This window comes from Adiantum capillus-veneris, chromosome 12, assembly GCF_014529385.1.
Source record: "Adiantum capillus-veneris isolate H3 chromosome 12, ASM1452938v2, whole genome shotgun sequence".
In the NCBI taxonomy this organism is placed as follows: Eukaryota; Viridiplantae; Streptophyta; class Polypodiopsida; order Polypodiales; family Pteridaceae; genus Adiantum; species Adiantum capillus-veneris.
The window spans coordinates 155,868,822-155,927,445 of NC_140942.1; the positions used below are offsets into that span (position 1 = coordinate 155,868,822).

At 45.4% G+C, this 58,624-nt stretch overlaps 2 protein-coding genes and 1 pseudogene across 3 annotated transcripts; 2 read left to right on the top strand and 1 right to left on the bottom strand.

Annotated features, from left to right (window-relative positions):
• Window positions 1-8,972: 8,972 nt before the first annotated feature.
• LOC147446727 (uncharacterized) lies at window positions 8,973-55,240 on the top strand. Of its 2 annotated transcripts, XM_086525898.1 has the most exons (10): window positions 8,973-9,209; window positions 9,374-9,424; window positions 9,514-9,767; window positions 27,522-27,705; window positions 27,798-27,986; window positions 28,257-28,337; window positions 28,414-28,577; window positions 28,692-28,828; window positions 28,944-29,059; window positions 54,777-55,170. In XM_086525898.1, the coding sequence occupies exons 1-10, from the start codon at window positions 8,988-8,990 to the stop codon at window positions 55,023-55,025; spliced, it is 1,647 nt and encodes a 548-aa protein (XP_086382024.1). In that variant the 5' UTR covers window positions 8,973-8,987; the 3' UTR covers window positions 55,026-55,170. The 2 variants fall into 2 exon arrangements, with proteins under 2 accessions (XP_086382024.1, XP_086382023.1); XM_086525897.1 differs by having other exon boundaries at window positions 9,049-9,209; window positions 9,374-9,767; window positions 27,807-27,986; window positions 54,777-55,240.
• On the bottom strand, window positions 20,921-21,924 carry LOC147446728 (uncharacterized; annotated as a pseudogene).
• On the top strand, window positions 30,163-33,824 carry LOC147446729 (uncharacterized). The gene has a single exon (XM_086525896.1). The coding sequence runs from the start codon at window positions 33,078-33,080 to the stop codon at window positions 33,822-33,824; it is 747 nt and encodes a 248-aa protein (XP_086382022.1). The 5' UTR covers window positions 30,163-33,077.
• Window positions 55,241-58,624: the final 3,384 nt, after the last annotated feature.

A 58,624-nucleotide genomic window follows, 5' to 3' on the forward strand; every position in this document is an offset into this window, starting at 1 on the left:
ATCCTATGGAGAACATCACAGACTTTCTGTTGTTGCTCATCTATGCTAGTAGCACCCGATGTGGATTGTAGAATATCTAACCAACCCACATGATAGGTGTGTCCTGTGTACTGATCAGTTAAAGCTTCTGCTTGTAGGTCATACTCCCAATTTTCGTTTAGGAATATCTCATCTAGGCCTGGCGTGCTGGAGGTTTCCCTTGAAGTGGAAGCATTATTGCTCCCCATTGCTTACCCCTCCGTGACTGCTACCTTGGGAGCACTCGGTTGCTCGGCTGGCATGATTGTTGTCATAGGAGCCTTTGCTTTCAGGGCTCGACTTTGTTCTAGCCCTCGTAGGTTCTCAATTTCCCTCTCCCTTGTTGCTTGCATATAGCGTTCGATCTCTTGCACTTCGGCAAGACTCCTACCATCGGGTAGTAAAACCTCAGAGGGAGATAGTCCTAAAGGATCAGGAGGTCCAGTGGATGGAACATTCACATGCACACTCTCAAGAAGCATAGAGTCTATTTTAGGCATGAATGACGAATTTACTTCCCCACTCCCTTCATTTATTTCATTAACCGCATGTTCGGAGCGAGTAGCTCTACTAAGGGTCTCTTTTAAGTGGCTAAACACGCTGGACCCGGGCCGTGGGCCCATGGCATGCATGTCTTGACTTGAACTATCAGGGTTTGGTGTAGGATACCCCTCCATGACTTCGTAGTCAGAGGAAGAATCACTAGACGCGATATAAGGATCTTGGGTCGCGCTACCTTGAGTCCCAGCCGAAGGTCCAGAACCTAGGGTGGTGACTTCGTAGTGATTCTTCCTCTGACTTCGTAGTCAGAGGAAGAATCACTAGACGCGATATAAGGATCTTGGGTCGCGCTACCTTGAGTCCCAGCCGAAGGTCCAGAACCTAGGGTGGAGGAATAATGGGTGCCCGCGTAAATGAAGGCACTACCAATATGCTCGTGCTCTAACACTCGTCCAGAGCGTAGGTTCATATGACTTCCACACTCTAAGCGCGTTGGTGAGTGCCCGTGAAGGCCGCTCACTTAGTTTTTTTTTATTTTTTAAAGGTGTTTATAACCTAAGTTTTTCGTTATTCTTGGTTATTTTTTGTAACCAAGCCACAAAATATGGCGTGTAATAGCTCAAGACGAGCGTTTTGGCTAAAGAAACGTGCCGTGCTTTACAGCTCCCTATTCGGCTACGTGAAGCCCTCGAAATCCTAAAAATAGTCTTTATAGTCCTCGAAATCCTGAAAATAGTTTTTAAATATAAAAAGGTGTATAAACTATATTTTAAAACTGAGGACTGAGGTTTGGGTTTGGGCTTGAGCTTGGGGAATGATCCCCAGCCCGATCCTTCTTTTTATTTTTTATTTTTTTTTAAAAGATTTTTTTTAAAAAAAAAAGTCGCCGCGGCCGCGCCGCACACGCGCGCACACACACACTTAACCTACACCTAACTTATCTACTTACAGCTAATAGAGATACTGCCACATACACTCTAACACTGTTTACGCAGTATTACAGTAGCTAACAGATCTACAAAACTAACCTTACAGAACTAACATTGAACCTTACAGAACTAACATTCCATAGCTAATACCTTAATTCTAACAATACATTGCAAAAAAATTGTAACTCCTTCTTTACAGAAAACAAAAAAGACAGTACAATGTAACAAAAATCTTCTCCACACAACCACACACCTTCCTTCTTCACAAATCCTTCAATTGAAATTGCATCACAAGAAAGCGTAAAGTGCTTAACCGAACTTAGTGTAGGGCATTTCCCCGGCAGCGGCGCCAAAAATGTGCGCTCCTTGCCGCACTGTCGAAGCAAGGGACTTGCCGATACACCGTGTGCGAGCCACAAATGGCTCCAAGCACACAACAAGCCTAAACTAGCAAGCTCAAGAGAGCAAAGGGTGTGTCACTCACCGCTCTACGCTCGCCTTCGTGGTGGATTCCTCGCTGCGATGAAGAAGAAGCTGCAGTCGTGCCGCGCTCAACCGTTTCGCCATCGTCGTGCCTTCGTAGCAATGCTCGATCTCACACTCTCTCTCTCTCACTCACTCACATACACACACACACACACACAAGGAGGTGAAGAAGAAGAAGATGGAGATGGAGATGGAGCAAGAGCACTCTTCTATTGCACAAATGAGAGAATGCATGAATTTTAGGTTTAGTTGGCTTTTATATGATCTCACCCCATTCACACTTGGGCGCCCATGCTTAGCCAACTAATCCCTTGAATGTCCCAGTTAGAGTGCGTCTCTCATCGGCAATCACTCTTACCCTTTTCCTATTGGTCCGACAAGCCCGGTACCTGACTCTACCAAATACATAATACACGTCCGTCGTAGGTGATGGGGTGTACGTGAGCCGTGAGGGTTAACATTACTGCTTGCACATTTTGTTTGGCGCCTATTTGAACGCGTATACTGCAGCTTGTAGTATTGTTGACAGTGGATGTACGTTGAGTTGCGGAAACTGCCATATGTAACTTTTGTGGAGCCGATTTGGTTTGTTTCTGGTAGTCCCGATCATTTCTGAGACTCGGTTCAGAGGCCCTTTCAGAGACTGGGCTGGTTTCTTGTTTGCATAACCTTTTGTGAGGGTCGATAGCGTGAGGTTTTCTTAAGCTGGGGGATTCTCGAATGTTGAGATCCTTTCGATGATATAGGTTGCTGGAGTTCCCCTTTTTCGTGGCCTCACCATAGGACATGTATAGAGAGGGCTAGGTGCATTTGACGCCGTGTTGGTAGTCTTGGGTCAGCTTTTGACTTTTTATGCACAGTTAGTGGTTGATGCGCCTGTCTTATGCTTTGAGAGCATTACTTTTGATGCATTACTGATCCCTTGTGACAGTTTTGGATTGAGATTTTGTTAGTTTTTCTGGGAAAACTCTATCAATCTTTTCCCAGAATTACCAGTGTTTATCGCCATATTATCTTTAGCTTGCAGCCATGTCATCTAGGGTGAAAAGGATATTTACAATATCCGAAAATTTGATGGGACAAATTTTGCTATCTGGAAAGAGCAGATTCAAGATGTTCTTATACAAAAAGGCCAGCTGGATCCTATCATGGAGCGCCCAGAGGGCGAGTATACAAATGTTGAGTGGGAGAAACTTTATGCTACGGCCAAATCTACCCTCCGTTTGCATTTGGCTGAATCTGTGTACTTTATTATAGTTGGAGAAAGAACTGCTAGAGATGTATGGGATAAGTTGTGTTCCAGTTATGAGAACAAAAGTGCCACTAATAAGGTTTTCTTGATGAAGAAGTTGTTTGGCCTTCGTATGAAGCAAGAGGGCACTATTTCTACTCACATTACTGAGTTCAATATCATTTTCACTCAGTTGACCACTTAGGGTTTGGTCTTCGATGAGGAAATCAAGTGTATATTCTTGCTATGCAGTTTACCCTCGTCTTGGGATATGTTTTGTACTGTGATTAGCAACTCAGCACCTGGTACCGGTCTAGTGTACAATGACGTCCTTGGGAGTCTGTTTACCGAGGAGAATCGCAGGAAATCTCTCGAAGGCAAGAAGGATGGTGATGCGTATGTTGCTAGTGATAGACAGAGGGGTCGCACTCAAAGTCATGACAAAAGCAAGGAACGTGGGGGCTCATGCAGTAAGTCTCAGGGTTCTATGCGTAATGTCGAGTGCTATCACTGCCATAAAAAAGATAATGTGAAGAAGGATTGCAGGAAATGGCAGCAAAGTAAGAAGGATAAACAATCCGGTGAAACTTCTAAGTCTGATGATTCAAACAAGGGCAAAGCAAAGTTAGAGGAGATCAATGTGCTAGAGTCTTCAAATGCTCCTATTGTAGAGACTCTTCCAATGGTTGTTATGCCACTTACCTTTGACATATTGGTCTTCACAACAGATCTACCTGTCGAGGCTCTTGTTACAGAAGATGCGCAGTATGCACAAAATTGGATAGTAGATTCTGGTGCGAGTTTCCATGTGACACCACATAGAGAGTGGGTCTCTACTTATTCTCACTCTTGTGGCAAAGTGAGACTTGGTGATGCTTATGAACTAGACATTGAGGGTGTCAGAAACGTCAAATTGCATCTAAGGAATGGCACGCACTTTACTTTATGTAATGTCAGACATGTGCCCAAGTTGACTAAAAGCTTGATTTCTGTTGTCAGCTTGATGATTTGGGCTACAACACCACATTTGGCAATGGTTCGTGGATTGTACGCAAAGGTAATCTTGTTGTACTCAGAGGTCAGAAGCATGGTACCTTGTATTCCATGCATGTGTCAGATGTTGGTCATGATTACATGACTCGTTTTGGCTACTTACATGTCTTGTCTTATGTTGACTTTCCTGTTTGTGAGCAATGTATCTGTGGCAAGCAGACTATGTCCGTGTACTTACCATTGGGTCAAAAGCGAGCTGAACCTCTAGATTTAGTGCATAGTGATGTTTGTGGTCCTATGTCAACCAAATCTCTAGGGGGGGACCATCTATTTTGTGACATTCATAGATGAATCTACTTGAAAGGTGTGGGCATATCCTTTGAAACATAAGGATCAAGTTCTTCCTGTGTTCCAAATTTTTTTAGCACTCGTTGAGAATCAGTCTGGCAAGAAACTCAAGAGGTTGCGGACTGATAACGGTGGAGAGTATGTCTCCAAGGAGTTTGACAATTTCTATGCTAAAAGGAGGATTAAAAGGCAGTTTACTGCACCATATACACCAGCTCAGAATGGACTTGCTGAGCGCATGAATCGTACCATTCTAGAAAGAGTCACATCCATGCTTTCTAGCGCAAATCTCACACAAGGCTTTTGGGCAGAAGCCGTCTTGACTGCAATGCACATTATAAATCATTCCCCTAGTACGCCATTGAATTATGAGATTCCAAAAAACTTATGGTCTAAACGTAAGCCCCACTATGACCATCTACGTGTTTTTGGTTGTGAAGCTTATGCTCACGTGCCTAAACAACTTCGACAGAAGTTAGAGCCAAAGTCACACAAATGTATTTTCATTGGATATGGTGTAGATGGAGAGATGGGATATCGTCTCTGGCACCCGGTATCTCGTCGAGTCATCCGTAATTCAGATGTGATCTTCAATGAGTCGAAGATGCATAAACACCCTATCAACGTAATAGAAATTCAGAGAGTCACTTTTGAGGATGTTGCCTCAGAGACGATGAAATCAACTCAGCGGGCTAGTGATGTACCTTCCACTAGCAATGCTCCAGAGGGAGAAGATAGCAATGGTCAAGGAGTGAGACAGTCTACTAGAGTCTCTCGTCCACCTGTACATTTCGAGCCAGGTTTTGATTACGTCATGTTGACCGATTGCGGTGAGCCAAGCTGCTACCAAGAAGCCATGATGGCGGATGATGTGGTGAAGTGGGAGAGCAAGCTATGCAATCTGAGTATAACTTGATTCTGGTTAATGACACTTGGGACTTGGTAGAACTGCCAAATGATGCGAAAGCTTTACCTTGCAAATGGGTTTACAAGAAGAAATTTACCTCAGGTGATCCAAATCCAAAGTACAAGGCTAGACTTGTAGCCAAAGGGTTCAAACAACAAAAGGGAGTCAATTTTGATGAAATCTTCTTGCCTGTGGTCAAGATGACAACTCTTAGAACCGTACTTGGTCTGGTAGCGATTGAGGACATGGAACTTGTCCAGCTGGATGTGAAGACAACATTTCTTCACGGGGATCTTGATGAGGATGTTTACATGCAGCAGCCTGAAGGGTTTGTTTAGGAGAATGCATCTCGTGAGGAGCTAGTATGTAGGCTCAAAAAGGCACTTTACAGCTTAAAGCAGGGTTCAAGGCAGTGGTATCATAAATTTGATGCATGTATGAGGTCTCAAGGATATAAAAGGAGCGAAGAGGACCACTGCTTGTACACAAGAAAGCTAGATGATGGCTCAATGATCATTCTAGTTTTGTACGTTGATGACATGCTTATAGTTGGGAAATCCATTGCGGAGATTGCCAACTTGAAGAAAACACTTAGCAATAATTTTGCAATGAAAGATTTGGAGGATGATACATACTTTCTTGGCATGCGAATCAAAAGAGATCGCAAACATCGTATTCTTGAGTTATCTCAGGAGACATACATTGAGGAAGTTTTGCACCATTTCAATATGCAGGGGGGTCGGGAAAGCATTGAGTACCCCAATGCAAGCATTATTGAAACTCAACAAGGAAGATGCACCCAAATCTGATGCTAAGTGAGTTGAAATAGCTAAGGTACCATATTCTTCGGCTGTGGGCAGTGTCATGTATGCTATGGTGGCCACAAGACCAGACATTGCTTTTGCAATGGGAGTAGTGAGCCGACATATGGCAAATCCTGGCAGCAAGCATTGGGAAGTAGCGAAGCACATTCTTAGGTACTCAAAGATACGGTCGGCAAGTGTTTACGCTTCGGGAACAATGATGCATCCATCGTGGGTTATGCGGATGCAGACTATGCGGGTTGTGTCGACAATAGAAGATCGACATCTGGCTATGTCTTCATATTTGCTGGAGCAGCAGTATCTTGGAGGTCATGTCTTTAAGATTGTACGTCATCTTCCACTACGAAAGTAGAGTACGTTGCATTGTCGGATGCAAGTAAAGAGGCTGTATGGTTATCTCGCTTGGTCAAACTTCTTGGCATTGATGAGACTCCAATGATATATTGTGATAGTCATAGTACTCTTGCATTGGCAAGGAATCCCGTGTTTCACTCCAAATCGAAACACATTGAAGTCAGGTATCATCTCGTGAGAGATTTTTTGGCCAAAAAGCTTATTGATTTGGTCAAGGTACACACTGACGACAACCCAGCAGATGCTTTGACGAAAAGCTTAGCTTTGGAGCGGTTTACACATTGTAGTGAGTTGATGGATATAGGTTGAAGCCACTAGATTGCTTCATGGTTGTACATAGCAAGTCACTTGGGCTGCGTTGGCCTTCAAGTGGGAGTTTGTTGGGATTCGGGCCAACTGGCCGGACATCCCACTTACTACTAACCCATCTACTAACTTAACCATATATACACTTATTCTTTAATACAACAGAATAAGGAGATGCAACAACAAGATAACGTTGCTGTGCGCTCCACCCAAAGCAGGTCTCTCTCTCTCTCTCTGCTCTCGCACTTGTACTCGCAAACGCTTCTTGCGGCACCTTCATTTCAAGCTTCACCAAAATGAGACACCTGGAGGGCTTCTTTGGCCTTGAAATTTTTAAGCTGCATTATAAAGAGTATAGATGTTTATTAAATTTTATATATTTTTATGAAAGCATTGATATATTTGTATGAAAACATTAAAATTAAATCTATCTTGTTTTTGCAAAAGTGACAATTGTGAGTAGATTATATTAACATAACAAAAAATTTACAAATTTTTGTCATGCGCCTTAACAACTGTAGAAGGTTTAAATACAACGGTTGTCAAGGAGCCACTCCTAAAACAGGGAAGAGCCCACATCTTTATCTAAGCAAGTCCACCATTTTGGCGCCTAAGGCCCTGTTCCACTCAAGAGAGTTCATTTGTTTCCCAATAACAACAATTGCCCCCTAGCTTTCTTTTGTTCTAGTTTTACAATGTATCTTTATATTTGATTGTTTTTTTTTTAAATTCTGTTTTGTTTTCAAAGAATAATGTGCAATATGCACCTTTCACCTTATTATTTAAGTGAAGTCTTTTCTAATATATACACCATTTGTGATTATGTATGTATAACAAATAATATAATATATGTTTTTATAGTTTTTATTTTATTTTTGTTTTCAAATGATAATGTGCAATGTGTACCTTTTAGTTTATTTATTAAGCGGAGCCTTTCCTAATATATAAACAATTTGTGATTATGTATAATAGATAATATAATTTTATATAATTTTCCATGTGATTGTAAGCACTCATTTAAATTTATTTTCATAAATCTAATCATTCCCTTAACTTAGCATGCCTTCGTGCATCCTCACCTTGTTTATCAAAGAGGATACTTGTCCACCATTGACATCAACGATTGAAAAATTGCACCATTTGCTTCACCATCCCCCTATGGACAGTTTGGCATGTGATTTTGATCGAAGAGCTTTATCTTTAATGATTTAATGGCAAAATAAACAAGTGAAAGAATCACGGTGGCTTTCTGAAATAATTAGAACGTGATAAAATCATTAAGTTGAGTTTAAGTAGAATCAGTGTTCAAGAAAGGATTGCCTCAGCTTAACCTTGAGCCAATTGAAAATGGAAACTACTTGGTTGCAAACCATAGTAAAGGGAAGAAAAATTGGTGAAATATGTGAGAAAATAGCTCAAAAATCTTGCAAATTTTAAATTTATGCTAGTATTTCTAGTTCGCTTTTTTGTGGGAAGGAAACTTAGTCGACGACCGCTTAATAAAAGAAACTTTTTTGAATATTGACTAAAATTAAGTTATAGAATGCAAGAAAACTCAAGCCATGTGAGGCTGTGAAATGAAATGTGAAATTAAAAAAACTCGTTAATGTATATGTGTGTGTGTGTGTGTATCTATAGAATTTACTAGAATTATGCAAGTGAAGTTTCACTTTAACATTCTAAAACAATAGAATGCAAAGAAAGTCAAGACATGTCAGAATATGAAATGAAAGTGAAATAAACATTTAAAGTAAGTCTCTATCATGCACTGAAAACAATGAAAATCTCCCTAACCCAATACAACACTAAGGTTTCTTTTAGAAAACAAAAAGTTCCCCATGTGGTGCTAATCAGGAGCTTTATCCAATTGTCCAGACTCCACAATTGCTCCTAACACTTTAATGCTCTACTAAGAAGGCCTTATGTAGGCCAAAAAGGTTCTTTTATGCGACTCTTGTGGTGGGATGGACTTCTTCAAAGTTCAAACGATCAAGAGACACTCGTGGCACGTGGGTCATTTATAAAAGCAGTTTTGACGGAGTTTTCGTTTTGCTAGCCTGTGTTTTCAATTGCAAGTAACCAATTAATTAATGAACGCGCTTGGCGTCGTTGAAAATGTGGAGGGAGTGGAAAGCAAGCCTCTCTCTCTCAAGCGTGCTGAGCCTCAGCCTCCTCTCCCACACACGAGTGGCGCTGAGCTGAAGCACGCGCGCACGCTCGACTCGTCCTCGCCCAGCGAGTCAGCCTCTACGCAGACCCGTGCACCTTTTAACCACTCTACCTACCGATCCTTACCATCCTCGTTTGCTCAGGTATGCCTTCCTGCTTCTTGGGATTCGAAAATTTCACGCTTCTCGTTTTCCTGTGTCCGGCCCTGTAGATCAAAGCTCAACTTAATTGTGCCCTGCTTGCAACAAGTATAACTTTAATGTTCATGATTCGATCCGAGCTCCATTAGTGTTCTGTGATTTTGCAGCTCGGAGCCGTAGAAGCTCCTCAGCAGAGGCCCCCTAATTGCAGTGGACCTGTACGTGCATGCTTGTTGCAAGAGTTTGCAGAGAAAGGTTGCATCTTAGCTCTGCAGCAAGAGGCTATAAAGCTTGGGACCTGTTGCAGAGGTTGAAGATGTCAAGCCTCGAGGAACCTATTACATTTGAACATGTTCCAAGCGCTTCATTTAGAAGGAGAAGTTTTACACATTCATCCACCTTCGACAAGCCAAGAGGGCTCTTCCCCGAAGGGAACATGGATGATGGACGACTATCCTCTCAGATTGACAGATGCACATTGAGTCACTGTGACAGGGACTCCATGGATTTTGTCATGGCGGAAAGAGGCCACGATGGTTCATGTGAAGGCTTGGATAACCGGTATTTGTGCCATCTATCAATCATTTGTGATTATGCACAGCAGTAGAATCTGGGCAGGGTGCGTGTGTGGAGAGAGAGAGAGAGAGAGAGAGAGAGAGAGAGAGAGAGAGAGAGAGAGAGAGAGAGAAATGAAATGAAATGTTATATTAACGTCTCCTTAAGGCCAAAGTGACCTATGAGACCAGAAAGTTACAATGTGGTGGATCTGATACAAAGTCGGAGTAACAAGATGACAAAATGACAAAATAAAATACTATGGAATCCTAGACTGCTGGGCGTGGACTAAGCAGCTAAAACAACTAGCTGGGATAGCTAGATCATAGGAGATCCAGCATCGGTCGCTGGCAGATCTCATCGAGAGAGAGAGAGAGAGAGAGAGAGAGAGAGAGAGAGAGAGAGAGAGAGAGAGAGAGAGAGAGACTTAACATAAAGAGGGAGGGTCTCGTTGTAGCCTGTAGGGGAAAGTGACACCTTACAGAGGTTCTAGTTTGCCACGCAGCTGATGCAAAGAGTGTAGGAAGAATCACTGAGGTTTTAAGTATACTCCTTTAGTTGATCCGTTAATGTACTAAAATTCATTGAAACCACTCCCATATTCACAGAAACTGTGAATTGCACTGCCTAGCTCTGGAAGTACAGTAGATGTTTTACACGTACTCCCAAAGATGTGTATCACCTCTGACCAAACCAGGAGGAAAAGTCATCCTTAAAACATACAGGCAGCGAACCTTTCACGCGTAAATGCTGTATGTGTGCGAGAGGGATGGAGATTTGTTCATTGGGTACAATGTTGGCATTTGGGGCCTGGGCATAGAACAGAAAAATGCTGAGAATGTAAAGATTTTTGATTTTACTTATCATTACCGAGTGCAAAGAATCAATCGTCAAATCACCATGGAGCAAGTCTTACTGATCGCAATCATGTGAGCAGTAAGCTTACAGATGATGAAATTTCTTGTCGCATTTTACACCTCTTTAAATTTAGCTGACTGATTCTACTTTAAATGCAATTCAATTGTATTCCCTGAAAGATGGTTATGTACTACATATGAGAGTTTTCAAACAATGCGTGGTAATGCATTAATTGTGCACTTGTTTCAGAACTGTGCTTGTACTATGCATTCTTGATACTTGTAGAAAATCGCTTGATTCTAACATTTCCACGGGCTGTTTGAACTTTTTGGACATTGGGTGGGCTGATGAAGGATTATCCCATAGCATCTTTGCTAGAGCTGGGCGTAAAGCATAGGATGTTATCATCAAGTGCTGATATGACAGCAGTCTGTTGGGTGACATGTGGCTGATCTGCCATCGTGTGGCTGTTCTGATGTGGCAGCAGGGTGACATGGCATTTAGGCAGCAGCATGCCAAGGTTGTAAAAGCAGCCAAAAAGCAGCAAGCAGCCTAGGTGATGGGAAAGTGTAGGCCAGCGCGTCCAAAAATCAATCCGCTGGGCTGGGAGTTGATTGCTGGGCCAAAGCACCTGCAGTTAGGATTTGCTTTTGGGTGATCAGAAATCCCCAGGCACACACACACAATTGAATACGCAAAGTCTTACGCTGTGATGTGCAAGTTGAGCCGTTGTCAAGCGAGAGAGTTGGACCAACCTGAGAACCTAATTGAGGACGGTTCGCTTTTTAAGAGGGGGATATGTCATCAAGCAAGGTTGTGGCAGCCTGCCAATTACATGTAGTAGATCTTTGCTGATACGGCCTTAGGGAGGGTGCCACACAACAAGTGCTTGGTGCGTGGTTGAAATGCAAAAGTGGACCATGGTTGGGCATAAGGCTCCATAAAGTCTAAGTGATGGGACAAAGAAGGCGAGCATGTGCAAAAATTCACCGCGTAGAGTTTTTGGGGGTTTACCGCGTAGAGTTTTTGGGGGTGATTATTGGGGCAAAAGCATCCTTGCCCGGATTTGCTTTTGGGTGATTTGTAAAGCACATACATGTACACATAGTTGGAGCTTTTAGGAGTCTTATGATTGATGACAGCTTTGCTTTCAAACCATTGCCTCATGTTCCTAAAATTAGACAGATGTATCAAGAACCGACACTTAAGAGTGTCAGAGTGCTCATCCCAAGTCTTGTGTTGTAAAGTGCAAGCTGAACCATGGTCCGCTCACTATGTGTGTAACACATGTAATGACATGCGAGCGTTTAGTTTCAAGAAATAATTACTACAACAAAAGATGTTGAGTTTTGGGCCTGTATCTTTGTACCAAATGGTTGTCTTACCACTAGCATGTCACGTGCACATCTAACCCTGTGTGTACGTGGACCATGACATGGGTTCAATTTAGTTAGCTTAGGAAGTGTTCTGGCACTTTTGTGAGTCTTTCTGCAGACCGTGCATGTCCAGGCACTTAGAGTAGATGCATATCCTCTGGTTGCACACAGCATGATCATCAGATTAACATCAGAATCCTTCAGGAGCATTTTTACAGTGCACAGACCTATTTTCCCTATTTTAGCCATTTTTCACTTATATTTTTAAGTGACTTTTGTTGGGGAACTAGGTAGGGCAATTTAGCAAGCCAGTATATAAGAAACCCTAGCGCTAGCACTTTCTGGCAGAAGAGGCAGCAGGAACTAGCGTTCAACAGGCACCTTCTCAGCAAGACTCCCCAACAATGACCACCTAGCGTTTTTGGAGTAGATACCTAGCGTTTTTTGCTGTAGCAACCTAGCGTTTTCATCAAGATTCAGCCCTGGCATTTGTAGTTGCAGATCAGCCCTGGCGGTTGCAGACTCCAGCATTTAGTCTAGTGTTTTTGCATCAAGCATCAGTTTAGCCCAGCGTTTTGATTTGCAAATCAGCCTCGGCATTTTGCGATCCACGGCGACGTTTTCAGTTTTCAGCACATAGGCACCACAGGAGAAACCCCAAACCTCGCAGATCTCACCTTTCCGTAGCAAATCCTCGCCGCACGGTTAGATCAGCCGAAGTTTGCAGATTCAGCCTGGAAAACGCAAATTTCAGCATCTGCGTTTTCAGCGCGTCGTCGTCACCAACATAGAGTCAGAATTCAGCAGGTAAAGATTTGCAGATTTCAGCCATTAGCGTTTTCAGATTTCAGCCTGTCTCGTCATCGTCGTCGACATCGTCAAGCAGTCCATTGCATTGTATCAAATCGTGCAATCAATAGCATAGACTTCTCTCGCCATCGAGACAGGGGCCCTTGGAGGAGGGTTTGACAACATTTTGGTGTCGTATTCTTCTCTCTCTATCTCTCAGTCTCAGTACCTTCATTCACAGTGTTTACCACTTTGTTTGTGATCATTTGCACTCTCTCACTAAAGGAACGGAAGGCTCTCCCTTCCGTAAGTAAAAGGAACTGTGAGGATTCTAGGTACTAATCCTTTATTAAGTACTTAAACTCATGATTAAGACTTAGGAAACTGAACTGTACTCGAGACAAGACTTAGAAGACTCTGTGTTTGATTGATTGATTGTGTGATACAAGGGCTCCTTATATAGGAGACGAAGAGACATAAATGAAAAGACACGTCTCTTGGTGAAGAGACACGACTTTAGACGTAAAGACATCCTTTCGACGAAGAGCTGCAACCATTGGGCAAAGGGTCGCACCCGTAGAGCGAAGGGGTGTGACCAGTCGTCGAAGGAGTGTGGCTTTTGGCGAAGAGATACGTCCTTTGGGTGAAGGGGTGCGACCGTCCAAGCGCAGGGGTCCTCCTTGGCATAGCACTTCGTGTATCTGCAACTAGGAGTAGATGTATTGTTGTTAACATAGTCACAATCGTGACATTCCCTCCCATTTAAAATGAGAGCCTGTGTCAAAGAAACGACTTCTGATGTTGATAGAACTCTGGAAAAGCATTGAATCTTCGAAAATCTTCAATCTTTGAGTTATCTGAAACCTTTGTCTTGAACCTTTGCTTCTTGCGAAACCTTTTTTCTTTGACTGCTAAATCCCATGTCATTGCATTATTCGAAGACTTTTTAGAGGAATCTGGCTTAATCAGGTTGACTTCAACAAGAGGTTGATCTTCAAAATTCTTCATGCGATGTAAGATTTCTGGTTCAAAATCTTCGAGTAACTGCGAAATATATGGGGAAGAGAAAATCTTCTCAAGGTATCCTTTAAATGGGGTAACTTCAACTTTAGTAATCACTGGAGAGGATTTTGGCTTGAGGCTGGAATCATCTTCCAATAATGAATCCCAAAATTCTTCAGAATCATCTTCAGAAACTGTAACTTCATGATTTGTAATTGGCATATCATCATCCAATAAAGAATCAAAGAAAGCATAGTCGTCTTTAGACTCTGAATCTGCAACTATATCTTTATCTTTGTCCTCATCAATTGATTCAGGAGAAGTTAATGAATTGAAAAATTCATCAATAATAATATCTGTATCTGCATCGGAAATCATATTCTCTTCATAATCCACTGTATCATGTCGCTTGACTAGTACACGTGAGGCTTGAATTACTCTTTCCGCACGAGAAAGCCCGTGTAAAGTCAATTCACGTCCATCTTTGAACAAATTGATAGTATGTCCTCGAAAGCTAATTGTTGGATCATATTGGGTAAGTTTGAATCTCGAACTACAACTGTCAAACTGTCTGATCACAAGTCAAAATTGATCCATCTGCTAATTCCACATCATATAAGTGAGATATCTTCTGAGTTGTTAAACCAAGCTGTTGAACTATCTGAGTGCTGACAAAATTATTTGAGCATCCGCTGTCTACCAAACTATTGATGGAGCGACCATTGAGTAGTCCAAGAAGGCTCAAAAGTTGCTTTGAGAGAGGCTCCAAAACTGAAGAATTGCACTGAGCATGCTTCCTAAGATACTCGTATCCTCTGAGACACGAATCGTATTGACCACTGATTTTCCTTTATCCTTCGCAGAATCTGGTTGTTCAAAATTCGACGATGTTTCCGCGTTGGAATTTCTTTTCAAATTAGACGGATTTGGTCTCTTTGGACATTGACACCATCTATGGTCACCTTTGCAAATTGTACATAATCCTTCCTTCTTTGAAGTCGAAGATCCATTTGACGAAGAGCCTTGCTGAGTATTGGAATGCCGATCTTGAGAAAAATCACGTTCTTTACCTCGATCGAGTGGAGGAACATGTGAAGAAGATCTGCTTTCAGATTATTGATCTTGAGAATAGAACCTTGAAGTTGAATAAGGTTGCGTTGCTTGCTATCTGAACTGAGACTGATGTTGCTGACTTTGGCTATAGTTGTCTCTGCGATCGCGCTGTGAAAAGCGAGCGCTATTTGAAGATTTGTTACCAGGGAGAAAATTCCGTGTAGGGCGTCGATTATCGCTAAGACGCTCCACATCGTCCTTCAGGTTGGGTTCGAGTCCGTCGATAAAGCTGTGAAGTTTATTAGGGGAACTAAGGGTCTCTATCTCCAGAGTTAGCCTTTGGAACTCTGTGATGTACGCGGCCAAGGAACTTGTCTAGCTCAGGCGGCGAAGAGAGGGCCGAGCATGAAAATCCGCATTGGCAGGTTCGAACGCCTTGCAAATAGCACGCTGAAATTTATCCCAAGAAGGTGTGTGTTTACCATTAGCAACCCGTAGTTGCCACCAAAGAAATGTTGTGTCCTTGAGCAGAGAACTAGCAAGTGTAACTTTTTTACTCTCGACCAAGTCTGTGTTCGATAAGTAAATCTCCATTTTGAACAGCCATTGGTCCAGCACGCGCTTGTCGCGACGACCAGTGTATGGTTCCGGCAGTTTAACATCAAGCTTCTTCTTCTGTGCAGCATTAAAAATTTTATAAAGTAATTGAAGCTCGCGATTGTCTACCTCTTCAGTTGGATCTGGTTCGTTTGCTTCGTCCACTGAAGCTTCGGAAGAAGGTGTTGAAGATGCTGCATTAGTAGTTGGAGAAACAGCAGGTCGACTTCGAGAAGTGTTTTCCGTGTGCATCTCATCCAAGCGAGTGTGAAGTGATGCGAGGCTTATGGAAAGTGTGGCCATCTACTCCTTGATGAGAGTAAGAGCATCGTCAGATTGTCCACCTCCGTCCTGAGAATTCGGCATGGTTACGCCTCAAAAGGAACTCGAACAGGTGAAAGTTCTGGGTCGGGAACAGGTTCTTCGGGAGGAAAAAGTTCGCGCTGTGGAGTCGAGGAATCAGAAATAATTATCACGTCCGGTTATGACAAATCGGGAATCTCAATAACTTCCGGTTTTGGAGTATCCAGAATAATTATGACTTCGGTGTAGTAGGAATTTCCGCGAGAACGCTGTCCGGAATCTCCTCTTTGTATGAAACTTAGGGGATGTCCACTTTGAATTCAACGTTTGCCATGGATACGGTGCCGATGGCGCGCGGAGGAGAGGACGAGTGTGAGAGGAGGAACCAGTGGGGGGCAAGGTGGCAAATCTGGAAACTTTCACTAACTATCCTGTTGGGTTCTTCGCTTTTTTTAAAAGTAAGTTTTAATTGAAGGGTTCAAGTGAAAAGGGGCTTTCACATGGTTTTTTAAAAAAATTAGGTCTTGGCGGCCAACTTAAATCAAGTGCATGGCCGGGTGTTTTTAATAAAAACCCTTGCGTTGAATTAAATAAGCTGCCAGCGTTAAAAAACTGCCCAGCGTAAGAAATTCAGCAGCGTAGACCGTTTCCAGAATTCGATTCGGCGTGTCAGCATGGCAGCGTTTCAACATGAAAGTGTGTGCGCCAAAGGTTGGCTGGAGAAGGGGTGCGTAAAGAGCATGCAGCGTTTCAGCCCAGCCAGCACGCCAACGATTCAACCCTTCAATCAGCCAGCACAGCAGTGCATAATTTGGGGAAAGGGTGCACAAACTTCAAAGGGGCACAACCTTTGGAAAAGGTGCGAGCACGGAGAAGAAGGGGCATGTTGTTTGTCGTGTGCCCGTTCGCGGGAAGGGATGTGAGGGCGGGTTAGAAGGAGTACAACCCGAGCAAAGGTACACGAGGCTCTCCGGGTATGCTACGCACACACATCTGTGTTCTGTCTTTATTTATAGAATTGGAACAGAAAAATTCATGTTACCTCATGCTTGTATGCACATGCGTACCATCTTTCTTCTGCTTCCATGCAACTCCGGGAAGGGGTAGAGTGTAGCGGCGAGGGTGAGAGGCTCACAACCTTCGGGTCCCGGGAAAAAAATTACTCTGATACCACTGTGAGGATTCTAGGTACTAATCCTTTATTAAGTACTTAAACTCATGATTAAGACTTAGGAAACTGAACTGTACTCAAGACAAGACTTAGAAGACTCTGTGTTTGATTGATTGATTGTGTGATACAAGGGCTCCTTATATAGGAGACGAAGAGACATAAATGAAAAGACACGTCTCTTGGTGAAGAGACGACTTTAGACGTAAAGGCACATCCTTTCGGCGAAGAGCTGCAACCATTGGGCGAAGAGTCGCACTTGTAGATCGAAGGGTTGTGACTATTCGTCGAAGGAGTGTGGCTTTTGGCGAAGAGACACGTCCTTTGGGTGAAGGGGTGTGACCATGCAAGCGCAGGGGTCCTCCTTGGCATAAATGAAAAGACACGTCTCTTGGTGAAGAGACACGACTTTAGACGTAAAGGCACATCCTTTCGACGAAGAGCTGCAACCATTGGGCGAAGAGTCGCACTTGTAGATCGAAGGGGTGTGACTATTCGTCGAAGGAGTGTGGCTTTTGGCGAAGAGACACGTCCTTTGGGTGAAGGGGTGTGACCATCCAAGCGCAGGGGTCCTCCTTGGCATGGCACTTCGCGTATTTGCAACTAGGAGTAGATGTATTGTTTTAACATAGTCACAATCGTGACAGGAACCCTTGAGCACAGTTCGAAGCACTCATCTTGAGCAAAGTTCAACATTCACTTCCGCTGCACCTTACATAGCAAGGGCAAGTTCAAGTTGTGTTTTATTTGCTGTTTGTGTTTGTCAGCTCATGTGGGTTGCAAAGCTTCCATGTGTGCGGGTGTGGGACTTACTGATTCATAGTTTTATTGTCTTTTTACATTCATTTTGGGTTGGTTTACCTATGTTAACGAAGGTAATCCCTCTTATTAGTATCATGCAATCATTTTAGTTTTAGTTGAGGGTGTGAGAGCTATCGTGAAGCCACATGTTATCTCTAAGTGGAGAGTTTGGTTGGTTGCCAAACCCTTCAAGGGCAAGGTCTTATCAACAGTGTGTGAGTACACATTGAGCCTAATAACCCCAATGCAACTGTCAAAGTCGATGATGCAGAAGCGTAGAGAGAGAGAGAGAGAGAGAGAGAGAGAGAGAGAGAGAGAGAGAGAGAGAGAGAGAGAACCAATCAACCTTGGCAATGAATAACTGAATGTGTATACAATGGAGTCAAGGGGTTGCTTATATAGCAAGCCTAGTAAATTGCCCTACCCAAGACTTTGACAAATAAGTAAAATAAATACCTAAAAGCCAAACTAAATAATGTGGTCACATTGGGCAGTTCACTTGAGATGCTCATACTTGCCTCTGATCTCAGTATATGTGCTGCATCGACACACAAAATGTCCTCGCTCTCCACCTCCTCTGTGCATGCTCTGCAGACTCGCTCCTCTGTAGGGACACCAGTATGTCTCCCGATCTCAATCTCTAACCTGTGTGATGCCACTGTCAGCTGACCAATCGCCACCCATGAGCTATGTGGCATGTATGTGTCCATGTAGCGTGGTCTCTGTATGAACCCATCAGGTAGTATAGTAAGCAACTGGTCTTTGTAGTCGGACATCTTCGTCCCCAAGCCCGGTGACTCCCAAACTCTCCTGATGTATAGCTGCCAAAGGTCCTGTCTCAACACTGTCGGGAGGTATCTCTCTCATCCTCTGGATGAAACAGACTGTCTGGAATAGTGCCTCTACTACCATAGGTGGTGTAGCGAGCTCTGCTCTGATAATGTCATGTGGCACTGTGTGCTTGCTACGGAGCAAGCGTGAAATCATACAGATCTGTGGCCTCTCAATCTGTGCCCATCGATCATCTGTCAGTCCTGGTGCCCATATTGCTGCTGAGTACATCAAGGCCGGGGTGACTAAGGTGTCGAAAAGCCACCCCTTCGTGCGGGGCTCCTGAAAGTGTGCTCGGTGGCATCTCCGCTCTAACATGGCCAGGGCTGCATACCATCGAGTGAGCCTGTCAGTAGCTGCCTGCCTCATAGTGAATGGTCCTGGTAGGTTGGTGAATGTAACTCCCAAGTAGGCATATGAGGTGACCACATCAACCCGTCCTCCTGCTGCTGTGAAGGTGGCAGTGCTCCTCATTGCACTGGATGTGTGAAAGATCATAACCTTGGTTTTGCCAAGGTTCACAGTCAACCCCCTATGTGTGCAGAAATCATCCAAGGCCCCAAGATGGCGTTGCAAGCCCTTGAGTGACTTTGAAATCAACACAATATCATCAATATATAACATGATGTGGATTGGAGTACCTGCCCCTCCCCTCCTGCTCGCAGTATGTAGTCGGAGATCTCGTCGATGTAGAGCCCAAATAGTGTCGGGGAGAGTGGGCATCCTTGCTTAACACCAATGGTGCTAGCAATGGTCTCTGATAAACCTCCTGGGCATCGAACGCGACGAGTCACCCGCTTGTAGAGAGCGTATAGGGCCCAAATCATCTTTGCTGGTATTGTAAGACTCTGGAGGCGTTGGAAGAGCCTCTCGCGTGGAACTGTATCAAAGGCCTTGCGGAAATCCACAAAGCAGCAATAAAGTCTCTTCTTCCGTGCCTTTGCCCCATCAATGAGACAGCGCAGGACGAAGATGTGATCGATGGTGGAGAAAGCTCGTCTGAAACCTGCGTGGCCTGGGGCTCGTAGACTCGCGGTCTCTGCATATGAGCTGAGCTCTGCCTCAAGTACTGCGCCATACAGCTTGGCCATCGTGTGGCCAATCATGATGGTCTTGTAGTTCCCTGGGTCCAGGGTGTCACCAGATTTGTGGATAGGCACTATGGTGTGCTGTGTTCACTCCTCTGGGAAGCCCTCCCCTATAGCCCGGTTGAAGACATGTGCAACCAACGGGGCGATAGTGGATCCGTGTATATGATGTGCTCACTCTTTAATCCAGTATGGTCGGCCGATTGTCTGTGTTGCATGCGGTGAATGGCTCTCTCTACCATGACTGCTGTGAAGGAGGAGCAGCGTGTGGGTCGTGGCTCGAGTGGTTGTGGGATGGGAGGCTGTCTAGGCACCTCATATAGTCTCTCTGCATAATCATGCCATATTTGTGGATCCTCAATAGGTATAGTCGGACGTGGCTCGCGGAGGGTGCGCCATGCCGTCACACTATCCATGCTCATGAATAGGCGATATAGCTCAAGCTCTTGTGCCTCCTCAAATGCTCGTTGCTTTCGGCGTGTCATTGTCTTCATTTGCTGCTTGGCCTCTCTCTCTGTGATCTCTCCCAGGGCCCGTCGTGCGTCGGTATAGCTCTCTGCACTCATCATCATACCATCGGTTCTGAGGCATAGTCCAGGGGGGGGGGGAAGGGGGGTGTGGGTGCGTCCTGTGTGGGTGGTGTGTGGAAAAGAGCTAATGGCTAAAGTGTGGAGGACGGAGGAGATATGTGATGTGAGAACTGAGAGTGGTGTGGATGGATGTAAGAGGCATAGGCCGTGCTCGACCTCGGCCGGGTAAAGAGGGGCTAGCTCATGTGTGAAGTGGATGGTGGTATGTGGAGTGCGTGCTGTAGAGCTATGTGGAATGGTGTCTCCGGTGATGGAAAGAGAAAGGTATGTGTGGTTGGCTCCAATGGGTATGGGTGGGATGGTGAAGGATATAATGAGGTGGGTGGCCTCCCTGGGTCCCAGAATGTAGTTGACCGTACTCCTCCCTCCCTGTGCAACTCCATGCGGCATACAAGTCAAGCTCCCTGAAGTGGGCCACTGGGCCATCCCGTTATAAATAACAAGATGGTGTTGGGAGCCAAGTCGAAGTAGATGTCGCCCGTAGGCCGTGACTAGAGCCGTGTCTGCTGAATCTCTCACCGAAGCCTCCTCATGTAGAGTGTGTAGTATCTCTGGGTCCTCGTGGTCATATGCCTCACATTGCTCACTGCGGGTACGAGCATTGAAGTCCCCCATAAGGAAAACGTCACCAAGTGTGGAGTACTCCATAATCTCCTCCGAAAGGCATGCATAAGGTGAGGCCTCTGTTGATGATGACTCCTGCTCAGTAGAGGCGAATCTGGAACCTGTGGGACCAAAGTAGGACAGGGCAATGTAGACGGTCGTTGTAGTTCCAAACCGCAAGGTGGATCTCTTCCCGTGTCCCATAGGCCGTGAATCCCTATGCGATGGTCTTGCCATCAATGATGACCCGACCATCTTGGTAGGAGGCCCGCTTTCCCTCTTGCGGGCTTGATGCACCCGAGGCATGCATGCTCGCCGGTGTGCTACTTGCATCTTTGTGAGGTCGTCATCAAGGTAGATGTGTGGACCTTCAAGCCCTCTCAAGATCACCCTCTTGCGGAGGAAGGTGGAGTGTAACTGATCATTGGGGAATTGGAGGATGAGAGCTCTCTCTTTGTTGGGGTCCTTGCCGGCTCTCCATGCTTTGGTGAAGGGAGGCGATTCTTCTTCCTTGTACCCAAGCTTGTTACATAGCCCCCTCCTGTCCCTCTCGGGGGTAGATCCCTCCTTCTTAACTATGCTGGTGACTCGTACATTGAGGCGTCGAGCTTGCCTCATCTTCTCTTCCTCAAGGGTGGTGTGTACGATGAGGACCTCCTTTTGTGCGTCCTCCTATGCTTCCTTCTTGATGTTCTTCTTGACAACTTCCACCCATCCCTCCTTCGTGGCCTCAAGTTTGCCTTCCATGCTTGCGGTCAAGTCCTTGGTGAGCTCTTCTTTGAGAGCTTCTTTGGTGGTGGTGTTAATCTCACCTTCCTCGGGTGAAAGCGATGCCACCGATGCTTTGAGAATGGCAATTTGTTCCTTCATGTCTTCTCTTTCTTTCTTCCACTCCTCTTGTGCTTCTTTCCAGTCTCCTTTCTCCTTCTCGTGCTTCATCTCCCATTCTTCTTTCTCCTTCATCCATGTCTCCCGTTCTTTTTGAGTGCTTCCGTCTCCTTCTCAAGTTTGGATAGTCAGGTGATGATACCGTTGATGGTGGAGTCCATCATCTTCTTGTTGTCATTGATGGCGATGCTGAGCTTATCTTCCACTTTGGTCAAATCTTCCTTCTTGGCCATGTTGCGTCTTCTTGGTGTGTCCACTCCTCGGTTGAGTCCTTTCGCTCAAGAGGTGATCATGAGTGGGGATGGAAAGGGGAATGGCGAAGGGGGAAAGGCAATGGCAATGCAGCAGTGGCAGCAAGTGGCAATGCAGCAATGGCAGTGCAGCAAGGAGAGGCAATTCAGCAGCAGCAGCAGGTTGGTATAACAGCAGCAGCAACAAACGGGTACTGGGGGTGCTGTGCAGGTGGGGTGGGCGCGCTGAGCAGCTGGGGTGACACAGCAGCGCGCAGTACAGCAGTAGTGTGCCTGGAGCAGCACAGCAGCAGGTACGTGCGCTGGTGCAGCAGGAGGAGGGCGCACTGGTGCAGTTGGGGTGGGCGCTGGAGAGGGTGACGCAGCAGCGCGCAGCAGAAAGGCACAGCAGTGTGCAGTACAGCAGCGCGCAGAGAGAGAGAGAGAGAGAGAGAGAGAGAGAGAGAGAGAGAGAGAGAGAGAGAGAGAGAGAGAGAGAGAGAGAGAGAGAGAGAGAGAGAGAGAGAGAGAGAGAGAGAGAGAGAGAGAGAAATGAAATGATATATTAACGTCTACAAAAGGCCAAAATGACCTATGAGACCAACTGATTACAATGATGAGTCTAGTACCAAGTCTGGGTACAAACAAAGAAAACTACAAACAAAGAACTGATAGGAGTGCTACCGACTCCTATGGGTGGCTGGTAGGCTGAGCAATGGTCTCATGCCATAAAGGTACAAAGTGGGGATAAGTGTCACCATGATACAATATAGCAGTAGCATGAAGCCTATCTTGATCGACACTGTGGGTGTCGTGCTAGAATCCTGTGGATCCTCTGCCGCAATCTCCGCCGGTGCTGCGTGGCTCCCCCCCTCAGTCGCGGTCGTCTCGATCTCCCTAACTCTATAGCTCGATCAATGAGAGTACCGTTGGTGTGTGTGTATGGGTGGGAACCGAGCTCTGTGGTGGTGGTGTCCCCTCTACCTCTGTGGTACTCAGACTGAAGAAATCTGAGATGCGTCTCTGGGACTGTCTTTGTCTTTGCCCATTCAATAGAGCGTCTCTATGTCTCTGAATCTCAAGTAGGAATAATCCGAGACATCTTTGATCCTGATATCTCATGACTCTATCTAACGAGTCAAAACCATCTCTGAATAGACAATGAAAGCGTCCCCGTATCTCATAGTAGACTGTGCAACGACATATGTAGTGAAACTCTGTCTTTGGCTCTGCATATGTAGTGAAACTCTGTCTCTGGCTCTGCATGGCATAACTGACATATCCTACTGTCTGCTGGTATGCCTCTGAATCTACTTGTCTCAATCCCAAGCTGGTGTGAAGATGTGCGAATCTGGCCTATAGCACATCGTAACCCATGAGATAGATGTGTGTCCATGTAACTGGGCCGTGTGACAAAACCGTCTGTCGTGAGTTGAAGAAGATGCTCTCTATAGAAAACCCTCTTCGTACCCAACTCCCGTGATGGCTCTATCCATGTCCTCTTGCTATCAAGCTGGATAAGATCATGCCGAATGAGTCTAGTAGTCTCGATCCGTGTAAGAGCCAAGGATGGTGCATCAAGAGAATACTGGAAAGGGGGCAGCCTGTCCATGTTGAAACCATGCCTCTGAAACCATGAGCTCATCTGTGCATACCAACATGATGTATCTCCCTGTAATGCCAGTTGTCTGGATGACTCAAGAGCAAGCTTGGCATACCTGTCCCTGGTGGTGTCCCATAAGCTGTGTACAAATGATACTGATCTGGTGAGTGCCTCAATCTCCATAGGTGGGGCAGCCAGCTCCGCTCGTATGATGTCATGTGGGACTGAGGCCTTGGCTCTAATCAGCCTAGAAATCATAGATATCAAGGGTCTCTCCATATTACTCCATCCAGCACTGTCAATAGACAGTCCCCAAACCTGAACCTCGTAGTGCATAACTGAAGCGACCAAAGTATTGAAAAGCCAGAGCTTTGTTCGAGGTTCCTGGAACTGAACTTGCGAACAAATCCTCTGTGAACCACCTAGGGCTGCATAGGCACGAGTCAATCTAGTGTCTGCTGCCACTTTCAGTGTGAACCTCGGTCCACTAAAGACCACCCCAAGATATGTGTATGCATCAGTGTACTCCATACTGTCCTGCCCATATGTGAAAGTAGGTGCTGATCTCCTAACCCACTGTGGCGTGGTATTAAATACCATGACCTTGGTTTTACCAAGGTTGACAAACAATCCACTATCCTCTGCAAAACTATGCAATGCGTCCAAATGTCTCTGCATACCCTCTGGTGAGTCTGATATCAACACGATATCGATATATATAGAGAGAGAGAGAGAGAGAGAGAGAGAGAGAGAGAGAGAGAGAGAGAGAGAGAGAGAGAAGAGAGAGAGAGAGAGAGAGAGAGAGAGAGAGAGAGAGAGAGAGAGAGAGAGGAAATGTAATATTAACGTCCAAAATGACCTATGAGACCAAACGATTACATGTGGTGAATCTAATACGAAGTCTGGGTACAAAAAGTACAAAGAACTGAAAAGAAAATAATGGATAGGGGTGGGGTGAAAGCTAATACAAAGGGAATACAAAGGGTGAGTTGATACAATGGAGCTCTCTGACAGTCGAGGCATCATATACATATACATCAATATCCAAAGGCTATAGAGATTCAATGTCCTCCAAGGTAGGCACTCTGTCGGGACGGCTCCTATGTCGCACTAGTATGGTATGGATCCTCTGTCGCAATCTGCGTCGATGTTGAGAGGGCCCCCTCATCCGTGGGCGACGGGACCGCCCCAACTCTATCGCCCGATCAAGCAGTATGGCTCTGGTGCCTCTGGTGGTGTTATGCTGTTGGGGTTGCTCTGACTCCTCTGTCTGTGACTGAAAGAAATTTGTAATTTTCCGTTTTTGGATCTCTCTCGTTGTGCCCCTCTTCAAGAGGTCCTCTCTGTATTTGCGAATCTCCAGTAAGTATAATCCGAGGCATCTCTGATCCTTGTATCTCATGACTCTAGAAAGTGGCCCCAAAACCCTCTCTGAACAGATCGTGAAAGCAGCCTCGTATTTCATAGTAAGCTGGGCAGTGACATATGTAATGTAGCTCTGTCTCTGGCTCTATCTAGCACACTTGACAAATCCTGGACTCAGCGGGTATTCCTCTAAATCTGCCTGTCTCGATCTCTAGTTGATGTGAGGATGTGCGTATTTGACCAATAGCACATCGTATCCCGTGGGATAGATGATTGTCCATGTAAACTTGTCTGATCACAAAACCATCCTCCATGAGTTGGAGAAGATGCTCGCTATAGAAAGTCATCTTCGTACCTAGCTCATGTGTAGGTTGTATCCATGTCCCCTTCGTATCCAGTTGAATCAAGTCCTGTCTGATGAGCCTGGTAATCTCTGCCCTAGTGAGAGAGATGGAGGGTGCATCCAAAGAGTACTGAAATGGGGGTAGCCGATCCATACTAAAGCCATGTAGCCAGGTATAGAATTGACTCTAGAAGTTGATGAAGCATGTCCGCGTGGCATACAAAGCCATGTGCAGGTGACATCAAAGGATCTACAGTATGCAAAGTTTTTGAAGGATCATCCACTTGACGAGATTCATTCATGATGGCAAGTTGCCATTTACTCACCTCTCAAGTCGGCCATGAAACAGAAAGCAAAGCCGAGTGTAGACTAGCAAAAGCTGGACTCGCAAGATGAATTTGACAATGTTGTTTAGTACCAGGTCAATGAATTAATAAAGACTACAAAGAGCTCTCGGAAGAAGAGTCGATTAGCAGATTATCTCGGTTATTTGGATCGGAAATCTACTTTTGAGGCAGCTAGGGCATGTTTGCTTTGCGGATGATGTAATGAAAAAGCACCACGTGCCGATGGAAAGGAACAAAAGAGACAACTTTAAGTACTTCAAAACAACAGAACGGAAAGAGATGCGCAACACACGAGACAAGTTTGGCGGAGTTCCACCCCAAGAGAGCACTGGCCCCAAACCCTTGCGTCCCTTCGGTATTTCTTTATATTGCTTGAACTCAGTACAAGGTCGGTGGCTCTGCTTAGCATCCGCTCTCGTGAGAATGCTAGAGAGAGTGCCCACCCTTTGTGTTTAAAGGCCCAAGGCCATTCCAAAAGGATTACATGAAAAGCATCAATCTTAAAAGCATATGGTCTCCCTAAAGCAGCAAGCGTAAAATGAGAAACATCCATACACTTGCCACGCGAGCAGCTGTCAGCGTGTTTCATGGACGTTCGTACAATTTGCCACGTCATCAATCAACGCAGTTTGAGAGCGTTTGTACAGCAGCCAAGTCCGCAGTTTTTATGCAATAATCCCTGTGTGCGCTTATGGGGGTCCTGCTTTGCTTTATTATAGGCCCCATCGGATGGGGTGCTATAAGTTGGTCAATCTTTTAATATTCGGCCCACTTGGCGAGGATCTGTAAGTTTTCTTCTTCTTTTGTTGCTTCTAGGGTTTAGGCCGACATGATCCATAAGCTCTTGCATCGTGGATACTTGTTTAGTTAGACATTTCTCCTGTTATGGTGATGTTAGTTCAATTGTGTACCGCTCGCACTGGTCCTCAACTTGAAGAAAGACATTGGAAGGTAGACATCAAGAAACCTTTGGTTGTAGTCTTCCATGATCTCCGAGGCAAGCATTTTCAAGTTGCCTCATTTTGACAAGATCTGGACTTCAAACAAGGAGGTGATATAACTTCATGCAAAAATAGTCTTGAAAGCCTGCCAAGTCCTTGGAGCATGCGGTTGGGTCACGATTGAAGTGGATTAGACGGTTGAGAAGGCTACTGATTAAAAGCTCTCGTATTTTCTGGTGTCGGAGGAGGTGGTACCACCTGGAAACTTTGCAGCATCGGGAGATTCTATTGAGGATGTCGCGAAAGTATGTTGCGAAGCTTGTCGAGAAGAAACTGCAGGTACTTTGCTGAATGAAGGAAGACCCCTGGCATGATAGATTGTGGGTACAACTACCTCCGACATACGGCCAACAAGACCTCAGGCATTGACATGACATGGAAATCAGACGTACATCCTCTTGGCAACCAGGAAACTCGTGGGTGAGAATGGTATAGGCCTCAATGCTACAAGGGGTGATTGCCCTCTAGAAGCTAAGTATGCTTTGTACAACATGGGCTGTACCATCAATGGTAAGGACTGGATGATGATAAGGAGATAAGATCGGCTGGGAAGAGCTGCCCTTAGGGAAAATGTAGATGAGATGTGTTGCTCCAAGTCAGCTATTTTGAATCTAAAATAGCCCCTAAGCTTGATGGGTGACTTCAACATACATGCATCTTTAACAAACCCAAGGTACATTGACTTAAAAGAGAAGCTCAATCTGCATGGTCGGGACCAACTAATACTATTCTCACCAACAAACCATGGCTCCACACTTCATTAATAGTTAATCCACACTTAATCAATAACTAATCCTTTCAGATTAGGAACTAACTACTACTAGTAATCTGAGTCATCTGACTGTTCCCTCACTTCTCCTTCTAGGTGTAAGATGTATTTCGTTACTTCACCTTTTTTCTTACGCCTAGTTGTTTGTCTTCAAGGAGGGGGGCTGGGCATCAGCAGGGATGGACTGGTTCTTCAATTTATTTGCGAAGGTCAAGGACATTGTTATCTGAAAGAAAGACTTTTGTGGGGGCCGACTCTGGTAGTGATTGGAGCAATTCACCAACATCACCTGATCTGCCAGTAGCATCATTTGGGAGGTTAAAATCATCTGCCAAAAAGGTAGCTCATCTTTAATGTTTCTTCCGGCAATTGAGGTTCTCTTTGCAAGTTTGGACTGCTCTGTAGATTGGTGATCTTGAATCGTGATGCAGGGTGGGCAGATTGTCACAGGTATTCCCAAATTTGTGAAGATCGTGGAGGTTGGACCAAGGGATGGTTTACAAAACGAGAAGGCTGCAGTTCCTACTGATGTGAAGGTGGAGCTTATCAAGAGATTAGCTGATTCAGGCTTGAAGGTTGTTGAAGCAACCAGCTTTGTATCACCCAAATGGGTTCCTCAGGTAGCTTAAATCTGGGTTAGACATGCCTACTTACATAATAGTCGTTGATCTGCCGCTGCATGTGTGCTGCTATTATAGTTTTGCAACGTAATTCGAAGCTTCATGACTATTGCTTTTGGCGTTCTTACATCTCTGCTTCTCTTCCTTGACATGCCTCGTGTCTATTCACCAGCTCAACACTGAGCATACAGCCTACCTGGTCCTCGATTTGCATTGTGTTTATTCACCAGCTGAAGACTAAGCATACTGTTTATCTGCTTGTTTTTGTAGCTTGCAGATGCCAAAGAGGTGATGGCTGGGGTCAGGTTACTGAAGGGTGCCCAATTTCCAGTTCTAACTCCAAACCTTCGAGTAATTGCTTTGCCTTGTGAATGTGACACTTCTCTAAGGGGCAGCTCATGACTCTGGTCTCCCTAATGTTGTGCAGGGGTTTGAAGCTGCTGTTGCCTCAGGTGCGCAGGAAGTTGCTATTTTTGCTTCTGCCTCGGAGGCATTTTCCAAAAAAAACATCAATTGTAGTATTGCCGATAGCTTAAGGCGTTACGAGAATGTGATGGAAGCCGCAAAGAGACTCTCTCTCCCTGTGCGAGGGTATTTGATTGCTGATTATTCTTATTTATCAATGATTTTTGGTCACTGTTCACCATATGCAATTTGATGTAGCTGATGCGGGTATGTGTTTGTTGGTATCTTCACTGCTTACAGGTATGTTTCCTGTGTTGTTGCCTGCCCTGATGAAGGGTTCATCCCTCCCTCCAAGGTGGCATATGTTGTGCAAAAGCTGCTGGACATGGGCTGCTATGAGGTCTCACTTGGTGACACCATTGGTGCTGGAACACCTGGTATATGGAAGCCTTTATGCTGTCAATATTGGAAATTAGCTCTGTGGGTTGTAACTTGTTAATTTTCAATACAGTTTTTGTTAATTTATTATAAAACAATGCTTTTCTTAAACAGGAAATGTTTTGCCTATGCTGGAAGCTGTGATGGATGTAGCTCCTGTTGACAAGATTGCCGTGCATTTCCATGATACGTATGGTCAAGCTTTGGCCAACATTTTCTTAGCTCTTCAGGTATGGGGATGGTCCAGTAAGAACTCTGTCTGCTCTCTCTCTCTCTCTCTCTGATGGATGACCCTTTCGGTTTAGGCTGGTTTCTAGTTCTTTCAAATGAGAAAGACGTTTTCAATTGTGTGTACTTACTGGCTCTCTTTTTAGTTTATTCATTTGCTCTAAGATTCGGAAGTCCGAATCTTAGCCCGCTTCATAGGTCGTCAGAATGCATCCTACTCAACACTCACCCCTGTGAAAAGGGATGGAGGACTCGAACGCAGGGGTGCATGTAGGAGCTGCACTTCAAGACTTGCTGTAGACCACAAGCCCTTCTTCGCTCGTATGCTGAGCGATCTTCCCTCACCTGCTTGTGCGATCAAATTCCGTTTGCCGAGAGGGTATCATGTCGGATTCCATTTCTTTTTTGAATTTTTTTCAGCTGGGACCCCATACTATTTTGGTCTCATGGGCATCATTGGCCACTTGAGACATTAATATAGTCTCTCTCTCTCTCTCTCTCTCTCTCTCTCTCTCTCTCTCTCTCTCTCTCTCTCTCTCTCTCTGTGCTGCCCCCCGCACCCCTGCTGCCCCTCGCGCTGCCCTGCTGCCCCCGTACCCTCTCTCTCTCGCGCGCGCTATCCGCCCTTGCCCCCCCCTGCCGCTCCCCCCCCCCCCCCCCCCCCCCCCCCCCCCCCTCTCTCTCCTCGCGCTCCCTGCTGCCCCCCCCCCCCTCTCTCTCTCTCTCTCTCTCCTCTCTCTCTCTCTCTCTCTCTCTCTCTCTCTCGCGCGCGCGCGCGCTCCCCTGCTGCCTATCGCGCGCCCACCCCCTGCTGTCTATCGCCCCCCCCCCCCCCCCCCCCCCCCCCCCCCCCCCCCCCCCCCCTTGTCTATCGCAGGTTAATTTTCAACCTTTTTAAGTTTTAAGTTTTTAATTTTTGACTATAGTCTATCCCCCACCTCCCCCCCCCCCCCCCCCCCCCCCCCTCCTCAAATTTTTCAAACTTTCGCCCCCTCACCTCACTCTTGCGTTCCCCTCTCTCTCTCTCTCTCTCTCTCTCTCTCTCTCTCTCTCTCTCTCTCTTATCAACCTTTTTCAGCTATTCCCCCCTCCCCTATCTATCGACCCCCCCCCCTCAGTCTATCTGTCACCAGGAGGTGTATTTTTCCTGTTGCCTTCCGTAAATAAGTATTAGATATATTTATTTTATTTTTACTTGTTTGTCCCAAAACCCTTGAAAAGGTGCAAGTGGACATTGCATGGCCAGTGTGAAACGGCTGCAGCCAAATGGGTTTCTCACATCGAGGATCTAGGTCGGTCAGACAGGGACTGCCCGGGCCAGTTAGCACTGAATTCTGATGAGTATGGAAGCTCGTGTGCGCCAGACTGGAATTTGGGCCACTCGTCAAGTCACTGCAACTTTATAAGTTGAAAGGGGCCAGTAAATTATCCCACATTGTAGATGTTGGTCAAATGGTAGTCTTCAATGATGGTCAGGAGACCGATAGGGACGCCATGGAAGCATCTCCTAAAATTTAGGAAATTGCTATTTTTGACCGGAAAATGTGTTCGCGTCATTAGCTCTGGAATGACAAGGGGAACATTTTATTGCTCTGCTGCCAAGTCAACTGACGCACCAGTTGAGATATTTTTAGCACGGAAAGCCCACACTCGGAAACTGGGCGATGTGTCAGCCTGTGAGCGATTCTGCCACTCTGGGAGGCAAAAACGAGCTGCATATCAACAAAGGGGCCGCCATTTTCAGCCTGAGGTGGATTGTAGCAGGTACAGAAGCTATGGAATGCTTACCTTGCCCTCTATGCACAGTATGGTGACGGGAGTGATGCCCCGCACGTTACATATTGCTCTCTTTCTCCCCTACGTACAGTATGTTATGCCCCACTAGTGGGCTTCTCATTTGACCTATGTACAGTTCTGGGGGTTTATGCGCGTTTGCCAAGGCAAGAGCCTTCTGAACAGGAACCGGATTAGCTAATTGCTAATCCCCCACAGGTACGCACAGTTCCATCACGAAAGATTGCGAGTTTGGAGAGTTTTCTTGCGTGAAAACTCGTCCAATTCACAGGGGAACTGTCCCATTGCGTGCGGGAGCCCTTGGGACACGCGTAGGCGTGTTCGCTCCGCTAAAAACGATCCGAAACAGCGAATTACAGCCTGCTGTGTTTTTCTGCAGGTTTAGGGTTTCGCACCTAAACTGCAAGGGAACACCAGGGGAGCTTCGTGAGAGCCTTGGGATGCGTGTACAGGCTTTTGGGCTCCCGGCAGTGAAAAACAGAGAATTACAGCCCGCTGAATTTCTGTGACAGCTCACCAGAAAGCTTCCAGATATCGAGGGAATCTGTCCTAGACAGGTGTTTTTGACCTACAGGGGTTTTTGTGCCGTTATGCTATCGAAATCCGGTCGAAAACCTGCGTTTTCAGCCCTCGCCAGGTTTGGACAGCTTTGTGAAAGCTTGTGCTAAGTCGTCGGATCGTCTACCTTAATTTGAATAAAGAAATACCGAAAGGGGCGCCAGTCTTTGGGGCCTACAGGGTGTCGGTCTCGTGTGCGCAGTGACATTCTAGTCGCTGGACGCAACTGTGTTCTCTTCCCTTCTCAGTGCTCTGTGTAAAGTTAACAGGTAATTGAAATAGTACCGCCCTCTACGTTGTACAGGCCGGTTATACTATCGCCCCCCCCCCCCCCCCCCTCCCCTATCTCTCTCTCGTAACTAACGTTTTCATCCCCGGGCCGTACCGCCTCTGCTCTACCACTCGTCGGGACTGCAACTAGTGTGGGTGCATACGTGCATCTAACCCCCCCCTTGCGGACAGCGTTCAAGCATGAGGAAGACAAACGATAAAGCCGACCCCTTAGAAGATGCCATTCGAAAATGCAAAGAGGAAATGACGGAGACCATCACAAAGTTGAACCGCAATCTCTGGGGCACAATAAACATTCTCGAAGGACGTGTGCTGATCCAAGAGAGCAAGATAAGCACGCTGGAAGACCAAGTGACAACCCAAGAGGAAGAGATCGCGTCACTCAAGAAAGAACTTGTCGAAGCCCGATCAAGAAACACACTGGAAGAGGGCGAATTGCAACCCTCAGTAATTGAAGAAATCAACACGATCAAGGAACAAGTACGGGCCATCAAAGAGGGAGAAGAACAACACAAAGAAATGACGACTTCTTGGGTGGATGTTCTTACCAAAACCCAACAGAAGGCGGACGAAGCCGAGAAATGGATCAAGGTGGCCAAGAAAGGGAAAGACAAGGAGATAACGCCCACATCCACACCCAACATCATTAACCAGACACTAGAGGAGGAGTAGAGGAGAAGAGTGCGCGCTTTACATGTGAGAATTTGCGGTCTTAAAGACAAAGGCAATGTGGACGAAGAGGTAAAAAAACTCACAGCCCTGATGGGGATTCATGAGCCGACACACACAAGGGCATGGAGAGTGTGCAACATAAAGAAAAATGGAGGTAGTGGAGAAACCTGAAAAGAAAGAGCACTCATCCTCCGTTTTCCCTCTATGGAAGCAAAGAAGTCTTTCTTGAAGAAAAGACCAACTCTTAAGGAGAGTGGCATCTTTCTCGGGGACGATCTCACCCTCTTGCAGATCGCTCATATGCAGGAAGTAATGCCGGAGATTAGAGCGGCAAGGGGGAAAGGCAAGATCGCTTTCTACCGAGACGGAAAAGTAGTAATACTGGAGCGACGCTCCACATGACGGTGCGTGACTTATGGGACCACACTCAAAGTAGCTGCCTGGAATTGCAATGGATCTATGCGTCTTGATGTGGGTGCTTTTGAGGATAGCTTTACTGGAAGAGACATCATTTTCTACTCTGAGACACACCAGGCCCCGGGGCAATCCATGCCTCACATCAGTGGATATAGGTGGGAGACAGCCTAAAGACAGGAGACACGCTCATAGCACAGAGGGCGGGGCTCGGGAGGAGGGGCAGTGTTATTTAGAGAGGATCTGCAGCCACTGATACATATAGCCCGTAGGGACTAGCAGGCCAGGTACATGTGGGTGAGACTGAAAGCTGAGACAAGCAGATACCTCTATCTAGCTATCTGTTACTTTCCCCCGAGCACATCAGCTTATGCACCACCCAAGGGACAATCCCCTTTCTCTATTTTAGATGACGACATATGGGAGTTCTCTAGAGACGGTGACATTATCATCCTCGGGGACTTCAATGCTAGGATTGCCCATCACCAGGCAGTGTTTTATGATACTTCAGAGGAGATGCTAAGAGAGATAGATGTGGCAGATACGGGCCTTTCCAGACTATCACACGATAAGGAATATACTGAGTATGGGCGACACCTGATAGACATGGGCACTGCACATGGATTGGCCATCTTGAACGGCCTACAGAGATTTCTTGCTGCGGGAAGTTTTACATGCTTCCCACACAGACATGGAGCCAGCACGGTGGACTATGTCATGGCACAACCAAATCTCATCTCTAGTATCCAAGATCTCACAGTTGGGCCCAGACCGATCGGGGTGGCAGTGGATCATGCTCTGGTGTCAATGACCATCTCTTTCCAATTCAGTGTAGCACACAGGCCACGAGTAGCAGCCCCTACTCGCTACACATTCACAAGGGAGACGGACTCTGTATACATGGACGGAATCTACAGACGCCTATGCACTGAGGACCCGGGGCGACCTCTAGAGGAGCTAACTACTATACTGACACAGACATTACATGAGGCAGTAGCAGAATCATACCCACACACCCAACCTGAGCAGAGCCGCTGATCTGGGAGCATGCCTCAGAACAGCTCGTACGATGAGGAGTGCCGCCAGACTAGAGCCAGACTTCAGAGGGAGGTGCTGTTGGGGGACGTCACTCACAGACAGTCACAGATGGACTTTCGACGCCTGGTGCGGCGGAAGAAGAGGGCTTTTTTGGCTCGACTCGAGCAGGATCTATATCAACTATTCATGAGTCAAGACTCGTGTGAGGCGTGGCGGCTCTTTCATGAGCAATCCCCCCCCCCTCTGCTATTTCCTCCATAGAGACCTGGGGTCAATACGCATCATCTTTGTACACAGCACCTGAACAGCCGCCTCTCCCCAACCCCCCCCCCCCCGACCCATGTCCACACACATGTGTCTTTTTCACCATTGAGATGGTGAAGAAAGCTATTGACAGGATGAAGACTGGGAGAGCATATGATCATGAGGGCCTAGTAGCTGAGCATTTCATACATGCCAAAGACCTACTAGCAGAGCTTCTAGCAGTTATGTTTAACCGTGCCATGTGTGAGGGCCTACCGGACACCTGGAGCCTATCTACGATAGTACCTATCTTCAAATCAGGAGACCCCATGGAGCCTGGGAATTATCGCACTATTATGATCGGGCACACACTGGCACGTTTGTATGCATCCATTCTTGAGCAACAGCTGAGTAGATGGGCAGAGAGGGAAGGAATGCGTGCAACTGGGCAGGCAGGATTCAGGAGAGGCTTCTCTACTCTTGACCATATCCTAACACTCGCGGCCATCATCGAGGAAGGCAGATCTCATGGGAGACGGATCTATTGTAGCTTTGTGGACTTGCGCAAGGCTTTCGACACGGTACCCAGAGCTAGACTGATGCGCAGATTACAGGAAATGGGAGTACCCACAGAGCTCATTTGGGGGATCATGGCATTATACAGATCAGTAGTAGGGCATGTACGCACCCCGGAGGGACTCTCAATACCGGTTCACTCCACTATTGGGGTGAAGCAGGGTTGCCCACTCTCTCCTACTCTTTTCGGTATGTATGTGGATGAGGTTTCTGACTACATTGACAAGGACGGGGATAAAGGTGCACAATTGGCAGGGACATGGATTCCACTTTTGTTATATGCGGACGATATTGTGTTGATCTCCGAATTCCCAGAGGGAATGCAACGCCAACTGGATGCTCTGCATACGTTTGCCCATGAAAGTGGTTTGTCTGTCAACCTTGGTAAAACCAAGGTTATGGTGTTTAATACCACCCCACAATGGATTAGGAGATCAGCACCTACATTCACCTACGGCCAGGAGACTGTGGAGTATACAGACGCTTACACTTATCTTGGAGTGGTTTTTAGTGGACCCACATTCTCACTCAGAAGAGCAGCAGAGACCAGACTGACTAGAGCCCACGCAGCATTGGGTAGATTGGAGAGGATGTACTCGCAGGTTCAGTTTCAGGAACCCCGGACGAAGCTCTGGCTCTTTGACACCTTGGTGGCATCAACATTGCTCTATGGGATTGAGATATGGGGACCTTCATTGGATCACCACGGAAGGACGGGTCGCACAGACGGATGGGGGAACATGGAGAAGCCTCTCGTCTCTATGATCTCGTGGCTCATTAGAGCCAAGGCATCAGTACCACGGGCCATTATTCGTGCAGAGCTGGCGGCCCCCCCACTAGTGGTAGAGGCGCTCACCAGATCAGTCTCCATAAACCGCACAGGGGAACTTCCCAGAGACAGATATGCTCGCATGGCACTTGAGTCCTCCCGACAGTTAGCCATACAAGGAGATACAACAGGCTGGTATGGGGAGATGACATCATGGTTTCAGGCGCATGGGTTCAGCATAGACAGGCTGCCACCATTCGAGTATGCATTGGATGCACCATCTCTCATTCTTACACAGTCAGAGATCACCAAGCTCATTCGCCAAGACCTGACCCAGCTAGACACTAGGAGGACATGGATACAACTAGCACAAGAACTGGGGATGAAGATGGTTTTCTACAAAGACCACCTTCTCCAGCTTACGGAAGATGGTTTTGTAATGAGACCCAGATACATGGATACCGACGTGTCTCATGGGATACGGTGTGCTATTGGCCAATTACGCACATCGTCTCACCAGCTGCGGATTGAAACCGGGAGATATAGCAGAGTACCAGCAGAGGCAAGGACATGCCCCTTGTGTGACATGGAACCTGAGACAAAGCTGCATTATACATGCCGCTGCCCCGTCTACTACGAGATACGAGGCCGCTTCCATTGCTTGTTCAGAGAGGGTTTTGGACCACTCTCAAGAGTAATGGGATACGAAGATCAAAGATGCCTGGGTCTGTTCTTGCTCGAGCTGCGCAGACACAAAGAGAGCCTGACGAATGGCGAGACTAACCAGTCACAAAGACGGATTACAGACTTCTTCAGAGCAGACACGGGACAGCCGCAAGAGCCACTCCCACAGCAGAGCTCCCCCCCCCCCGTCTCACACCAGAGGCACATTGATTGACCGAGCTATTGAACTGGGGAAATCCAGGCGCCCACGACTGCGCAGGACTACACAGCATCGACGGAGGCTTCGTCAAAAGATTCAGAGCACGTTGGCCAGGCATGCACAGCGCCCGGTCAGACTACTAACCATGGAGGAAATTGATGAGATCCGCCAACGACCGATGCTAGATCTTTTGTGATTCAGCTATCCCAACTAGCCGCCCATTCTTGCTTAGTTTTTTGGCTTAGCTCGCATTGACCTATCTAGAATCCCATAATATATATCTTTGTTTTGTTCTGTTGATTAGGTTATTTTGTTACTTTGACTTTGTATCAGATCCGCCACCTTGGAACTTTCTGGTCTCATAGGTCACTATGGCCTTTTGAAGACGTTAATATAACATTTCATTTCATTTCTGTGTGTGTGTGTGTGTGTGTGTGTGTGTGTGTGTGTGTGTAGCGCGAGCAGGTCTGCAGGAGGACAATGGCGGGCTGCTGAGCGCGCAGCTCTCTCTGTCTTAGCGAGAGCAGGCCTATGGAGGGGACGACCTGTTGCTGCTGAGGTGACGAATTGCGTGCTGTGGAGGTGACGACCTGTTGCTGTTGTTGGGGATGAGTTGCGTGCTGTGGAGGTGACGACCTGTAGTGGAGAGCAGCACGCTGGGCCTGTGGGGCAGCAAGGTACAGCAACCCCCCCCCCCCCCCCCCCCCCCCCCCCTCTCTCTCTCTCTCTCTCTCTCTCTACAGAGGCCTGGGGCCAGTATGCATCATCTTTGTGCACAGTTCCTGAGCAGCCCCCCCTTCCCGACCCCCCCGATCCATGCTCGCACACGTGTTTTTTTTCACCGCTGAGATGGTGAGGAAGGCCATTGACAGGATGAAGACTGGGAGAGCATATGATCATGATGGCTTAGTGACTAAGCATTTCTGCCAGTATGCATCATCTTTGTACACAGTTCCTGAGCAGCCCCCCCTTCCCGACCCCCCCGATCCATGCCCGCGCACACGTGTTTTTTTTCACCGCTGAGATGGTGAGGAAGGCCATTGACAGGATGAAGACTGGGAGAGCATATGATCATGATGGCTTAGTGGCTGAGCATTTCATGCATGCCAGAGATTTACTAGCAGAGCTTCTAGCAGTTATGTTTAACTGTGCCATGTGTGAGGGCTTGCCTGATACCTGGAGCCTATCTACTATTGTACCTATCTTCAAGTCGGGAGACCTATGGAGCCTGGGAACTATCGTACCATCATGATTGGACACACACTGGCACGGTTGTACGCATCTATTCTTGAGGAGCAGAGCTGAGTAGATGGGCAGAGAGGGAGGGGATGCGCGTAGCCGGACAGGCAGGTTTCAAGAGAGGTTTTTCTACTCCTGACCATATCTTGACACTCAGAGCCATCATTGAGGAGGGTAGATCGCGTGGGAGACAAATCTATTGCAGCTTTGTGGATTTCCGTAAAGCATTTGACATAGTGCCCAGAGCGAGATTGATGCTCAGATTACAACAGATGGGAGTACCCACAGAGCTCATTTGGGGGGTCATGGCATTATATAGGTCAATAGTGGGGCATGTACGCACCCCAGAGGGTCTATCCACACCGGTTTACTCCATTGTTGGGGTGAAGCAGGGCTGCCCGCTCTCTCCTACTCTATTTGGTATGTATGTAGATGAGGTTTCTGACTACATTGAGAGAGATGGTGATAGAGGTGCACAGCTGGCAGGGACATGGATTCCACTATTGTTATATGCTGATGATATTGTTTTGATCTCTGACTCTCCGGAGGGGATGCAATGACACCTAGATGCTTTGCATAGGTTTGCCCAAGAAAGTGGTTTGTCCCGTCAACCTTGGTAAAACCAAGGTCATGGTATTTAATACCACCCCACAGTGGATCAGGAGGTTAGCGCCCGCTTGACAGGAGAAGGTGGAGTATACACATGCTTACACTTACCTTGGAGTGGTTTTCAGTGGGCCATCATTTTCACTGAGGAGGGCAGCAGAGACTCGATTGACCAGAGCCCATGCAGCATTGGGTAAATTGGAAAGGATGTGTTCACAGGTCCAGTTTCAGGAGCATCGGACGAAGCTCTGGCTCTTTGACACTTTGGTGGCTTCTGTATTGCTCTATGGAGCTGAGATTTGGGGACCTTCACTGGACCAACACGGGAGGACAGGCCGAAGTGATGGATGGGGGGATATGGAGAAGCCTCTGGTCTCTATGATCTCGCGGCTCATTAGGGCCAAGACTTCAGTACCACGTGCTATTATACGAGCAGAGCTAGCTGCCTCCCCACTGGTGGTTGAGGTGCTCATAAGATCGGTCTCCTTCATACACCGCATGTGGGAACTCCCCAAAGACAGATATGCACGCCTTGCACTTGAGTCCTCTCGATAGTTAGCCGTGCAGGGAGAAAACATGCTGGTATGGGGAGATGATGTCATGGTTTCAGGCGCATGGGTTTAGCATAGACAGATTGCCTCCTTTCCAGTACTCACTGGATACGCCCTCTCTGACTCTTACACAGTCCAAGATCACCGGGCTCAATTCGCCAGGACTTGACCCAGCTAGACACCAAGAGGACATGGATACAGCCAGTATAGGAGCTAGGCACGAAGATGGCTTTCTACAGATACAGAGAGCATCTCCTCCAGCTTACGGAGGATGGTTTTGTGATGAGGCCCAGATACATGGACACACCTGTCTCATGGGGTGCGATGTGCTATTGGCCAGATACGCACATCTTCATACCAGCTACGGATCGAGACTGGGAGATACAGCGGAGTACCAGCAGAGGCCAGGACATGCCCCCTGTGTGACATCGAGCCTGAAACAGAGTTGCACTACACATGCCACTGCCCCGTCTACTACGAGATACGAGGCCGCTTCCATTGCTTGTTCAGAGATGGCTGTGGACCATTCTCCAGAGTCATGCGATACGAGGATCAGAGATGCCTGGGTTTGTTTTTGCTCAAGCTTCACAGACACAGAGAGAGCCTGATGAGAGGAAAGATTAGCCGGTCTCAGAGACAGATCACAGACTTCTTTAGAGCTGCCACTGGACACCCGGAGGAGTTACTACCACAGCAGAGCACGTCGCTTTACACCAGAGGCATACTGATCGAACGAGCGACTGAGCTGGGGAGATCCAGACGCCCATGACTGAGGAGGACTACACAACATCGACAGAGGCTGCATCAGAGGGTCCAGTCACTTTGGCTCGACATGCACAGCGCCCGGTCAGACTACTGACCATGGAGGAGATTGATGAGATCCGCCAGCGACCGATGCTGGATCTCCTATGATCTACCTATCCCAGCTAGCTGTTTTAGCTGCTTAGTCCACACCCAGCAGTCTAGGATTCCATATATTTTATTTTGTCATTTTTGTCATTTTGTCATCTTGTTACTCTGACTTTGTATCAGATCCACCACATTGTAACTTTCTGGTCTCATAGGTCTCTTTGGCCTTTTGAAGACGTTAATATAACATTTCATTTCATTTCATTTCTCTCTCTCTCTCTCTCTCTCTCTCTCTCTCTCTCTCTCTCTCTCTGTGTGTGTGTGTGTGTGTGTGTGTAGCGTGAGCAGGTCTGCAGGAGGAAAATGGCGGGCTGCTGAGCGCGCAGCTCTCTCTGTCTTAGCGCGAGCAGGCCTGCAGGAGGAAAATGGCGGGCTGCTGAGCGCGCAGGTGTGCAGAAACTCAGGGGGAGCAGATCGTGCAGGGCTGGAAACGCAGGGGGAGCAGGTCGCGCAAGGCTGGAGACGCAAGGGGAGCAGGTACGCAGGGGGAGCAAGGCTGGAAACACAGGTCGCGCGCAGGTGCACCCTCTCTCTCTTTAGCACGAGCAGGCCTGGATGGCGCTGATGACCAGCAGCAGAGCATGACTGCACAGGGGAAAAGGCTCCCGAAAGCTGGCAGCCCTCACTGAAGCCCCTGCTGCTTGTGCACGCTGCTGCCCTGCTGCTGAACAGAGAGGCCTTCATCTCTGCGGTGAGCCTGCAATGCCAAGGGGACCAGCAGGTCATGCTCACAATCTGCAGCAGGTGGTGCCCGCCAGTGAACAGGGAGGGTAGGTTCGCACGCCGCTTGGGAGCAGGTTTGCATGCTGGCAGGTTTACGCTGCAGGCTGAGTTCAGTCCTTTGCAAGACGTTAATGTGCGTTGACTAGCAGCCTAAACAACTGCAAAGCAGCTCTCACCACCAGGTTCAAATAGGGTGTGTCGACCAGCAGCAGACCAACGACTGTGCAGCACGCCCTCATGGTAAAAGCAAAGGAAGGGGAACTCGTGTAGATTTATGGCTTGTAGGAATAGAAAACAGGGGCCGTTATGATGGAGGTCATGAGCGCTTCTCTAGTCTGCAAGTCCCGTACGAAGGCAACCTTCATGCTTACAAACAAGCAGATAACACAAGTGGAAAGGGAGATGAAGGAGTGGAAAGCAGAGATGGAAGGATGGTGGAAGCATAAGGCAAACCTTCTTCAAATGTTCCTCAACGAAGGCACACACTGGAAGAAGGAGAAAGAGGACCTGCACGCAGAGATACAAGCACTTAAGGCGGATTCACAAGCACTCAAAGAAGAGGTCTCAGCGCTCAAGCGAGAACTTGCTGATAGAGCAAGCAGTGGACTAGAGGAAGGTGAATTCCAGCCCTCGATGATAGAGGTAATCAAGTTTATCAAGGAACAAGTACGGATGATCAAAGAGGAAGAGAAACAGAATGGGGCAAAGACGTCCTCGTGGGTGGATGTAATCACGAAGACACAGAAGAAGGTGGATGAGGTTGAGAAATGGATAGAAGTCCCTAAGAAAGGGAAAGGGAAAGGGAAAGGGAAAGGGAAAGGGAAAGAAGCCACATCTATCCCAACTCCTACAATCATCAACATGACTTTAGAAGAAGAGCAGCGAAGGAAGACTAGAGCTTTGCACATACGAATAACCGGTCTAAAAGACCGAGATGATGTGGAAGGGGAAGTCAAAGAACGCCTCCGCACGATGAGTAGTGAGGCTACTCATACAAAGGCATGGAGGGTAGGGAAGAAGACAGAAGGAAATGGGGAGACTTCAAAAGAAAGAGCTCTAATCATGCGCTTCCCATCCATGGAGGCAAAGGACTTCTTGAAGAAGCGTCCTACACTAAAGAAAACGGACATATTCCTTGGAGATGACCTCACACTCACACAGCTTGCTCATATGAAAGAAGTTATGCCCGAGATAATGACAGCTCGAGAGAAGGGGAAAGTGGCCTTCTACAAAGATAGACGAGTGGTTATTCTGGAGAAGCGTCCCGCATGACGATGCGAGACCTATGGGACCACACTCAGAGTGGCTACATGGAATTGTAATGGATCTTTGCACCTTGATGTGGGGCCTTTGAGGATAGTTTCACAGGGAGAGAGATCATTTTCTACTCTGAGACGCATCAAGCCCCGGGGCAGTCCATGCCCCATGTGAGCAGATACAGATGGGAGACAACTTGCAGACAGGAGATTCGATCAGAGCGCAGAGGACGAGGTTCATGAGGAGTGGCAGTCTTATTCAGGGAGGAGCTACACTCTCTGATACATATAGCTCGTAGCGATGAGCATGCTAGGTACATGTGGGTGAGACTGAAGGCAGAGACATGTAGATATCTCTACATCGCTATTGGCTATTTTCCTCCTAGCATGTCAGTTTATGCATCACCTAGAGGACAATTCCTCTTCTCTATTTTAGATTATGATATGCTGGCGAAAGAGACACCCTGAATAGAAATTGTGGATCTTGACTTAAGAGCCAAGATCTGTCCTTTGCGACTTAACGCATCTGCAACAGGGTTAGCTTTACCAGGCACATATGGGAGTTTTCTAGAGTCGGCGACATTATTATCTTGGGGGATTTCAATGTTAGGACTGCCCATCACCAGACAATATTCTATGATACCTCAGAGGAGTTGATGCGGGAGCTTGATATTACAGAAATGGGCCTGTCTAGATTATCACAGGATGAGGAGCACACTGAGTATGGTAGATACTTGTCTGATATGGAGATTGCACATGGATTGGCCATTTTGAATGGCTTACAGAGATTCCCTGCAGCAGCCGGTGGTTTTACATGCTTTCCACACCGACATGGCGCTAGTACAATGGATTATGTTATGGCTCCACCAGGACTCATTCCTTCCTTTCAGGATTTCGTGGTGGGAACTAGGCCGGTTGGGATAGCAGTCGATCATGCTATCTTGTCTTTCACTCTATCGTTCCAGTTCAGCACAACTCCATTGGGAGAGGCCTCCACACATACTCGATATACCTTCACGAGGGAGACGGATCACGTGTACACTGATGAGATATATAGACAGCTATGCACTCAGGAGCTAGGACGACCACTAGATGAGCTCACCCAGATTCTGACAGAGACGCTACATGATGCAGTCTCAAAGGCATATCCCCACAACCAGCCTACATGCAGACGATCTGGGAGCATGCCTTAGAACAGTGGGTATGATGAGGAGTGTAGAGAGATGAGGATTAGAGAGAGGTGCTCATGGGTACCACTACACATAGACAGTCACGGATTATCTTCCGTCGCCTAGTGCGATGAAAGAAGAGGGCTTACCAATCTCAATTAGAGCGTGATCTGTATCAGCTGTTTATGAGTCAGGACTCTAGTGAAGCATGGAGGCTTTTTAATGAACACTCTCCACCGCCAGCCATCACTTCCACAGAGACATGGGGGGAATATGCTACATCTCTCTACACAGCATCATGGCAGCCACCTTTGCCTGACCCTCCAGAGGCATGCCCAGAAACATGTACTTTCTTTACTGCTGAGAGGGTAAGGAAAGCCATTGACAAGATGAAGATAGGAATAGCACAGGATCATGATGGTCTGGTAGCAGAGCACTTTATCCATGCTAGAGATATGCTTGCAGAGCCTCTTGCTATGATGTTTAATAGAGCCATGTATGAGGGTTTCCCTAAGACTTGGAGTATGTCCACTATTGTGCCTATCTTCAAGTCGGAAGATCCTATGCTTCCCGGGAATTACCGAACCATCATGGTTGGTCACACTCTGGCTAGGCTATATGCATCAATTCTTGAGCATGAGCTGAGTGGATGGTCAGAGAGAGAGGGCATACGGGCAACAGGACAGGTGGGGTTTAGGAGAGGTTTCTCTACTCTTGACCAGATTTTGACACTCAAAGCCATTATTGAGGAGGGTAGACACCATGGCAGGAGGATATATTGTAGCTTTGTTGATTTCCGCAAAGCCTTTGATACAGTGCCACGAGCCAGACTCATACGCAGATTGCAAGACATGGGGGTGCCCACAGAGTTGATATGGGGGATCTTAGCTTTATACAGGACAATGGTAGGACATGTACGCACTACTCAGGGCATGTCCGATATGGTTCACTCCACCATTGGGGTGAAGCAGGGTTGTCCCCTATCTCCGACTCTCTTTGGGATATATGTAGATGAGTTTTCAGATTATGTACATACAGAGGGTGATAGAGGTGCCCAACTTGCAGGGACATGGATTCCGTTGCTGTTATATGCTGATAATATTGTGTTGATCTTCGATTCTCCAGAGGGGATGCAGCGTCATTTGAACGCATTGCATGGATTTGCTCGGGACAGTGGATTGTCTGTGAACCTTGGTAAGACCAAGGTAATGGTGTTTAACACCACGGCGCAGTGGGTAAGGAGATCCGCCCCCACTTTTACATATGGTCGAGAGACTGTGGAGTATGCAGATACATACACTTATCTTGGTGTGGTTTTTAGTGGTTCATATTTTCCCTGAGACGTGCAACAGATACGCGATTGACCAGAGCCTATGCAGCATTGGGGAGAATTGAGAGGATATGTTCGCAGGTCCAGTTCCAAGAACCTCGGACAAAGCTTTGGCTCTTTGACACTTTGGTCACTTCGGCCATGCTATACGGAGTGGAGATATGGGGCCCCTCAATTGATTACCATAGCAGAGCTTACAGTACTGATGGATGGAGAAGCCCTTGGTGTCTATGTTTCTCGGATGATTAGGGCCAAGGCCTCAATACCACATGACATTGTTAGGGCGAAGCTTGTTGCTCCTCCATTGGTAGTGGAGGCACTTACTAGATCAGTTTCATATATGCATAGCACTCGGGCTCTCCCCAGAGACAGATATGCTCGATTAGCACTAGAGTCTTCGAGACAACTGGCATTGCAGGGAGATAGATCATGTTGGTATGCAAAGATGGCATCTTGGTTTCAATTACATGGCGTTAGTATGGATTGGCTACCCCCATTTCAATACTCTCTGGATGCACCCTCCATCTCCCTCACTAGGGCAGAGATTACTAGGCTCATCAGACAGGACTTGATTCAGCTGGATACGAAGAGGACATGGATACAACCTACACATGAGCTAGGTACGAAGATGACTTTCTATAGAGAGCATCTTCTTCAACTCACGGAGGATGGTTTTTGTGATCAGACCAGGATACAAGGACACTCATCTATCCCACGGGATACGATGTGCTATTGGTTAGATACACACATCCTCATATCAGCTAGAGATAGAGTGTCATCCTCATATAGGAGCCGTCCCGATAGAGTGTCTACCTTGGAGTACATTGAATCTCTATAGCCTTTTGGATACTGATGTATATGTATATAATGCCTCGACTCTTAGAGAGCTCCATTGTATCAGCTCACCCTTTGTATTCCCCTTGTATCAGCTTTCACCCCACCCCTACGCACTATTTTCTTTTCAGTTATTTGTACTTTTTGTACCCACACCTGGTATTAGATTCACCAGATGTAACCTTTTGGTCTCATAGGTCATTTTGGCCTTTTGAAGACGTTAATATTACATTTCATTTCATTTCATATCTCTCTCTCTCTCTCTCTCTCTCTCTCTCTCTCTCTCTCTCTCTCTCTCTCTCTCTCTCTCTCTCTCTCTCTCTCGGGTACAGGGGTACATAGTGATAGGACCGGCAGCCGTCTTTCATATGCATTGACATCCAAGGTCTGGCTGAGAATGACAATGCTAACAATAATGTTTCTCCAAAGATTTCCCTTCTATACTTGTCAAAGACAATGTCACTGTGATTGAGCCTATTGTACTTACCCTGGCATGTAATCTAGCATTGAGCCACAAAGTTAGGTAGCTTTATCTCTCATTGTTTGTTCTTTCATGATGCACAAAAGTCTTAATACATGGATTTGATGTTATTAATCTCTCTCTCTCTCTCTCTCTCTCTCTCTCTCTCTCTCTTATTGTGACATTTGTTATTTCATTTTTGTCATTATTGTCATCTTGTTACTCTGACTTTGACTTTGTATCGGATCCACCACATTGTAATTTTTTGGTCTCATAGGTCACTTTGGCCTTTTGAAGACGTTAATATAACATTTCATTTCATTTCATTTCATTTCTCTCTCTCTCTCTCTCTCTCTCTCTCTCTCTCTCTCTCTCTCTCAAAAAACGCAGCCGTTTTTTGACCTAGTAGACAACAGTCCACTTTTTTGATCATAACTTCTTCATCCGAACTCCAATTTGGGTGATCTATCGCCTCAATCGAAGAGCACGAAGTCCTCTACGCATTGATGTAAAGACAGAAATTTTCAGAGTTATGGAAGGCGTTTCTGTAGCAGCATTTCTGAAGTGAACAGGTTCAACAAAATTGATTCTCATCTCCTATTTTACATACAATGTCTTCCAGCACTCGCAAGGGTTCTTCTTCAATAAGGTCCACAACCATTGTGGAAAATGATCCAAAATCTCCCAAGTGTGGAGATAGCAACACAACCACCCAACCAACGACATGGGAAACCATGATCATGGCGTACTTGGTATCATTGCAAGAGACCGTAAACAAACAAGGCGAAGACTTACGAGCACTTGCAATGGAGAATGGCACACTAAGGGTACTTGTGGTTGAGAATGAGAATCTCAAGAGGACACTTCAGATGCAAACAACACGTTTGATGTAACTTGAAGAGGAAGTCAAGGAATGTAAACGCTCTCTTGTGGACTTGAATGCTTTGAAGGAGCGGATGAGCAAAGTAGAGCATGACCATGTATTGAAAGAGGAGAAATTTGACACTATGAGCCGGGATGTATGCGACATGAAAAATGTATGCACAAACAAGTCTTGGGCTGATGTATGTGGTAGCAATGTGGTTTCTAATTCCTCTCTCATGCAAGCTATGGTTCAAACAAAGAATGTTGAGAATGTGGATGTGGAGGAGTTCAAGGAACGGGAGCGACGTTCCAAGAACATTGTTATTCATGGAATTCCCGAAGAGAAGTTAGAGACACCTCTTTCTCTTGCCATTGTTATTGAAGATTTCTTGAAAACCCACTTTGGCATGTCCGGAGTTATGGTCTATGGAGCACATAGAGTGGGGAAGCAAGGAGCTCCTCGCTCGGGAGAACGGCCAATTGTATGCACCATGCCGGATGAGACCAAGCGAAAGATTATCCTTGATAATAGTTGGATCTATTTGAGAGATACAAAATGTTTTGTATGTGAAGATCGCACTATTAAGCAACAAAATATGCGTCGCAAGGCATATGAGGAAAAGAATAATAAAAACAAGGAGATCTCTCATGAAGAAAATGTGCCCAAGGAGGAGGAAAGTCTCTCAAGCAAATAGGGATGCGTGACCTATGAGACCGAGTTACAATTGAAAATATGCTTTTGGAATTGTAATGGATACCCATGGAATGCGGGGATTGGCATTGATGAACTAACAGGCAAAGCCGATGTTGTACTTCTTGTTGAAACTTGGGAGCATGATACACAAAGGATTAACGGCTTGGAGGATTACAATGTACATTCATTGATGTGGTCAAAGAATCTCAAGCAACGAAGAGGACAAGGAGGGTTAGCATGTATGGTTAAGAAAGGATTGGAAGATTTTGTATCAATTGTGAAAGATGACAAGTACAAACGTTGTGTATGGCTGAAAATTATGACACCAAAAAGAGCACCCATTTTTGTAGCCGGTTGCTACATTCCTCATCATGATTCTCCCTTTTATGCTTGCATGGATAGAGATCAATCATTTTCTGATTTGGAAGAGGACATTGCTTATTTTAAAGGTGAAGGTGATGTTATTGTATTTGGGGATATCAATGCTCGCACAAAAACATTGCAACATCATACTCAACAATTTGATATGCCATACATTTCAAGGGAGTTGGAGGAAGTTCACTTGTATGATCGTACTTCAATGGATGAGAAAGAGCCGAATCACTATGGAAAGTTACTTTTACACATGTGTAATAGCACGGGTATGCTTATTGCCACGGGTATGCTCATTGCCAATGGTGTATCTTTGTGGAGTGGAACCAATGGATTTACATGTAGGAGACATAATGGGGATAGTGTGATTGACTATATGCTACTCTTTGAAGCCATCATGTATCGCATAAAGAGTTTTATGTTTGGTCAATGGACCCCGGAATCCGACCATCGCACCTTATGTATTGACCTTTCATGTGGAGAAGCAACTAAGCATGATAATTTCAGTCAAAGGAAAGAAAAGTTATCACTATGTATGGATTTCAAACGGGCACCAATGTACATTGAAATGGTTGAGCAAAAATTATGGATGACAAAGCTTCAATGTGATGCACCATTGGAAACTAAATGGGAAGCTTTCAAGAAAGCTATTTGTTCTTGTGCGGAAGAATGCTTTGCCATAAAGCATCTCCATGGTATCAACAAAGATAGATCACTCAAAAGGTGGTTTGATAAAGAATGTCAAGATGCTCGAAAGTCCTTAATAAAGCCTGATGCAACTATGGACAAAGACAACTATCAAAGTCATTTGCATACATACAAGGCATTGATTCAAAAGAAGAGAAGAAGATGGGAAGTAAAGCAACAAGAATTTCAAGTCCAAGAAAAGGCACATGCATGTGGAAGATTTTGGAGAAACTTGAGAGGCAAGCGGGTTGAGAATTTTGGTAACTTGAGTCTAGTGGATATGTACACACATTGTAGGCAATTATATGAGCAAGCAAATACTGAAAAAATGCCATTTTATGGTTCACTCCCATGTATGCCGTCTTTTTTTACTATTGAGGATGTATGTGGTGGGCTTGAAAAGTTGGCCACTCGCAAAGCGGGAGATCTTCAAGGTATCAAGCCAGAGATGATCAAATGGACGGGAGATTTTACTCATGAGTGGATGCGTGATATGTTCAACCTTGCACTTCAACATGGTATGTCTTATGATTGGAGTACTAATTGGGTTAAGCCTTTGCATAAAGGAGGGGATGTAAAGAATGTAAGCAACTACCGGACTATAATGATTGGGTCTCTTATGGCAAAGTTGTTTGGGTGCATAATGGAGATGAAATTGAGTGATTGGGCTGAAGAGAATGACAAGCGTGCAAAGGGACAAGCGGGTTTTCGTCGATGCCATAGCACCATTGATCATCTTGTCACTCTTCGTGTTCTCATGGAGGAAAGTCGGCTGAAAGGCAAGCGATTGTATGGTTGTTTTGTGGACTTTAAGAAAGCCTTTGATATGATTCCACGTAACAATTTGTGGAGAAGGATGGAAGAACTCCAAGTGCCAAGTGAGTTTATGCTTGCGGTTTCTCGAATCTATGAGAAGGTGATTTGTCAATTGCGCATGGGAAGAGAAATTTCAGAAATTTTTGTAAGCACTAATGGGGTTAAACAAGGATCTCCGTTGTCACCAACTCTCTTTGGTCTATGCATCGATCAATTGGAACAAATGGTACTTGACTTTATGCAAGAAGAAGGCATTGAAGAGGTCACTATTTGCAATTCGGTAATCATGCTTTTGTTGTATGCGGATGATGTAGTGCTTCTAGCACACACTTTAGAAGATGCACAAAAGCTTATGGTTGTCCTTGAGAACTTTTGCTTGCATAGTGGGCTGATTGTAAATAAATCCAAAACAAAGGTTATGCTTGTGAAAACCAACCATAAGGAGAAGCCATGCATTGTGTACAACAACGAGACACTTGAAGTTGTTGAGAGCTTTAAGTACCTTGGCCTTGAGGTTCCATCCAATCACAAGTGGCATGAATGTGCTATGCGTCGTTTGGAAGCGGGAAAGAGAGCATATTATGCATTTGAGAACATGTGTAATGCGGGAAACATCAAGTGTTGGGTTCTCAAGAAGTATCTTTTTGATGCATTAGTGACACCGGTTCTTCTTTATGGAGTTGAAGTGTGGGGCAGGAGCATCTCAAAGTCTACTTGGAAAGAGTTTGAGAATGTCCAAAAGCGTTTTCTTACAAACTTTCTCCAAGTTAAGACACAAACACCATATATGCTCCTACTTCTTGAGTCGGGATCTCTTCCAATTGAGGTTATGGGCATGGAAAGGGTTGTGGAGTACATGATAAAGATGCGTCAAAACCCCCCACATCGACTTCCTACAATTGCATGGGAAGCAAGCAAAAAAGTTCAAAAGACGCATAAAAGCAAGATCTTGAGCACGGGATGGATGCAAGACAGAAAGAAGTGGTTTGGGAGATGGGATGCATTACACTTGCTACATGATGCTTCAATTGACTCTCAAGTGAATGAAGCTTTTCTACAACGCCAATGTATTACGGCTTGGGAGAAATCCGGTGGGTTACGCTTCATACATTACACCACCTATATTGCCCCCAACTACAAAACCATGTTCTTCGCTGAGAGAGGAAACCGTACTCACACTTACATGCTTGAGCCTATTCCCTTGTCCGCGATACGCACTATCACAGCAATTCGGCTTAGCTCCCATTTCCTTCGATGCGAGATAGGGCGTTGGGGCAATGGAGAAGAGTCAAATCGATTGTGCACATTATGCTGACTGCAAGTTCGAGAGTCTGAGTACCACACACTACTAGAGTGCTTAGCTTTTGATCACATCCGAACTTGCTTCTCTCACATTTTCAGCCATAACTTAGACCTACACACTTTCCTCTCCCAGCCAAAGTGTGGACTCTCCATTGCGACTCTCATCACTACAATTTTGGAGCATCGAGAGTCACTCATCAGCCATACACATACTACATCACATGTAACTTTGGTCCCATAGGTCATATTTGACCTCCGAGGACGATAATAAAATCTATCTATCTATCTCTCTCTCTCTCTCTCTCTCTCTCTCTCTCTCTCTATGTGAGAGGCCCAGGAAGAGTATTGACCATGCAGGATATTGATAAGATCTGCAAGGGATCGATGAGGGATATCTTGTGACTTTGATGATCACACCCCACCCATTATCCACCTCCATTGAGATTGTATCACTCATTGTATCAGTCCTTACTCTTTATATCAACTCTTACTCACACCCTTCACAGTTCCAGTTAGCTGGTTAGCTCACTTCCAACAGTAAAGGATACAACAGTTTTAGTACCTCTTAGTACTCCTTAGTCTTTTTTGGTACTGAGATATTGTATCAGATTCACCATTTTGTAACTCTTTGGTCTCATAGGGCTAAGGTCACTTTGGCCTTTTGAAGACGTTAATATATTTTTCAATTTCATTTTCTCTCTCTCTCTCTCTCTCTCTCTCTCTCTCTCTCTCTCTCTCTCTCTCTTTGTGGACATGTATGGACCTCGGAGGGGATATCTGACCTAGTTCACCCCACTATTGGGGTGAAACATGGTTGCCCATTGTCTCCTACTCTATTTGGTATGTATGTTGATGAGGTGTTTGATTACATTGACAGAGAGGGCGATAGTGGTGCTCAGCTGGCAAGGACGTGGATCTCATTGTTGTTATATGCTGATGATATTGTGTTGATCTCTGACTCACCAGAGGGTATGCAGCGACATTTGGATGCATTACACAGTTTTGCAGAGTATAGTGGATTGTTTGTAAACCTTGGTAAAACCAAGGTTTGGTGTTTAACACCACACCACAGTGGATCAGGAGATCAACACCTACTTTCACATATGGTTAGGATATTGTGGAGTATACAGATGCATACACTTACCTTGGGGTAGTCTTCATTGGACCGAGGTTTTCTTTGGTCAGAGCAGCAGAGACTAGACTGACGAGAGCTTATGTGGCCTTGGGAGGCTTGGAGAGGATGTGTTTGCAGGTTCAGTTCCAAGAACCTCGGACAAAGTTATGGCTCTTTGATACTCTAGTAGCCTCAGCTATGCTATATCGGGTGCAAGCTAGGATGGTTGGAGACGTATAAAGAGGCCCTTGGTATCTATGATCTCTTGACTGATTAGAGCCAAGGCCTCCGTACCTCACGGTATCATTCGAGCAGATCTAGCTGCCCCCCCTATGGAGATTGAGGCGCTTACCAGATAAGTCTCCCTTGTGCACAACCTATGAGAGATAGATAAGCTAGATTGGCCCTTGAGTCTTCAAGACAGTTAGCTCTACTTCATGCTTGTATGCACAGATGAATCCTGGGTTCAGACGTAATGCGCATGGCTTCACCATGGTCAGGCTGCCTCTTTTCCAGTACTCTCTTTAGGCACCCTCGTTGTCTCTTACACGGGTGGAGATTACTAGAGTACCTTATCTAGTTGGACACCATGAGTACATGGATAGATTTGCCTTAGGAGTTGGGCACAAAGATGGCTTTCTATAGAGAGCATCTTCTCCACCTCACAGGAGATGGGTTTGTGATTCGACCTAGCTACATGGACACACATATGTCTCATGGTTTGCATTGTGCCATTGGTCCGATACGCACATCCTCACATCAGCTCGAGATTGAGGCTGGTAGATTCAGAGGGATGCCAACAAACAACTGGATATGCTGCTTATGACAGATAGAGCCAGAGACAAAGTTACATTCCATATGTCATTGCACAGTGTACTATGAGGTACGGGGCCGTTTCCTCTGCCTATTCAGAGAGGGTTTCGGTCCTTTATCTAGGGTCATGAGTTATGAGGACTAGAGATGTCTTGGACTATATCTACTTGAGTTACATAGACATAGACACTTTATTGGGGAGAGCTAGAGAGAGACAGTCTTAGACTAGATATGGGACAGCCAGCGGAGCAGCCACCGCCGCAGAGCTCGGTCCACACTCAATCGACCACTGCTGGCACTCTTATCGACCGAGCACCGGAGTTACGGAGATTCAGACGACCACGATTGTGTAGTAGTAGTATTTTTGTTCTAGTTCTTTTGTACCCAGACATGGTATCGGATTCACTGTTTTGTAACAGATTGGTCTCATAGGTCATTTTGGCCTTTTGAAGACGTTAATATAACATTTCATTTCATCTCTCTCTCTCTCTCTCCCTTCCTCAGACAGGATACAAAGAGGAATTGGGTTAGAGTCCCATTCCTCATGGCAGTAGGATGACACATTACCAGATTCACCTTCTTTTGCTCGCCACAGATGGCTTTATCATCCAGCTACATGGATACGCAATTGTCACATGGACCACACGCAGCTATTGGCCAAATCCGTACCTCATCACATCAGTTGAGGCTACGGACAGGTATATGGGAGGGTACAGAGGCAGAGGACCATACATGTCAATGATGAAGGAGGGAGTCAAAGATGAGGGAGCATTGCATTTGCTGATGTATAGAGTATTGTGACATTCAAGGAAGATACATTGCCTATTTCCAGAAGATTTTGGGCCACTATGGTAGGTTATACCATTTCAGAACCAGAGTTCTTTCTCTTGGAGCTTCACAGCTATCATACTGGAGAGGAGAGCTCAGGCTTAGCATGATCATCAAGTTCGTCATGGCTACGTGCCATCATACAAGTATGGATGGTGGCACAACACAAACTTCCGACTATAGCAAGGACACAACATTTAGAGGGTTTGTCTTCTAGAGGTGTCATGCTCGATAGAGCGGTCGCATTCGGCCAGGCAAAATGCTGGCCAGGAGGAGACCTAGACATTGGCCCTGTCATAGGCAAATTAGAGCTATTACTGAGCACCAGAGGAGGAAGATTTCAGTAGGCAGTTCATAATCTTTAGCTTTGGCAGATTTTTCTTTTTTTGTTAGACAAGATCAGTCCTTGAATCCTCACATTGGGTGTGCAAATCAGCAGCCCGTCTGCCTTGCGGTAGCCATTTGCAACCCACCTCGAGTTGGATCTCATTGGTACATTAAATCAGCCCCCGGATGTGCTTCATATTGAAGAGTTATCGCATAGCTACATCATGTCTTGCATTGAGATATTGCATGTGTGCCCATTCCATTTACGCACTCTGAAACGAATACCACGTCGCTAATTGTGTGGGGGCCCTTGAGAGGGTTGGTTGGGACCCCATTGGTATGTCTCCTCCTCCCTTCCACCCCATCAGGAGAGATGCAAGCCCAAGTAGGGGCTGCAATGGAAGTTGCTAGGGCTCTTATGCATAGTGAGGTAAGTGCGGAAATGCAAACTATCAAATTAAAAAGAGGCAGAGAAGGGTGACATGAATCAGGTGCCACTGAAAGAAATGCATGCAAAGAGAAACTAGAGACCCCCGAACTACAAAGTGAAATATCAGTGGTTCTAATTTACATGCTAGTGTTGTTGGATGCCCATGCCCTTCCAAGTGTAATATGACCCTGCAAACATCTTGTACTAATCCATTTAGGCAAAGAGGCTTCCGGACTAACAAAATTTAAGCCAGTGGCAGTGGACTTTCCGAACTTGCAGACCCTGCAAACAGGGCCATAAAAGTGCAGGTACAGATCCCTTAGGCTATGTAGACATTGTTTGGCTCTGAAGTAGGTGTAGCATGTTTGCGTGGCTTCTAGGGCTGGGCCTGCAGCAGGAATACTTTGTATGAAGTGGTCGACAGGTGGTTCGCAGGTTGAATATGGATCGCACACATTATTTTACCATGATTGGAACGTCCCCCACTCACAACTATCCCGAGTGGATAAGGACATGGTCCTTTGATGCGGCCCTATCATAGCCCCTGCCAGCATTCTAATGGCTAGCCTTTGTGTTCGATAAGAGTACCCTCTGAATTGGACTGAAAATCTCTCTGAAGGGGCAAAGATATCTGCCCTTGATCTCACAGTAAATTGGACTTCAACTTATGAAGTGCTCCTCAGTGCTCTATTTGCCTCCAACGGGCACGATCTCCCAGTCCTGTCCACTTGCAGTTCCCCTTCTGCTCTCCCTATTTTGATCTGTATCCTGAAGGATGAAACACCTATAGTCCTCTGCCTAGCATGTTACCTATATGCATCCATATACTGCACTCAAGATTCTTCCCTGTAAGCTGGAGGAGATGGTCTAGGCAGTACTGCCTTTTTCATGTTCTCCGGGTCTATCTATTGTTATCTTGTATCAAGGCCCCAGAATTCTCTCCAACAATGTAGGTGATTTTTAACTCTCTAGCCTGCACACCTTTTAGCCAATCATACTTGCACACTTTTTATCATGCTAGTGAGATAGGATGCATGGGGTACTGGGCATACAGGTATCACAGATGATAATACACATTTGAGATTATTTTTAAGCCACAATTCTTGAAGACATGGGTACTTTTGTCTCATAACTAACTACAAGCGAATGGTTGTCAGATGGGCATCAAGGCTGTGGACTCATCTGTTGCCGGCCTAGGTGGTTGCCCCTATGCAAAAGGTGCCACTGGTAATGTGGCGACAGAGGATGTTTTGTACATGTTAGGGGGTCTAGGTGTGCAGACAAATGTGGACATACAGAAAGTGATTGCTGCAGGAGAGTACATTTGCGAACAAATAGGGCGGCAGAATACCTCGAAGGCTGCTGTTGCTCTCAGAAACAAGACATCGAATGGCCAGTGCATGTAATAATTCTCTGCTCTACTTTAGTAAATTGATAAATTGGTACTTAGATTGAGCCCGGTATGCTTGGGAACTGTATCCCAAGGCAGGGGGTACTTTTCTTGGCCTGAGGCTACATTGAGCACAGCTAAGTTGTACTCAATCTTCGGTATTTTTTGTTTGATTATTGTATTTGTTCATATTGCAAAATTTACAAATAAAGAGTTTGTGGTTGTACAACAGTTCGGATTGTTTTGTTTGGTCTAATAATGTTGGGGACAGGGAAACAACTTTTTTGTGCCATCTGCCAGTAAGTCTGCCTTGTTCTGTCAATAAACAATGGTGTGAAATTCTGTTGAAGGTCTTGGGGTAGCCTTGATTGACAGGCATATGCAAGAGAATGTGATGCTCAATTTGTTTGAATATGTTTTGTTGCAAGTGTTTTATTTTTCTAGAGAGGATAAGACATGGAGAGTAGTATTCTTGGCAGAGAAATATTTGCTTTGGTGTGGGCATATTCAATTCAATATAAGTCATCAGGCATAGCTTTGGGCCAAATATCCTTTTTTGGTAAACAAGTTATGATCTGTGCCTTAGTCTATTTTTTGCAAATACATTTGTATTGGATATTTTGTGAGTCTACAGGGCTCTTGTACATGGCCTTTTCTGAAAGTTTGGTCTACCATTCTACATCGTGCATGTAATTGCATTTACTCGGTTTTGCGCATTGTGCAAAGGAGGTGTTGCGGAGGGATGGACAAAAAGCTGTATCCAGGTAGTGAACATGCTTAGTGAGAAATTACCAAGAGCAAACATGCAAGTGTATTGACTGCAATTACAATAATGTCAACAACCATTAGGCCCAAGCGAGAGCATGCGTTGAGCACTTTTGCATCCATTGAAAAGTATCTACAGCTTCCTTGGCTACCCCTTACTTGGCCTGCAATGTAGCTAGACCATTTCTCTTAATGGGCAATATGTATGCAACTACTTGCATGCAGGCGTTTTTGATCAACTTATGCGAAGACTTTTAAGTGTCACTTGGAAGCATCCAAGTTGATGTTGGTTGATGGAAGTTGAAATATTCATGTATCTGTTTTTCTGGAACCGGGCATTTGAAGCATGCAAATTCCTGCAGAACATGAAGGATTTGAATTTTGATTTATCTTGACAAGAATATCAGCCAAGTTTGCGTTGTGCAACCATCACTACACGTGTCAAATGAATGGTTTCAACCTTTCTAGAACCGCTTAATGTGTTCCTTAGGCAAATTTATTTTTAGCCTGGTGTAACACGTGGACATAAGAGCAATGTTTTTGTGTGTTGGTTGTGTTGATAACCTTGAGAACATACGAGCAATTTTTGTGTGTGTTGGTTGTATTGACTCAACAGACGAGGGTTTCATTCGAGCCTACTTTTTAAAAATGCCACTCTTTATCACTTCAATTGTCGAAAGAGACTCCTATTTGGCGGAAAGCTGAAAAAGAGGACCAAGTTCCATTCAACCAATTAACAAGGTGAAGGTTCAATTTAGCATTCTAAATAAGGTGAGAGTCATGCATGCCTTCCCTTGAAGTTAAGGGGGAATGAGAGTTATGCGGAGCAAGTCTAAATTAGTGCTTACAATCACGTCACTTTTGTTGTGATTTTATATGAACTTGTATTGTCCATTATACATGTATACTCATAAATGACTTATGTTACAAAGGATCCCACTTAAACAACAAGGTGAAATCCGCACATTGGCACTTAAAAAATTTAAAAATAAAACAAAAGGAATTGTTGACAAACTAATATTTTAATGCTTTCATTAGAAAAGGTGAGTTTAATACGCATAGGAAATAATAAAACAATTCAGTGAAATGGACCTTTATGATGCCCTTAAATGAATGAACTCCCCTTAAATGAAGACTCTTTTACATATTAAAATATTTAGGAAATTTTGAACTAAATCTTCACATTTAAATGACATCAAAAGTATGATCAAATGGCATTGACCATTGCATTATAGAAACATTTCTAGAGGAATGATGGGCTTAAGTAATTTTGTGTAAACATTTAAGTTAATAATAATGATATTTCATGAAGATGGCACTAATTGATGCTATTTTTTTTGTTGCAACATTCTCTTGATCAAGTTTAATATGTGATGTATATATGAGTTTTTATAGAATGTCTAAACCTTATTCCTTATAATGATACATTTTACACTAAAGTAACAAGGTGACATTTGCATATTAAAATTAAAAGTTGATTTTTTTTCTTCTTAATTGTGAAGAAATTCTTTCATTTAAGAAAAATTTATAAACTTTTGTCATTGAAAAAAGAAACAATTTCTAGATTTTTCATTCTTACTTGTGAAAAAATTCTTTCATTTAAGGACCATTTATAAATTTTTAGTTGTAAATTGCTTCAAATGAAAGAATAATTTATAACTAAAAAACTATGTTTTAAATAAAAAAGTTGAAAAGAAATTCATTAGGTCCTTAAATGAAGGGATCCATTTACAAACTAAATAAAGACAAAAAAAAGAAATCTTTACAAAACCTTTCTTTTAATCGAAGAGGACACTTTTTCACCATCGACAACCTCTATATCAACGGTTCAAGAGATGCACATTTTCTCAACCTTCCCTTATAGCCTTTTGCAGGCCAAAAACAAAAGAAGTCAGTGGTCGTCCTTCCAATTTCAGGGTTGGAGTGAAACTCCATGGCCTTTCCAAGGACTATGAATATTACAAATATAGATAAGGACTATAAATATTATAAGTATAGATAAAGCATTGAGCTTTTTTGACTTTACATTGCCACAATTCATAAGCCTTTTCATTTTCTATAGTCTTAGTACTTACCCTTCACTTTGGCATTTCAAATCAAATGTTTCTTAAGGTTTTCTTGAAATAAAGCATAGTGTGGCACATGGAGTCTCTCTCTTTTCTTGAAAATTTTAAGCTCTATTATATATAGTATAGATATAGACTAGCCATTGATGCACAATGTATAGGTTGTGTATGTTAAATCCTTATGGAAACTAGCTAGATTTATTGATTTTTGGCCTTATAATTTGAGACCATAAGTAGTTTTATTATGTGTGCTCTAGCTGCACCTTATCTTCGATTTATACATACATAAATATGCAGACCTAGATTTCAAGTGTGTTAGCATACAATGATTGTTGGTATTGATGAAATAATCTAATCCCATTTAAGTCTTTCCCTCTAAATTAAAGAAAAGACTTAGGCATGCATGAGCCGCATGTATACATGTGTGTGTGTGTGTGTGTGTGTGTGAGAGAGAGAGAGAGAGAGAGAGAGAGAGAGAGAGAGAGAGACGCCATCAACATGACGGCCACTTCTGCCCTCTCATAGACGCTCAAAATGAGGAACATGTCCTGTATGTCCGTTACACATCACTTGGAGGAATTTCTTGGTTAAATTAATCATTTACCTTTGCTAGGTCGCTCAAAATATGATCCTCTAAAGACGAATCTGCTACTTTCAAAGATGTATTTGCCTTGGCTTTACTCCTTGCAAAAAATTCATTGTCAATTCGATAAACCTTGAGCTTTCATGTGTTATGTATAAGGAATATGTACATTATTACTCAAGTGCTTGTAACATTACGAGC

What these genes read in the sequence shown, in the direction of transcription:
- LOC147446727 (XM_086525898.1), top strand. Translation starts at nt 8,988, where the DNA reads ATGAACGCGCTTGGCGTCGTTGAAAATGTGGAGGGAGTGGAAAGCAAG. An exon ending in TACCATCCTCGTTTGCTCAG is followed by an intron (nt 9,210 to 9,373) that starts GTATGCCTTCCT and finishes GTGATTTTGCAG; the next exon opens with CTCGGAGCCGTAGAAGCTCC. An exon ending in ACATTTTCTTAGCTCTTCAG is followed by an intron (nt 29,060 to 54,776) that starts GTATGGGGATGG and finishes AATGGTTGTCAG; the next exon opens with ATGGGCATCAAGGCTGTGGA.
- LOC147446729 (XM_086525896.1), top strand. Translation starts at nt 33,078, where the DNA reads ATGTGGGTGAGACTGAAAGCTGAGACAAGCAGATACCTCTATCTAGCT.